General features: G+C 36.9%; 3 protein-coding genes across 3 annotated transcripts in view; 2 read left to right on the top strand and 1 right to left on the bottom strand.

Annotated features, from left to right (window-relative positions):
- Positions 1-51,593: 51,593 nt before the first annotated feature.
- On the bottom strand, positions 51,594-52,106 carry LOC149219290 (uncharacterized). The gene has a single exon (XM_089386777.1). The coding sequence runs from the start codon at positions 52,104-52,106 to the stop codon at positions 51,594-51,596; it is 513 nt and encodes a 170-aa protein (XP_089242903.1).
- Positions 52,107-66,655: 14,549 nt separating this feature from the next.
- LOC149219289 (replication protein A 70 kDa DNA-binding subunit A-like) lies at positions 66,656-67,675 on the top strand. The gene is made up of 2 exons (XM_089386776.1): positions 66,656-67,267; positions 67,385-67,675. The coding sequence occupies exons 1-2, from the start codon at positions 66,656-66,658 to the stop codon at positions 67,673-67,675; spliced, it is 903 nt and encodes a 300-aa protein (XP_089242902.1).
- A 4,022-nt stretch (positions 67,676-71,697) lies between these two features.
- The window catches only part of LOC149219288 (uncharacterized), a 1,403-nt gene continuing 1,011 nt past the window's right edge, over positions 71,698-72,089 (top strand). The window contains exon 1 of the mRNA XM_089386775.1: positions 71,698-72,089. This exon is cut by the window's right edge and continues 303 nt beyond it. Coding sequence (XP_089242901.1) covers positions 71,698-72,089 — 392 coding nt within the window.

Genomic DNA, 72,089 nt, shown 5'->3' with positions numbered 1-72,089 from the left:
TGAACTCACACACAATGCCAAGACATGCACTATGGAAGGTGGACAGACACTAGGTGGGCCACTCGGAGGGGAGTCATATTAAACCTACACGTCGCATGGAAACTTATACAGGTGCTAGTCACGTTGACCCTCCTCTTTTCTCTCATAGACACACATTCCCCTGTGGCCCTAAATCCAAACAAAAACGTCGAACGACTGTGACTTCTTCTCAGAAACAACTTCTAAAATTCAGTTACGATGTGCTGTTGGATTGGGTGAACAGTATTTAGAAGCACGCCCTGGTAGGGAGATGGTATTTTGCTAACCTCAGGAGGAGGAGATGAGATATTGGGTGGCATCTAAGTGGAAAATTCTCCTTGTCTATTTTCCAACGATCAGAAGACTCATGAACTCATAATATTGTTTTCATTTCCTATGTCAAGAATATTTGGAGAAAATTCTCAGATTACTGTGGGTGCACAGGCGAGGTTTCCTATCATTACACCCATGGTATATAGGCTTCAACCCACTCATGGATACTCCATGCGATAATTTGATATGGGTTAAAATATTTGGTTTACCCATTGAATTCTGGATGAGGAAGGTCTTTCTTGAGATTGGGAATGCAATTGGAAAATTCATTTACGTTGACCCGAAGTGTTTAGGGGCCAAAGATAAACATGTTGCATGAGTTTTAATTGAAAGAGGTTTCTCGAGAGGTTTCCCTGAGCACATTGACTTGGTCTGGGATAAGATTCACATTCATCAGTGGCTGGGATTTTGGTGCATTCCCTTTCATTGCCTCGTCTACCATCGCACTAGACATCTCATGGAACAATGCCACTGAAAGCACTAGAGGAAGCAGAAATTGAAAGAGGAGGCCTGAACCTAGAAGATCGATGAATAAGTTGGTTACCAGCCACATGGTGGGGGAACTACAGACACTGGCCAGTTCATGGACCCTCTACGACAACAATATCAGGTACGCCTCCTTTGAATCTACCTTATCCTTCTGATTGAAATCCTTGGATTATCCATCTTCTACTTCTCCTATTGCAGTCCCACCCTCCCCCCCTCAGTCCCTACTACACTCTCGCAACTCAGATTCCCTCTCCTTAGATGCGCCCCCGCTCCATACCAATTGCACTTCTATCTCACATGCCCTTGTCTCGTCTGTTCCACCACCTCCCTCACTGGATTCCCAACTACCTTCGCTCCTGAAAACATTTGGGATCCTGGAAAATGGGGTCAATATTCCATGCTCTACCCCTTCTCAACCACTCCCTGAAATCCCGACCCCCAGAGTGCCTCCCCTCTCCCCTGGGTCATAGATCTCCTCCCCTAGGAACTTGGTTGATAGTGACATTGAGTTCCTTCTATCCAACAAGACACTAAATCTCAGTTCATGTATTATACATCGACCGCACCCTCCACCCTCTCCGAAGATTATCCCTAACTCTGCTCGTAACATAACAGTGCAGCGCCGGAACAACCAAGACAGCAAAAACTTCAGGGGGAGGCCCAAGCTTCTACCTTTATCATCTATCCATTCCACCACTCTTGTTGACATTCTAATTTTCTCCACTTCTGAACCTTGGGCTGTCATAGATTCATAGCCCGAGCACAGGGCACCATGACCTTTTGCCTATACCTTAATATGCGGGGACTGGGGGACTCGCACAAATTCCTTTCCCTCATAGAACTCTTTTCTTCTGTTGATCCTCATATCATCCTATTACAAGAATTTATGACTAATGCTTAGAAGGTGATTGATTATTTTAGGAAAATGCTAACTGAGTGGCAAATGGCGGCGGTAGACTCTATTGGGCTCTCCGGGGTGTTATAGATATTTTTGGGCACTGCAACCCCAAGCATAAAATCTCCATAAACCAAGGGATCCTAAGTCCCTAAAGGTTTTGTTCCAACCCCTAAAAGAACAAGGTCAACTGATTACAGCTTCTCCCAGAAGTTCTCCATGAAAAACTACTCAGAACTGGTCAAAACTGGATCATTTCACCTGCTCCATAGGCAAAGTGCATTGGATCTCACCTAAATACACACAGTGGGTGCGTTGCATTTGAAAAAGCCCTTCTATGGGGTGCGATGGGCAAAAAGAGACAAATGGCAGTGTCAATTCGCGAGGTGGAGAAACATGGAATCTTCCAGAAACTTCTCCTGTGACACTTGCCTCTCTGAATTCGACCAGGGATGAGTAAGAGATCATCAATCTCCAAGTGGAAGCAAGAACTATCAGAGGGAAGACACTAATCAAATCACAAGCTGACTCATCTCCCTTACAGACATCTATATATGGATCCCTCATCCCAGAGATCCAGAGGCTGGAATTTTGCATCTTGTAAGGAATTGCTGTTGGTTTCTTGAGGCAACATCATAGTGTTGGGTGATCTAAGCTTTTCATGAGGTGAAGAAGGGCTCACTTGCTGAGAGGATGATGCTGGGTCAGAACAACTGGTTGTAACTCTCTTGGCTCTTTCTTGATTATCAATAAAGCTATTCAAGTTTTCCTCCATACTCTTGTGTGATTTATGTTTTATGCATTTGTATGGTCAATTTACATCTGATCCTAGATTGTTTATGATAATAGATCCATGTTCTCGTATAGTGTTATGCTACTTTGATTCTACAGGTACTCTGTGAAGCTGGGTATACAAGAAAGCAAGTAGCAAAAGACTATCAGAAGAGAGAGGAATCGAGCAAGGAACCAAGCGCAAGACAGAGGTTGGTCTCCTTCATTCTTCTCTTATCTATCTTTCATAAAGGAAAAATGAAAGTAGTTTTACTTTGTTTGTTTCTAAGGTAGCTACCACCCTTAGTGGGATTAGCAGTTCTGCATAGACACTTTTCCCTGTAACAAAATGGCGACTCCGCTGGGGAGCGACTAGGTTGTTTGTTTATCTACATTTGTTTACTTTATAAACTTACAGACGGAGCCTGAAGTTGAGCCAGGTAGCCTTCGAACTGCATTTGCTATGCAAATGCAAAGTAGATAAATGCCGCTTCAGTCAATCTCCGGGTTTTGTTTATGAATTAAACAACTGATTTACAAACTCTCTAATTGCCCTTGTGGTGGCTCTAGTAACCTCCTTAGATCTACCCCTGTGATTGATTTACTGATTACCACTTGCTCGGCCAAAATCCCTGAACTGAACTGCAAACTGTGACCCGGAACCCAATAAAAGTCTCGTCCTTGGCCCAGCGCACTGTCTGTTCTGTGAATCTCAAATTCAGCGCACTTCCCGAGTGTAGTAGGTGCGCTGCATTTCAAATTCACTGTGTTACAGGTGCGTTGATCAGACTAGGCATTGTTCCTAAATTTTGGTTTCTGTGTTCACTCTTTTCAGATCTATTCAAGAGTTTTGCTGCCTGTAGTCAGTACACCTCTGTTTGAAACCCCTTTCCTTGCTATTATTCCGCCTCCATTGTGCAAAGAACTGTAAATGTTTTTGTGTATTTGTTGAGTCATTTTCAGTTCTCCTTTGCAAAGAAGTAACGTAATTGTATTGTCGTTTCTTGATTTGAAAGTGTCGCAAGTGTCATTTTCAGTCATAGAAGAGAGTCTGATTGCTCTTGATAGTCGATTACCCTGTTACTATTGTATTTGATCTGAATTAGTAGTTTTTCTAGTGTCGAAAGCAAGTTTTCATTTCCAAATCGCAAAGTGTTGTCATTGTCTCCATTTTGATTTTGAAAAGAAACTTGTTAGTAATTGTCGCTTTGAAAAATAATTCAGATTTGCGCATTAGCTTTCTTTTTATCATTCACATATTAAGAAGGCTGAAAACAAATACATGCATGTGCATTTGCATTTAGACTGTTTGATTGGTTTGATTTAGGACAGTGCATATAGTGTGTGCTCTTTGCTCTTTGTTGAAAGAATACTGTCTTTCTTTCCTTAGTAGCTAGGATTTTCATTGCACAAAGAAGATAAAACAACTGTTTATCATCTTAGATTGCATTTTAGGAATTGTATATCTACATCACGCGGTGAACCTGAAAGGAAAATTTCTTAAGCAAGATCAACTATAAAATAAATTTAATGAATCTAACAACGCTTTGGAACCTAACGCACAACATCTAGAAGTCTAGGCTAGAGACGTATTCTGGCGTCGTAAAGCCTGGTAACTGTTGTTCTCACTGTTGGTTGGGTGATTCCTCCACTTTGAGACGATAAGTGCCAGTACGGACTTGTGTTCCCACGTACCGTCGAGTATATTTTGGGAGACCACAATAGGCTTAATCCTTTATCCATAGGAAGCCGTGTCTGCTGCCCTATCAATTGCAATGCACTGAACACAGCATTCGGGAAGATTGATTATCGTACCGTAAAAAGTATTCTACAGTTTTGCGATTGGTTTGGTAATCCCTCTGCCTAGATTTCCAGAGCAGTCCCTTTCGTTCCTTTTCAGACTCCTTAACGGAAAAGGTCCATCTGAGCACTTGTCACTTCAGGCTCATTAAAAATCGAAGGCGACTAGAGTCATCTTTTGTTTTTTCTCGACTCTTAAAAATTGAAAAAACAAGTTGTGTCAAAGCGTCTAAAATTTATTTTAAACGGAATAATCATCACCTTTCCTAAGTTGGTCTTAGGTTGAGAAAATGGAGTCCACCAACCAAGGAGTTCCCCTTGGAGGAAATCCTAGTCTCTTCTCCTCTTGGGGAGATGTTGGTGCACCCCATATGGCCACATTGTCGCTTCCAAGATTGACAATCGGCTTGCCCGTATGGCTTTTCTCAACCTCCGTCGTTCAAAACACCACAATTCCTGAACAATCGAGTCAGCAACTAGACGATTCCAGAGTTACCCTCCAACCCTCTACTTCGTCCAATTCTTCCTCTCCTCCTTTCTCTTCGCTTGATGAGGCTGGTAAAGCCAAAAATCAAGTACCTGAGAAGAAGAAGGAAAAGAAGAAGAAAGAGAAGAAGAAGAAGGAGCCAAAGGCGAAAATGGGTAACCAAGCGTCGTTTAGCGAAAATCCACACACTGCACTGACCAGGCCTAAATCGCCATGTGTCATTTGCAAAGGAGACCACTATCATAGAGATTGTCCTTGCATCCCTCGGATCTTAAGGGACTGGTCTCCTCGTTTGCACAACCTGGTGTTGTCAACCTCTAATGATCATGTTGAAAACACACCGTCGATTAGTGAAAGTGAAGCCCCTGGACAAAAAGGAAAGTGCAAAGTTCCTTGTAAACTGTGTGAAGGCAATCACGCCGTCCACCGTTGTCCCTTCTTAGACGAGGCTAAAAGAGTTTTGGACGATCGTCTGGTTTCACCGTTACGACTTCCTCCTGGATATAAGGAACTCTTGCTAAGTCCGTCACTAGTTGAAAATCCGACTGACCCGCCCAGGTGGTCGGCCGAAGTATCTATCACTGAAGAAAAACCATCTGAATCCACACCAGACGAAAGTCAAAAGGTCGAGACGGCAGTTGACCTGGTCTTGCCTTCAGAGGTTCCATCTTCAGATGATACAGTCACCGAAGAGAACAAGGATGACACCGTCCAAATTCTTTTCGTAAGCACAGACTCCGAAGAACATGGGGGCAGTCTACCCGTTCCTTTACCGCAGGAAGGAAGTTCATCAGAGTCATATCCGGTCGTCTATTCGGTCCCACCTCCAAGCAACCTAGTTGTTTCCTTCGACTGGAATCAACTAGGCAGACCCCGTTTACTGGCTAGTGTACCATTTCGAATCATTGCTCAAATATATAGAATGGTTATGGCCGGTACCATCATAGATGAAGGGGCTTCTGTGAGTATCCTTTCCTCGACTACTTGGAAAGCGCTTGGTTAACCATTGCTTTTGCCTGAGATGAGAAATCTAACAGGCTTTGACAAAGGAACCAGTCGACCGTTAGGGATCCTTCCCAATGTGCCCATAACATTGAGAGGGAAAACCGTTCAAATGAACGTAATGGTAGTCCAAGGACCCCTGGATTATAATCTACTCCTCGGATGAGACTATATTTATTGCATGGGAGCCATCATCTCATCACTCTTTAGAGTAATGTGTTTTCCGCACGAAGGAAGAGTGGTCAAGCTCGTAGACCAGCTTTCATTTCCCGGTTCACACATGGAAAATAGTCATATACCATCCCTGAATGGTCTTTTCACGCAAGGAATGTCTCATCAATCCCCAGTCCATCCACCTGATGAGCGCGAGTGATTCGGGGGACATGACTGAAACCCAGGGGGCATGCACCCTGGTCTGCTTCGGCAAGAAAACTTCAGGTATAGGATAGGTTTCCGCGAGAGATATATGACTAGTCTAACACTCTCGTCCATGATTGGAAAAGGGGGTTAGACTGGAATAAGATTCCCTTGTCAAATTTATGTGGGTAGAGGCGTCTACGCCACTCACCTTTGTCTATTTCGGTAGACATCGCCGAAGAAGTGTTTTGTTTGCGGTGCAGATAAAACAATCTTTGGTAACCTGAAAGAGGTAAACCTTTCTCGATAAAACAAATGTTTTGTCGGTAGATTGAAGGGTGACCTTGAAACTCTATTTTATACCTGGGGGCATGCAAACCTTTTGGCGTGCAAGCGAAGAGTGAACATTTATTTTTTTAAATTTGTAGGACCTCTAACCCTTTAAACTCGTAGGATTGGTCGTTTCCTAACTTGCATAAAGAAAGGATTTGGGGCAAAGATTTGAAAAATTGCCGTTTTTATATATGAGACATCCTTATTATGCGACTGGATACATCGAGCAGTTTTAACGCGGACTTCATGCTCGTTAAAAAATAAACATAAGCAATGAGCAAATGTTTCCCCCAGTGTTTAAGCTCATTAAAAAATGAACCAATTTTCGGTAAATAACCGTCGTGAATGTAGTGCTTCAGACTTTAAAGCCTTGGTCGTGTTCTCATCATCACCTCCACTTTGTATTGGCCGATCATTCACCTCCACTTGATTGTTTACCCCTTTTGAGGAACAGCTGCGAAGAGTGATCCCGTTAGCCATCCTTGTAACACTGTCGTGATTGGGAAATTCCAAACCTTACCTGGAATCAGTTGCTACCCAAATTTATCACTCGTCCCTCAAAGACGAGTCTCCTTTAAGCTCTTTTCAATTGACTCGTAAAATATGAAAAGATTGCCGAGCCATTGGCCTCTCCAGCTCGTTAAAGTGACCGGAAGTGCTATCCCTCCTTTAGATTTTAATCTTTTTGGACCTGAGGGATTATTACACAAAAAGATCGAGCACTTGTTTTGATCGGCTCATTAAAAGTATCGAAAATTCATCCCTTATGTATTGTTTTATACTTTTTCGGACTTAAGGGATTAGATGATGAAAAAGGATTTTTGGAGTTTCCTTTACGTCCCTTTTCAGACTCTCTAAAATTGAAAAGGACCGAGTTATCTTTGTCGTTAAACTCGTTAAAACCTAATAGCGACAAACTTGTCCATAACAGACAAGAACGAGTTTCACTATCGCTAGGCTCGTTAAAACGTAGCGATGGGTTTGCCCGAAGGGCAAATTATAGAACAAGCATATGTTATCCTCCTCAAGCTTGACAAAAATAAAGAGGTACTGGTCAGCAATGACTGGGGAAAAATTGGGAAGAAAACTTGAAGAAACTTTGTTGGTAGCAAGTCGCTCTTGAACATGACACTTTCACTCCGCATCCAAGTCGGGTTGGGTTGTTTCATTCACAGGTCACATCACCATGGTCACATCACACCATCCACATTTGGGGTTAATGCTACCAATCCATCATGTCAGTGTCGCCGATATGTTCAAGAGAATTCATTCAGAGAATTCACCTGTGTCTCACCCGCTGCAATACATTTACGCTCCATTCTTTCATGACCGCCACCCTAAACCTTATATCACCAGATCGTTTTCACCTCCATTAAAATCATTTGCTCCGTTCCGTGTCATTGATGTGGGATTCATTAAGGCCCTCCTATGACGGATCTCTTCTTGTTGACATCAGCTCATTATCCAAGAAGTCGATCTAGGAACACCCATCTCAGTACTTTGAAGCTTGCATGCCTCAATGGCAAGTTTCTCACTTCCGACGACAGGTTTACATCAATGGCCTTCGATCGAAAGATTTTGCGTGGTGTTCAACGCCAAGTCCCTTATTCACACCACATGAATTGTACTGCAGTACCTTGAGGATCATTATCATTATCAGTGATTCCTCTCGCGCCTGTTAACAGCTTACATCATTGGCTGGTAATCAGGCGATGTCTTTCCATGTTCGACTCCAGAACATCTCTCACATGGATCGACTTGTACTTTGAGTGAAGATCGAACGAGATTGAAGACCCCGGATCTAGTTTCATCCATCCGGGCTGCGATATATATTCAAGAAAATAAAGACATCAAATGTACATCATTGCTGCACAGATAATCATCCAATCTATGGGATGATGGCTCCTCCAGAATCATCAGTCTACACTCAGACGATCGTCTATCCTATGTACATGAAAATGAATTTATAAAGCTGAGCATGGGAATGCCCGCCGTAGCTAGATCATGAAAATATTATGAAGATAATGTATTGTATTGTATCTTATTACAGGTCTCCTTCCAGCTTGAAAGAACTTCGGATCCTCATGATAAAGCATTTCACCCGACATCAAAAAGATTAACGACCTCATGCTTTAGGGGGCAACTGTTATAGATATATTTGGGCACTGCAACCCCAAGCATAAAATATCCATAAACCAAGGGATCCTAAGTCCCTAAAGGTGTTGTTCCAACCCCTAAAAGAACAAGGTCAACTGATTACAGCTTCTCCCAGAAGTTCTCCATGAAAAACTACTCAGAACTGGTCAAAACTGGATCATTTCACCTGCTCCATAGGCAAAGTGCGTTGCATCTCACCTAAATACACACAGTGGGTGCTTTGCATTTGAAAAATCCCTTCTATGGGGTGCGATGGGCAAAAAGAGACAAATGGCAGTGTCAATCTGCGAGGTGGAGAAGCATGGAATCTTCCAGAAACTTCTCCTGTGACACTTGCCTCTCTGAATTCGACCAGGGATGAGTAAGAGATCATCAATCTCCAAGTGGAAGCAAGAACTATCAGATGGAAGACACTAATCAAATCACAAGCTGACTCATCTCCCTTACAGACATCTATATATGGATCCCTCATCCCAGAGATCCAGAGGCTGGAATTTTACATCTTGTAAGGAATTGCTGTTGGTTTCTTGAGGCAACATCATAGTGTTGGGTGATCTAAGCTTTTCATGAGGTGAAGAAGGGCTCACTTGCTGAGAGGATGATGTTGGGTCAGAACAACTGGTTGTAACTCTCTTGGCTCTTTCTTGATTATCAATAAAGCTATTCAAGTTTTCCTCCATACTCTTGTGTGATTTATGTTTTATGCATTTGTATGGTCAATTTACATCTGATCCTAGATTGTTTATGATAATAGATCCATGTTCTCGTATAGTGTTATGCTGCTTTGATTCTACAGGTACTCTGTGAAGCTGGGTATACAAGAAAGCAAGTAGCAAAAGACTATCAGAAGGGAGAGGAATCGAGCAAGGAACCAAGCGCAAGACAGAGGTTGGTCTCCTTCATTCTTCTCTTATCTATCTTTCATAAAGGAAAAACGAAAGTAGTTTTACTTTGTTTGTTTCTAAGGTAGCTACCACCCTTAGTGGGATTAGCAGTTCTGCATAGACACTTTTCCCTGTAACACGGGGGGCTGGCTTCTCTATGGAACTCAAGATGGGCTAGATTTAAATATTATAAATGTTTTTTTGGTATTTTGTTATCAGGTAGTATAAGGGGGCTGCCGAGGTGGTTGCATATTCTCAATTTACATGCCCCATATCGAGACATGACTATTTTTTGGGATAGAATGGAGCAGGCTGAGATCCTCAAAATTGACTCTCTCATTGTAGTGGGTGATCTTAATGCCACCACTAGATTGGATGAATGTTGGGGTTTGACATGTAAGATGGACCCACTGGCTGACAGACTTAGATAAACTATTTGCGATAATAACCTGGTTGACATTCGGCCACGGAAATTGGTCCCCACCTAGCATAATAGTCGAGCTGATTCTCAATACATCATTGAGCAACTTGACAGATAGCTGGCTCATGTTGATCTAGTGGAAAGGATGAGCATACTATAGTGGGAGGTTATTAACACATTTATCTCTGATCACCGTCCCACCACCCTTATTTAGCATAGGGAGAAGACAAGGATGGGAATTCCCTTCAAATTCAATTGGTTATGGTTGGAAGATTCAGGATTTAAAAACCTAATTAGAGAATTCTGGACAAGACATAATGATTCAGAGGCCTCCCCAATGTTGGCGATCTTTGGGAAGCTACATGCCCTCAAATCACTGGTGAAGGAATGGGAACGTGTGAAAAAAGAAGAAGATGAACAAAGATCTCATATACATCAAAGAGGAGCTGGATAGATTGGGACTGACTCTGAATTTGGGATGCCCATCTGCAGAGCTCTTACTCAACATCAAGAAACTAGAGGAAAAGAAGCAAAATATTATACACATATAGGAGGTCACTTGGAGATTGAAGATCAGGGCACTATGGATTCAGGAGGGGGATAGAAAAACCAAATTCTTTCATAGATATGTAAATCACAGAATAATATTTAATAAAATTTGGAACATTAAGGATCAAAATGGCAGTATGGTTCATGATCTTCTAGAGATAAAACAGGTGGCATCCACATTCTTTGACGCTGCTTGTAAAAAATGAGATGTTGAATGCACAGAAGACCAAATATGGGGTACTGATTCACATCCTACCATGTTTGATGAAGAAAAATATGAAGAATTATATAATGCTATCAATTTGGAGGAGATCCATGATGTCCTTAAATCATTCACCAAGGAAAAATTCCCTGGCTCAGATGGATGGATAGTGGAGCTATTTTTGCATTTCTTTGACATTATGGGACCAGACCTACTGAGGATGGTTGAGGAGTCCAAGCTGGGGGGTCACATCATAGCTGAAATCAACTCCACATACATTGCTCTTATTCCAAAAAAGAGTGATACGGGGACCTTCAATGACTATCGACCCATCTCATTATGTAATTTGATTTATAAACTGATTTCCAAGGTCATAACTCTCAGAATCAAGAACACTATGTCCACTTACATTACACAGGAGCAATATGGATTCCTACAAGATCGACAGATTCATGATGTTGCTACTACAACGTAGGACTATTTACATTCCATACACACTAAGAAGTTGAATGTTGTTGTCATGAATGTGGATCTCCAAAGGGCATATGATTGTGTCGATTGGGCATTCCTACATTGTTCTACACAAAATTGGCCTCCAAGTACGCAACACTGAATGGATCATGGCTTGTGTTACTAATGTTAGATATGCAGTGATTATTAATGGATTTCCCACAAGATATTTTGGAGCTGGCAGAGGTTTGAGGCAAGGTTGTTCACTCTCCCCACTTCTATTCATTTTGGCCATGGATGGCCTCAGCCATAAAATTAAAAATATGTGTTTGGGGGGTAAATTCAATGCTCTCAAAGTGGGCAGAGGAATCGACATCTCACATAGTTTCTTTGTAGATGACATTTTGATTTTTGGTATGTTATCGAGGATGGCATGGGCATCCCTACATTATATATTTTAAAGGTTTTAGAGGGCTTCATAACTTCTTATGAATAAGAATAAATCCGTGATTCTATTTGGGGATGGATGTTCTGAGGACATATAACACATCAAAAACATATTTGGTGTGGAGGCTAAGCCAATTGGTGTTGGAATGAAATATTTGGGATACAATATTAAACCAAACAAATACAGAGTTAAATATTGGCTATGGATCAATGACAAATTTCATAAAAAAATATGGATGGGAACACAAATGGCTTACACTTGGAGGTAGGGTTACTCTCACTCAAGTGATCCCAAAACAACTTGCAGTATACTATGCACAATTATACTGCTTCCATGCTTCTATTATTTAGAAAATTAACAGAATAATGGCTAAATTTATTTGGGCTAGTTCTGGGAATGCTCATAAATTCCACCTTACCAGATTAGATAAGATCACCAAGCCAAAGAGCCATGGGGGATGGGGTTTGTTGAACATCAAATTATTTGGCTGGGCTTTTCTCATTAAAACATTATGGTGGGGACTATTTGGTAAATGCCTATGGGGGGATGTCATTCGATCCAAATACCTCCAGGGGATTGAGGCCACACACTGGATGCGAGAGGGGCTTGTTGGGAAACCATCTGGTTCCACTATCTGGATCATCTTAAACAAGGTCAAATACTAGCTACTTAAGAGGACATGCTGGATTTTTGGCTCGGGAAGGGATATTATCATTGGCAGGGACCACATACTTGGAACAAACCTTGAAAAGTTCTTCTTAGATAAGCTCACTTGTTGCTTAAATAACATAGGATATTTCTACTTGGATCAGGCTATCAGTTCATGGACTGGCACCATTCTGGTATGGAAGCGGGCAGAGGAAATCAGACTGCCGGGGGATGTGGCTGGAAATTGGGAACAAATTCTGACATAGTTGCATCAATTCGGTATTTGCAGGGTGAAGATAGGAGATCAGATGGGTTGGGAAGGTATTATGAAGTGAGGATCTATCTCTTTCTCGAACACCTGTCAGTACATGAGCAGATGCATTCATAACACACAATAGGTATGTTGGTTCACTAGATTTTGGAAGATTAAGATTCCAATTAAAATTATCTTATACAACTGGTTGGCATGGAAGAAACAAAACCCTCACCTCAGACAATATAAGGAAGAGGAAGATGCAGGGTCCATGTATATGTGTTTTATGCAGGCAACAGGAAGAAAGCAATTCACATATCTTAATATGTTGCTCGGTGGCTATCCAGATCTAGCAAGAGATCTCTAGTAAACTCTCTTTCCCTTATATTAATCATGTCTTGATTGAAAATTACTTATTATGGTGGAGCAGGAAGACTAGTTCATGGAGGGCCATCCCTTTAGTGACTTTTTAGGAAATCTAGAGATCTAGGAATTTTCTTATATTCGAAGGGAAATCTCTCAATATGGATCACATTGTCATCAACATTTTATCTTGGATGAGACCGCTCCTGATTTCCATTCCTCGACCAAATCAAGACAGTATCAGAACTACTATCTCGATAATATCCTGCCCAGCGAGCTTCTTCGATGGAACATAACAGAGAGGTAAGTGTGGATGCAGGGTTTGTATTTGCTTTGAAAATAACCAGCAATATAAGATACATTGGGGAGGATGCAGAGGAGTCAACATGAAAGCAGAGGCGATGGCCCTATGGAGGCTTCTATGGTTCGCAAATTTTCTGAACATTCCAAAACTGAAGATTTTTGGGGACTCCCAATCCATCATTAACTATGTGTTGAGAAATTCCCATATTTAGCACCCACATATACAAGGTTGGCTTTCGAACATTGAACATCTCATCGGTAATTTTCAAGAGGTATCCAGTCAGCACACTCACAGGGAACACAATTCCATTGCTGATGATATGTCAAAGCTTGGTATCTCTGCTTCTCAAGATGGTATGCATATTGTACTGGAGATGGAGGGTTGTTCCTACGATGTTGGCATCCTTCCTTTCTCCTGATGGGGAAAACAGATCGTTACACTTATATTTTCACAATGTTTTTTCAACTATGGTTTCCATATTTTTCTTTTTTTTTTCATATGTTTGGACATTCTTAACATGATGTTTTGGACTCGAGAATGGAATTTTTTAGACTACTTTTTTTTTATAGGCTCTCTAAAAATAATATGTGGTTCATATGTGGATTGTAGCCAATTAGGGAAACAAACTGGTAGTTTTAATGTATGGATGGTGGCACATTGGCACTACATGATGCTTCCAACAATCTGGATTACATGTACCAGTTTTTATTTTAATACACAGCCAACATTTTTTTCACATTGAAAAAAGAAAAAAAAACTCAGGCCTAGATTTAGATATTCATTTCGTGAATAGACACAATTATGGACAAAATTGTATAGCGATTACTTCTATGACATTGGTCTTTCTCTGATTCCTCTTTAGGATTAGGCTAAAATTCAATTAGGTCGCCCCCTTTTCTCGTATCATTTCATGGGGATTTTTTATTCAAATGTGATTGTAGTGATGGTAATAATCTTAAAATTGTTACTTCAATTTATGATAATGATCTTAAAAACTACCATCCAAACATGATTTATGAAAATTTTATTAACTGAAAAATATTAGTGGCTTCTTGTTTTCTATTTTTTGTGGAATTATATATATAACTTAAATATCCATAATTTCTCAATATCCAAAATATCTGACGGTAAAATCTATTATTTTATCATTTTCTTTCTTGTCATGACATCATCTAATTATTAACAATTGCTAACTTGGACATGAGCAATGAATGATGTGCCTTGAGAATACATTGCAAAGACATAGTCTAACTTATAGATGTAATAGACTTTTCACTGCAATTCACCAAAATTTGGCAATACAATTTCAAGATTTTTTGTTATTTAAAACACATTCTTGAATGCATAAATGGATTGGGCACCTTGAAAAACCCTTGGGGCACTTGAATTATGTATATTAAACAATTTAAACTCAAGTTTTTAAAATATTCCGTCGGATTTTGATTAAAATTAACAAGAAAAAATGTCGTGAAAAAGGTCATTTTGTCTATAAGTTAGACTACGCCCATTGGAACTATTGCAAAATTTACTATATAAATTTTGTTATCATGAAAGATGTATTTTTGATAAAAACACTACTACTCTAAGTGAATTTTGATGATTAAGGTTTTTTTTTTTTGAGAATGTATGATAAAAAAATTAATTTGAATTCAAAAAGGAATTATGTAAAATTATAACTATATTTATTTAAATAAAATTTATATTTTACTATTTTAATAATTTAATTTATTTTTATAATAAATTTAAATTTTAAAATGTTAAATTAAAATATTATTTTATTAAAGATAGATATTTAGGAAATTAAATTTCTCTATTTGTTAATTTATTCTATTTAATGATGTCGTATACTTTCTATATATCATTCTCTCACACCTATACACAAACCAATAATTTAACTCCATTTTATTTGCTATTAATATATCTTCTGACACTATAGCTTATGGTTTTTTCTCAATATATTTTTTCATTAATTTTATCTCAAATCTTATGCATAATTTGAATATTTTAAAGGTTTTTGTTTTCCAAAATGCTAAATATAAAAAATCACAATCTCATTATAGTTTTATCATCAAACTTAACCAAAAAAATCAAAAGATAAAATTAGCCCAAAAAAATTTAAAACATAAAATAATTAAATTATATTATTTTTGAACTTTTGAATATATATTTACACTAATTATTCAATTATAACACCTACCTCAATAAAAATATCAAATAAAACATAAAAAATTGAGCTCAAAGTTATTGAAAAAATATAAAAGGGTATATAAAATGTTAATGAAAAAATGGATACCTACAATATCTACTGAAAGTATGGATTTTTTAAATTGGGAAGGTGCATTGGGATTGTATTGGTAGGGGGTTAAATAATGTGATTTTTTAGAGGTATTTTCTAATATGTGGTCAAATTAAAGGTATTGTTTAGTATGTCATGAATGCACGTGCTATGTCAGAGGTTCATTGAGTGAAGCCCCATGGTTTCCTTCAAGCATCTCCAAGTGCTAAGGATAAAAAGATAAATATAGGGACCAAAGAATATGAAACTAATATCTTGATTACAATTATACATTGTACCAAGACTTTCAAATTACTAGAGTGTCTATCAAAGAATGTGTTAGTCAAATACAAGAAAATATTGAATCCATCCAAACAATTCCTCTACTATATCCCAAAGAACTACAAAAAGAAGCCCAAAAGCATAACACTTCTTATGTTCATCTAGGATGTATAAGGGTAGGAATCTCCACCTTAACCCACAGAGGCTTGAATACTTTTATCTTGGCTACAATTAGAGATTTGACACATAACAAATATACTGACTCCTTGCTTGGTGGTATTATTGCACCCCTCTCAAATGGACCTATTCGATTTCGTTGCTATCCAAATTTTTCTATGTACGTCTTTAACGAACACATCAAAAATATTTTACAGCTGCGGATCAAAACTTACGAGTTTGATATGAAGAGAAAAATAACAAATATCTCTATACATACCAGGGGTTTCTTTTGCCACACAAATCATTAAGGGAATTTTAAGGTCTAAAATGGGCCTCCTAAGAAAAATGTAAAACCAAAATAAACTTTATAAGAACCAATAGGATTTAAGATGATGATGTCAACTATGGGGGATGATTCACCATTTTTGGAGTAAAAAAGTAAAAAGATTAAAAATAATAAAATAATAAAACTATTTTTTCAACTCGTATTTCAACTTATCTCCCTAAGTTTTTACTAAAATTTCAAGCAGGAGTACTCGTTGGATGCAAAATTTAATTCCTCATCCAAGGAATACCCATGTTGCATACTTTTGATGGACCTTGCTGCACGAAAAATGAGAAATACATGAAAAAACATGATTGCAATCACATTTTTCATGTATTTCTCATTTTTTTGTGTAGTAGGGTCCATCAAAAGTATGAAACATGGGTACTCCTTGGATGAGGAATCAAATTCTGCATCCAACAAGTGTTGCTTCTCGAAATTTGAGTAAACCCATAGGGAGATAAGTTGAAAATACGAGTTGATTTTTTTTTTCCTTCTAAAATTTAACGATGTAATCTAATCTTATTTTATTATTTCCACTATTATTTTATAATTTGCTTAGGATGCCCTTTTTAGACCTCAAAATTCCCCTAATGACACTTTCTACTGCAATCCTACATGCCCCTAGCCAAGACTCCAAATTAAGTGTTGTAGTTATTACGAATACCCAGAATCGGAAAATAGAACACCAAATGATAAAGTGGGAAGAGTTGAGTTTCCCTAAGAATTGGGTAGTTGATATACCCAAAACTCCTAGAACCCAAAATATAACTTCTTCTCAAATAAAAGAAAATTCTTCCTCTATTATCTTATCCTTTCTAAGATGTTCTACTATTCCTAGAAAGAAGATAGACAGAGAGGTAGAAGAATACATAAACTCACAACCCATTTCCTCTGAAGCATCCACTGCAGATTCATCATCCGCTGTACAAATTGTGTCCATATCGAGTTGTTTGAGCTTGCTCAAGTTTTAAATTTTTCTAAGTTAGTAGTCAAATGCCCTGCCTATCAATCATTGGTTGACTTACAGTCTCTTGTACATATTGGCATTCATGAGAACCACAACCCCAGAATGGGTGAAGCACCATCAACCATGTTGAAAAATTCCTATCCAAATCCCAAATATGACGACATCTCATTCCCTCATGATACTGTCTTAGTAATCCATGAGCTCCCATCCCTGGAAAATGAGGACCCAAGGATGACAGAAATTTTTAGCAAAATGAGACTACCTAGCATGACCAAATAAGGACTTGGATATCTAGAACAAATGGATGATCTCATTCCATCCTATCGGTTTCAAAACCCTATGCCAAATGACTGCAAAAATCCATCCAAGCTAGAGATGTATAAATTCTTTACTATTATGGAAGGTTGTCCAAAGCACAAAGTGGACACAAAATGGATGAAAATAATGTTAAATTGGGATTTATTCACTCATCCAGACACCAAAATATTCAATATGACCACATCCCCAGAAGAGAAGACAAATCTCTCATTAAGCTGGAAAGAATATATGGATCAAACAGATTCATGGATTTCTTTCTATGAATGGAAGAAGCAAGAAGAAAATATGGATGTATAGATGATATTTGCAAAATCCTCCTCCTCCTCTTCAAAACATTAGTGGACAGCCAGTGATGGCACAAAGATTGAATCCTCTTCTACTTTTCCTCCATATAAAGGAATCATCCTTGAAGACACAGACAAAGTTGCTAGAGTAGTACCTTTAGTCCTAATAGATGACTCTGCTTTAGGGATTGATGGAAGAGTACAAAAAGTCAGTGAGCAAATAAATTGGACTAATACTGCCCTGAAAGGATTAGCAATACATTCATCAGCAACCAGTGCACAAAAGGAACAAGTAGACTCTTTACAAGTTTCTGTAAATAGTGTAAATAAAATCATGAATGAGTTTCAATTTTTTGTTTCTACTATAGAAGGCTTTGTTCGAGAAAGTTATAATGAAGAAAAGACATTGTCAGCAAAAATAGATAGTCAGTTTGAAGAAATAGAAAGTGAAGTTCACAAAGGATTTGTTTTAACCCATGAAAATATTGAAGACCTTTCCTCATAGTTTGAAAAAATGTATTTAACAAATAAAGACAAGGAGATCCCTTCTTATCTATTACTCATCCATATTTTTCCAATACATTCTATTCAGAAGAATGTAGATACATTTCCTAGCTTGTTTCCAAAAGAAAAACCAGAAAAAACTGGAATCCTCATATGATTATCATCTTTTGTTGGTCTATGAACCACTACCCAGCCAATACTCTTGGTATTCTACCCCCGATTTGAGAAGTAAAGGAAAATTGCTTGAGTTCCACACATTTTTCACTGATTCCCATAAAGAATGGAACATTGATAACTTAAGCTCAGGCCAAATAAGGAAAATGATTGATCAAATGTTCACATAATATAAACTGATGTGCATGAGGGGAAAAAGTGAAGTAGAAGCTTGTAAGACATTGATTCAGTGTTTTACTGGTACCCTTCAGAGATGGTGGGAAGCAGAATCCTCTCCAACACTTGTAGACAAAATGGCAGAAGAAACAGTTAAAGATGAAGCAAGAGATATTGTACATAATGAAGATGGGAATCCACAAAATAACATGATAGGTGCTCTGACATCATTCATCCTTGAGCACTGGTGTGGTGCAGAGACAAAGATTTTAGATAAACACTCCCTGGTTTTAATGAATCTCAAATGCAAAAAGATGTCCCAATATGAATATTTTCATAGGGATTGGGTCGAGAGAATTTATGAAGTAAAAGATAGAAAAAATAATTTATGTAAACAAGTATATCTTGCTATTCTTCCTTCCAAATTTGTAGATTACTTGAAGATTTCAAAAAGTCTTTCAAAATCCCTATGAATCTTATACTTGGGGAGAGATATATAACCTCATGACTAAAGCTTTCGTAGGACTCTGTACAAGCATGAAAGTGAACAAATCCATACAAAAACTATCCAAGTTGCCTGATAACAAATCTATCTGTAATAAATATGTTCTATCAATAGATGATCTAGTGGTACATAGGAAAATAATGAAAAAGGCCATAAAGAAAAATGAATTATTCTGCTAAGCCCCAAAGATCCAGAAAATGAAAAGGATATTATAAAAGGATTGTCGTAACCCACTATTATGGTCCTCAAGATATTCATCTTAGGACACATAAACTCACCTGTTACTATGTTGAAAAGAGGGACATACTTCAAATAATTGCCCATAAGGAGAAGAATCAAAATTACACAAAGGGGAAAAATCACAAGAAATCAGTAAGAAATACCAACAACATAGACAAAGATGAGAAGAAAGGAAACCACTAGTCCAAATTCAATGTTAGAAATGTGGTTCTAAATTCCATAAAGCTAAAAATTGTCCTAATATTCACATCAAAGAAGAAGTACATGTTTTGGGACAAAAATGTTGTGGCTGTATAGAAACTTATAGGTTCAGTGTTTCTTATTCAAAATCCACAAATGATCATGATTGTTGACACCTTATCATGGGGATTGGGTGAACAATTGTAAATAATGTAAATAATAAATAATGGAAAAGGGAGTCATCGGGAGGTGAAACCCAAGAGTCACTCCCTCATGTATATAACTATGAAAAATCTAAATGAATAAACATGGTTCCTTTTAGGAGTTACCTCTTACCCTTGTAACTCCCTCCTGCCCATGTTCTGCATATTTCTGCAGAACTGTCACCTCTGTCCTGCAGTTTATAAAAAATATTGTGTTTGTTTCCTCCTCATTCTATTTTCTCGGGTCGTCTTCGATGTTTTGGGAGACTGACAACAAATACTGGTTATTGCGCTCCTTGGAAGCACTGTGTTGTCAAGTTTATACATAACCTCTGTGACTATTAAGCAGCAGAAGAGTGATAAGCCTAAAGTTTGTTTTGTTAAATGGCATAGGTGACTATGTATTATCTCCATGTTATGGTGTGGAATTATTATGTGGTGATTTGATGGTGTATACTGTGTTAATTTTTCTATTACCGTGCAACTATGTATCGCACCACTCCTTTGTTTGTGCTCAAAAAGTGTCATGACTGAAACACCATTGTTCTGGAATTCCACCACTCTTCCCACCAGTTTTATTGTGGTATTGTTACATCGCCTCATCGATATCACAGCGAAAGCGTGGTACCATTGTGTTGTTGTGGTCCCAACACAATTTTTGTGGCTCTGCTATGGTATCAATTAAACCTCCCTGATTGTATTATCGGCATTATCATCATATCATGCGGATTGATCGAATGGTAATATCACCCCTCTGGTCGGTCATAACATACAAATCCGCTCTCCACTCTACGTTAACACAGTATACCTATACCACGTTATAAAAAAAAAAAAAAACTAGTATACGTTGTCTGGAGTCCCACTCCACCGCTCTGCGTTAATTCCATACCACTGCACTTTCGTTCCTTAAAGGCTGACCACTATAACACTATGATTTTAACATTGTCTTTTGGTGTAACCTACCCCATATACACCCTCCTCTCCCATAAACTACCTCCCCCACATAATACCAATGTTTGATATATGAGAGTGCAATTTTTATACATATTACTATCACAAGTACAATTTTATATATTTGCAACGGAAGATTTTTTTTACAGTACATAGATTTTACAATACATTCATTGATATCTATTGTGGGAGTGGTTCTCACTGGGAAGGAGAACTATCGAAAATCGTCGTGGAAGATCAAACACACTCTCATTTTTAATGAATTGTGGAAAGGAGTGTGTGTGGAGAAGCAGACAAAGATCTAGAAAAGCCTACCTCAGACAAGGAATTTTCCATTTGGGAAAATAAGAACATCAAGGCTTATGCCTTGATTGCAACATCCGTAAATGAAAAGGTGAGTCACCATAATTTTCCATTTTCAAATTATTTCGAAGCCTTTCAAAAAATGAAGGAACTCTATGATTCACATTATACACTTGAAGTTGTTCAACTCATGATTAAATTGCTTAGCCTTGAATTACAAACTGATGATCCTCTTGCTCTTGCATCAAAAGTAAAATCTATTATGCATGATGTCAAAGTCACTAATGTTGAACTGGACATTCCTCTGATAGATTTTGTTAAGGAAATTTATCCCACTTACTCAAATTATCTTGAGTCATTGCAAGCAAATGGAAACCTCAAAGAAATTACCTTTGACTCCCTTGTGAATAAATTTTCTGAAAGTTAGAAATATTTTGGGAAGAAGACAACTCCTCAGTCTTCTAAAGAGGCTGTGTGTCTTACACGTAGAGAGAAGAATCTTGCTCAAGATTCTTCCAGAGGAAGAGGTGGTCGAAGAGGAATAGGAAGAAGAAATTTCAGAGGCAAAATGGGCTACCATTCAGACACTTTTTTCCCTATCAGCTCAAAACGGCTGGAAAGTCCATCAAATGGATGTAAAAACTACTTTCTTAAATGGAGATCTAAAAGAGAATGTTTTTATGTCCCAACTCGAAGGATTTTCTGTGAAAGGACATGAACATAAAGTAGCAAACTTGTGAAACCCTTGTATGGCCTCAAGCAAGCACCGCGATCTTGGTATGAAAAGTTAACTGAGAATCTTCTGAAACTCAATTTCAAACATTACGATCTTGATGATGCAACTTTGTTTGTCAACAAAGTTGGAAAAACAGTTGTATATCTTGTCGTATATGTAGATGATATTTTGATGACAAGGAACAATGAGAGCTACATTGCATCCATAAAGAAGGAATTGAGGAAAGGTTTTGAAATGATTGATTTGCGCTATGTTCATTACTATCTTGGTATTGAAGTAACTCAACATCCAAAATCTATATTCCTTTCTCAAAAGAAGGACATTGGAGATCTGTTGAATAGGTTTGGCATGGCTGAGTGAAATCCTCTAACTACTCCAATGGAACAAAACTTAAAGCTCACATACACTAAAGGAAAAGAATTTGAGGATGTAACAAAGTATAGACAGCTTGTAGGAAGTCTCAACAACCTGACTACTACCAGACTAGACATTTCATTTTCTGTTTGAATACTCTTGACGTTTATCCAAAAGCCTTGTGAGGGACATTGGTCTATTGCAAAAATAGTTCTAAAGTACTTGAAGGGAACTCAAGACTTTGGACTCAAGTATACATAGGTGGGTGACTTCAGCTTGATTTTGATACTCTAATTTAGACTTTGATGGAGACAAAGAAACTGGGGCATCTACTTTTTGTTATGCTATGAGTCTTGGATCAAGAGCTGACTCATGGAGATCACGCAAACAATCAGTTCCAACAGATTCCACAACAGAGGCAGAATATGTGGCAGCAGCTAAGGCAACAAAAGCAACTGTGTGGCTTAAGAAAATTTTGGTAGATTTGTAGGTAAAACAAGTAAATTCAACTCCACTTATGATTGACGACACCTCTGCAATAAATTTTTCCAAGAACCCAAAGTTCCATGATCGAACGAAGCACATCAATACAAAATACCATCTTATTCGAAATCATGTTGAGGCCAAGACAATCCATCTACATCATTGTTCCACTAATGAGCAGATTGCAGACATCTTCACCAAAGTGCTTGGAAGAGAAAAACTTGAAGGATTCAGAATGATGCTTGGACTCACCAACATCCGTTCATATTACGGGGGGTGGGGGAATGTTTACACCTAATCATGGGGATTGGGTGCACATTTGTAAATAATGTAAATAATAAATAATGGAAAAGGAAGAATCATCAAGAGGTGAAACCCAAGAGTTACTCCCTCATGTATATAACTATGAACAATCTAAATGAATAAACATAGTTCATTTGAGGAGTTACCTCCTGGCCTGAAAATGATGCATTTTTTCTTGATGGCTATTGTAGATGCACAGATTCATAAAATTGTCATTGCAATAGCTCAAAGCCAGATTCTGGATATAGTTTTGAAGAAGAGCCCATCTTACAACATAAATTAAAAATATGTATGGCTCATATTTCCGATGACGAAGAAGCCAAGGCCTTAGCAGGAAACATTCATGTAGACCATGCTTAAGAACCAAGGTTCTACGTCAACTCCTACAAGAAAAGGTATTACCTCAAGGTCCCTCTTTGTTGGTGCTTCATATGAGAATAATACTAATTCATTTCAAAGAAACCATCAACAAGATAAACAAAGAGTTCTTACAATCAATGAAGTCAATCAAGAGATAAAAAAATATGAGAAAGGAAATCAGTGAAATTAAAGCTCAAGTTTCCAGATTAGAAAAGGGAAAAATAATGAAATAAAAAGACGATAATATCCCAGAACATCATTGGGTATTATGAATAGAATGTTATGCCTTTTGGACTCAAGCATGCTCCTTCTAAGTTCCAAAAATTCATGGATCAAGTTTTCAGGCCATATTTTGATTGGCTAATTGTATATATTGATGATGTTTTAATCTTTTCCAAGTCCATAGATGAACATTTTAAGCATGTATATAAATTCATGCATATAGTCAAGAATAATGGATTAGTCCTAAGCAAGAAAAATATGGATATCTTTCAGACCAAGGTCAAATTCCTCAGACATATCATAGAAAACGACCAGATTGCTCTCCAACAACATGCAGTTGCATTTGCAGACAAATTCCCAAATGAAATAAAAGATAAGACTCAACTGCAAAGGTTCCTAGGTTGTCTAAACTATATTTGTAATTTCTATAAGGACTATGCACAAGATAGAAAAATTATGAACCAGAGACTACAGAAGAATCCAGGGCCTTGGACCACAACACATACAATTGCTATCAAAAATATTAAAGAAAAGGTAAGAATGCTTCCCATATTGTATGTTTCAGATGAAAATCTATATAAAATTGTTGAAACAGACGCCAGTGATATAGGTTGGGGTGGAATTCTCAAACAACTCAAAGAAGATCAAGAGAAAATTATCCAATTTGCCTTAGGTGTGTGGAATCCCGCAGAGAAAAAATATTCAACCATTGAAAAGGAAGTCAAAGTTGCCTCAAATTGCATTGATAAATTTGATATACACATAGTAAGAAAACTATTTCTTCTCAGAACTGATGCTTCAACCTTAAAGAAGGTGTTAACCAAAGACATCAAGAAACGAGGATATTCAAATTTTGTGTGATGGAAAGCTCTCTTCATAAACTTTGATTTTGAAATTGAACACATCAAGGGAAGTAAAAATTGCATTCGTAATTTTCTCAGCAGAGAAAATATTCAAGAATAGTCCCATCTAATGGTTATAGTAATTGAATGGAATTCTACTCTTAGTCATGAAACTCTTAGAGAAATTCCAAACTCCATGAATTGGGAAGATTATATGAATTATTGGAAACCAACTTGGCAGCTTCAAAACACTTAGGTATTAGATGAAAATCTCCAACCTCATGGAGATCTACGACATTTGGTTCCAAAACATAAGGTTTATCCAAAATCCAGCAAACGGATCCATGATATAGTTTTTGACCATTCTAGACATTTGGCAAACCTTATAGAAGATCCCTTAAACCTTCATTTAAAAGACCTGAACATAATTTGGGGAGAGGAAAATAATAGATTTAATATTTTCCACAAATATTATGTGATAAATATAGCCAAAGATCCAAAATTCCATAGACTCTTGTGGCCTCAACATAATCCATAACTTATTTTTCCTGATTCTGTTTATGATTTCTCTGGATATAAAAAGTTATGGTGGAACCTACTTTGTAGAGACAAACTAGATTGTACCTATTATACTCTCTTAAAATTTGGATCATTATTTGTCACTCAGCTACTACATCGGCCAAACTTGTTAAAATAATGGTGGACATGGTTCGACATAAAAAAGACTTCTATGGACCTCATTTATTTCCAATCAGATTAAAAACAGGCATGTGAAGAATGTATGGATTGCTTTCACCAACCCTGTAAAACTGTAGCAGATTTAAACAGATTCACAGATGATGGGATTCTTTTGGATTTTATGGCTAAACATCACCAATGGTTAGTCATGACAAAAATAAAGCATCAAATAGTACTTGGGAAGCCCATGATAGTTCGACGCATCTTTTCTAAAGCATGGGACACCAATGGAAGATATGCCAAACAAAGATTCCCTAGCACAAATATGTTGGGAACATAACTATTGTACATATATTCATTTCTTGTGGGCTTTGCACAATAAAAGCATCCACTGTGTGAAATAATGTAAAATTCTAGTCACTTGATGATGAGTGTGACCGGTATTATGGGATTCTGATAATATCTCCACTATGTAAATAAAGGTATCATGGGATGCCTTACATCTCCACTTTGTATACTTTTAGGATGATTCCTTGTCCCAAAATTCATTATTATAAAACTTTACTGGACAATTCTCTGAGACTCAGAGAACTTCTCCAACTATTGGTGCGGTTTGACCCACATCTCAGAGCATCTACGGAAAAGACATTAGTCAATATCAATAGTACCATAGGATTCCTTTTGCCCCACCCCCATCCCCCCTCAACTTCTTATAAATAAGGGGGAGGAGAACCATTTGGGGCATCAAGAGTTAGATAAATCTAGGGTCTGAGAGTCAAGAATTATCCCTACTCTGCATCTGCATCTTGAAGGCGATCTGCTTGCATCACAGAGAAATTCTTAAGTCTGAGTCATAGAGAGTCTAAAGTCTGAGAAGCCTGCGCATCAGGACCTGTGAGCCTAGTGAGAACCTAAAGTGGCCAGACTTTCTTAGGGAAGAGTCTTTCAGTTTGAGTTCTCTGGTTCATAGGTAGAGTCTGCAACGAGCCAGGAAGCCTTTAGTTTCTATCTTGTTTTGGGCTAGTATTAATAAATGCCTTAGCAGTCAATCTCTGATAAAAATCGAGACTCTATGCTTGTAATATCTAGTTATTCTGCAAATCAATAAAAGAAATATTTTGTCTCATTTATGGTTGCGTTATATCTCTGTGTTATATTTTGACTGTGTGAAGTTCGTCTGAGATTCATTGGAGGTTCGCTTAGGATCCTGAAGTGCAGTTTTGCTCGTATAGGTAGGTGGTCGTTAAAAAAGCTTGTTTTGCATTGGATTTGTTTGAAGGTTCATGTACAAGTTTGTGTAAGATTTTATGTAACAAAGTTAAGAATCATACTTATCTGCAAGCTTCATTCTCTGTCAGAAGAAGCCTCTGTGACCAACGCGGTCCAAATTAATTTAGATACCAAAGCATATGATAATGGTATATTACTTACAACTAGACTGAAACCTTTGAATATAAAGAAATATATAAATGAGGGCCATTGAATTTGATAAAAAATAGAAAATTAACCATTTTATATTTATAATGATCAACTTATCCTATAGCAATCAACAACAGCACCTCTATTAACCGAGCAAAGAGATTCTTAAACATTTATTACTCCTTTTTCCAAAAATACTCACTTTGCTTTTCATAAAATATTTTGAATTTTTTTAATGGTTTTCATCCACTTTTCATTATTTATATTTTATTTTATTTTTATATGATTCATTATATCAATCTCTTACACAAACAACATTTATGTGTTATTTTAAAAAATTAAGATAGATAATTATGTAACATACAAATATGTCATAAATTGAGCTTAAAAAAAACCAAACCATCCCCACTGCAAAACTTACACTCCTATATACATATTTATACAAAATTATTGGCTATATTCGGCTCTCAATACAAAATTATTGGCTCTCAAAATATGTGCAACACACCAAATAAAAATATTATAATTGAATTTTTTTGAGCAAAATTCTATAAACTTCTTGATTTTTAAATATTAACCTCGTAAAGAATTTCATATTATAATTGAATTTTTTGACTTCTTCTTGCAACTAAATTCTATAAACTTTTAGATCTTAAAATATTAACCTTGTAAAAAAAAAATGAACATTTATCAAATTACCTGGAATTTAGTGAAAACTTGTCAAGAAGTTGTGCACTAATGACACTATTGAAGTTACTGTTCTTATAAACTTAACATGATGGAAAAGTGATGGTTAAATTATATTAGGGATAAAAAATATTTCTAATCTTAAGCATAATAAAATTACATAATATTAGTCTCTTCAAAAAAAATTTAGTGTAATAGTGGTAGTAAATCCAAAACTAAAAGTTAAAATAATTATGAAATATTGAAGATTGATGTTTAAAATATTTTATAATAAATTGTCATTTGAAACTTGGATATACGATTTATTCCAAAATATTATTAAATATTTTGAACAATGTGTTTAATTATGAATAAAAGAGGTGGCATATTAATTCCATTTATAGTGATTTAGGGTATAGCGAAAATAGAATAAGCGTTATTTTATATTTTCAAAGTAAAAAATTATTATAGCTACATAATATCATCTAATTAGTAGTAAAATTGCTTCAAACATATCTCTTAAAGGATTACAGATGTAGTTGGCTAGTATTAAAAGATTACAGATGTAGTTGGTTAGTGATTAATATATATTATTTGATTAGTTTATTAATGATTAGAAAAATTATAGGTTAATGTATTAATTGGTCAGTGATTAATATATATTATTTGATTAGTTTATTAATAATTAGAGAAATTATAGGTTAATGTATTTATGGTTAGAAGGTGTGTTAGGTAGTGAGCATATGAAAAATGATGACATTGTTAATATATTAGTGGTTGGCATTAATTTTGAATTATACATCTAATAAAAATAGAAGGGGTTTGTAGATTAGTGATTGAAATTATTTTGAATTATTGAATTATGATAGTGAGTTGGTATTAGTAATTAGAATTTAAAATTCAAGATTTATATGAATATAGATACATAAATCCTTGATTGGGGTGTTAGATAAAGAACTAGTGGTTCAAGGGGGAGGCCCACCACCCCTCTACCTCTCATTGCATTAAAGAGGGGGTGGCCATCTTGTCCCATGCAACCACACATGCTAACAGACCCTTCAGTATATAACATTATGATGATAGACTTCACCTCTGTTGGACGTCATTCTTTCGTTGTTAACAACCTACGTTCTTATGGGTTGCAAGTGGAGAATTTTTGTTGCAGCTGGGACAATTCTATTATAGTGTCAGACTTTTTAGTGTATTAGGCATCAAAGTTCATGGTCCCCTAGGATAAAATCCTATTTACATATGCATCACTAAAAGAAGTGGTTCCAAGTGCAAGGATGAGGCCGAGGAATGATTTTGACATGAAATTCAATTGATTTACGAGAAAGAAGGGACTTGAACAAATAGTATTCAAGCTCAGTGGGTTGTCATAGCATGGGTACAAATTACCAAGTCAACTCTTCACAAATTTTTAGTTTGCATCTCTTTGCATTGTGGTATCCAATGCTTGGTCTATAGGGTGGCCTAGTTTTGATATATTCTCTTAGACTGCTTTGGTTTTCTGGGTATTTTATCTAAACTCAAGGCCTATCCCTCGCTCTACCTTCTCAGTGTCTGTCGCCTCACTCTCTCCCACAATTTGTTCTGGTTTACTCTTCAAACATATTGATTGTTCCTTGGTTATATGTTATTGGTATTATTGGATTTTTCCTCCTTTGGGGGTTGTCTTCTACAGTGGGCATTTTCTTTAACGTCATTTTGCACTAGAGGATGATATCCCAACAGAGGTCTAGAGGTCATGGACCTTCAAGTATCCCTTGAGCCTAGACATAAGCCCAATCAGTTATTGCCATCTTCCATTCCTCCACACCCTCCCTCCCCCCCAAAAAAATCTAGACTAATATTCGTCAATTAAAAGCACTGACCACCAATGATCACTAAGCCTACTCTTACTCATAAATCCAAAATGAAGTGGCTAGTTGGGTACCTAATATTGGTCACACCAGGGGAAGACAGAGTCATTATTTTAGTTTATGTTACTCGCCATTGGTAAATGAAGACACTCTTGGTCCATGTGTTCAAAGAGAAATATGAGGATCACCATGAGATCATTGCATGCCTTCATAAAATTCAGAGATTCCAATGCCACTAGCACTCCTACTTGGTCAGCCTTGATGCTCACCTGGTGCATATTGAAGAGTCCACCTCTAGTGTGGTCTTAAACCTCCAGCAAGTTCTAGTGCACAAGACATAGACCTAGTGATGTCTTCCAACAAATGATGATTGTTCAGACTTTTTGATGAAATTTTGGGTATAGAATTTTGTTTTAGTAGTTAGATGTATAGCTAGGATAAATGGCATCTACTATGTTGTTATTTTCTCCATAGCCTCAAACATTATTTTACTAGGCAACTAGCTAGTTCAATATTTGGATTTAAAAAAATTTAGCGATGGGGTCTTTATGACAGTAACGGTCACCGTCGTCCTTGTGACAAACCACAATGGTGAGATGGCAAAAAAAATATTTTTATAAAACAATATTTATGTTTAAAAAAAAATAACCCTAAAAAATACATTAAAAAATGAAAAGATTGAATTGTTTTTAAGGTATTTATATCTACATTACACCAATATCTCTTTAAATATTATAATACTTATATTTAAGCGTAAATTTAATATATATTTTTTATTTATCTATATAATAGTCACTATATTAATTATGTATATTAAATATTTTTCTTCTTAAAACATAATATTTTTATTACAATTATTTTGCCTTTTACATTTCACTAATATATAATAATAAATTGATTATTTATTATAAATATTATGTATATTATATATATTTACATGAACATATATGACATTTTCTTATATTAAATTGTAAAATTAATATAATTAATAATAATTTATTATTTATTATTTAATTTGTGTGACATTTTGTAATGACAGATCGAGTTTTGAAGATGCCTACAGTGGTTATGTTTTTTCTAGCTAGCTGATCCCCTCTCTGATTACGTAGATCTCCTTGTAGATTTCCATAGTGTGACTCTAACAACCTAGATAATGGTGAATCTCCATGATTCAATGGAAAAGATAGTTTCTCTTGAAAGAATGGCAATTGGTTTTGCAAGCTCTTCTTCTCAAGAAACTCAAGTCAAGGTTTCTTTTAGTGCCATGTTGAAATCCATATTTTTTCTCCCGACAGTTCAAGAAGGCCCAACCTTTGATGTTCCTTTGGGGTAAGAAGCCTTTAGCGGTGCCATTTTTTTCATAACAAAGACTGGTTTGTAGATTTGATGGGCTTTGGTCACGACTAATTGATCTTTGAAAGTCTATTTATAATTCGTGGAAAACTATCTTGTCTAATGAGTTGAATATTTGTCCTTTGGCTTGAGGTTTTATTTTTCGTTGCCTTTGATAATCTTAAGGATAAGAAGATTATTTGGGATTTTGAGGCCTAGTTCCAAGGAAGTGTTGGTATTTTCATGTAGCCCTAGCCTCCTCCTTCTAATTCTGTTACAACAATAATCTCCTTGCCTCCAATTTGGGTAAGGCTTACAGACCTCCCCTTGCATCTTTGGAATCTCCCTACATTAACTTGTATTGGAAATGCAATAGGGAAATTTTATTGTCGTAGTTCAAAAACTGAGCATTTACTCAAAACTTATCCTTGAATATGCGTAGAGATGGATTTTAATAAAAGTTTTCCTACCAAGATAAATCTCAGGGCTCCATATTATGTATGGGTTCAAAAGTTTTACTATGAAAATGTCTCATTCCAATGTCGACCGTGTTATGAAACAGGGCATTTAATTAAGAATTTCCCCAAGAGACTATCGAATAATAGAATCTACAACAATTATCGAAGGCCCAAGTGGTGGGAAGGTGCAAAGATAGAACATTATATTATATACAAGGAATAAGAGACTTACGACAAGGAGATAGCAAAATAAAGTAGGGAAGAAGTCCATGTCAAAGAAGATTCACCAAAGGAAGCAAAAGAGTGTCATGAAGAAATGCTTGTCAAAGAGAATTCATTGAATTTAGAATCAGAGGAGGACCAAGTCTAGCAAACCCTTGTGAACTATAGATTTTGCATTGAACTTTCAAGAAACAAAGTTGGAAAAGTAATTTCTTGGGCCAATCAAGCATGCAGGAAAGACGAGAAATGTCATTCTCAAGAGAGCAACTCTCTAAATCCACCAGAAAATAGTAAGATTCAAATTGGGAAAAAGGGAAAAGCATCTCGCCAAAAAAATTAGAAACTAAGCATTAAAAAATAGAAAACAAATATATATAAATCTTAAAAATATTTTGGAAAATCTTTAATTAGTAAAAGAATAGTTTTTTTATATTATAGAATTCATATCTGAAGATTTGGATTGAGTCCTCATACTGAATCTTACACCCATAAAAAAAATATTAGCTATAATAAAAAAACATGAAAGGGCCAAATCCCAACCTTCTGTCCATAAACATAGTTATAAAATATCAAATGTAACCTTCTCCATTTTTCAGAAAACTAAACCCTCTTTCTCCTCTTCTGCTTCTTTTCTGCCAAACTTAACGCGCCTGCTGCTAGTGGGGTGATCTGTGATGCTTAATGGTGGGATTGTTATTATGTGTTGTGAATGCAGGAATGGGTTGGGTTTGGTGAAACAAGTTCCTTATTCACGTGACGAATGTACTGTATTGCCGAGAACCATTCCTTCTCACTGAAACCATGTTGTTCCAATCAACTTTCGTTTTTAATCAAAAATATGCACTCCCTCCATTGAGCTTCGTCGAATAATTGTTTCAGGATTGGAAGGGTCCCACTTCCACGAACAATGCTGTGGTTGAGGTTGACTGAAAGTTCTGAGAGAGAGTCACAGAGAAATCTCAAAATTCCACTGCCAAAAAATTGTTAATAAAGTACGCGGTCGTCTCTATCTTATTTGTGTGAGGAGGGTCCAGTATATCTATGACGACACTAAAAACTGGACGAAGGAGAATCTCAATACTACGACATGACAAAAATTTCCATGTGAGGATAACATAAGTGGAGCCAGGTGGACGAAGGAAAATCTCAATACTACGACCATACAAAATTTCCATGTGAGGATAACATAAGTGGAACCAGGTTCAGGTTTCATAGATATGACTCGATTATGTGTAGTTATTTTGAAACATATAAAATATTTTGGATTACTTAGAAAAATTGTAAATGTGTTAGAAAATCTGCACAGATGATTCTAGCGAGTAAAGGTTGAACACACAATTTTGCAGAGCAAAAACATTAAAAGAATCGAAAGAACAAAAAAAGAATGATTAATTCAGAAAATAGGTTACAATGTTCATGATATAGCATTACTGGGTGAAGATCCTAAGGTAATGTGCCATAGTGGTGATCAATGAGAGGACTAAACACTTACAACAAGTTCCGGAGAGAATTAGCCAGTTGCGGAGTGAAAGGAGGAGCAAATCAGGGAGCAAATCATGCATAAAGGATCTTGCATGTAGTCCCATGCTCTAACTAAGTGTCCACATGTGCCAGTAATGAAATTCCTAGGTGTGTAGTACCTCCAACAAAAATGTTTTACTGTGTTTTTTTGAATTAAAAATTTAAAAAAAAAATGGCCTCCGAGCCTATTTCCAATTTTTTTTAGAAATACTAGATGATAAATGTCTTTTCCTCACAAGTAATAGGATGTCTCAAGCCTTGTGGTAGCCTCAAAAAACTTTTGCCAAAATTTATCTAACTTAATATGCATGTGGTTATAGTTACTTCAAACTCTAGTTCAAAGTGTCCAATAGTTTATAAAGATATTCACTAATCTTTGTCTCCAAGTTTAAATGGTAGACTTCAAATAGATACTTATATTTAAATTCAATTCTAATTTATTTGTTGTTTATCAAGTAAATATAGCCGAAGACCTAAGTCGTGGGAAGGTGTTAAGATAGAACATTATATTGTATACAAGAAAGAAGAGACTCAAGACAACGAGAAAGCAAAAGAAAGTTAGGAAGAAGTGCATGCCAAAGAAGATCCACCAAAAGAAGCAAAAGATAGTCATGAAGAAATGCATGTCAAAGAGAATCCATTGAATTCAAAATCATAGAAAGACCAAGCCCACGAAACCCTTGTGAAGTCTAAATCTCCCATTGGAAATACAATTTCTTGGGTTGATCAAGCATATGGGAAAAGAGATAAGACAACAAAGTCCATTCTAAAAAAAACAACTCTCTCAATCCCCCAAAAAATGCAGGTTGGATTCAAGTTGGGAAAAATGGCAAAAACATCTTGCCAAGGAAAACTAGAAGCTAGTCAAAGTCAAATCCATAAGCAATAAGAAATGGAAAGAAAATATATTTGGATCTTGGGGGTATTTTGGAAATTCTTTAGTTTGAAAGGGAATAAAAATTTTGTATTATAGAACTCTCACTTAAAGGTTTGGATTAAATCACCATGCTCAATTTTAAACCCACAAACAATATTAACCACTCTGAAAACATGTAACAATTTTGAGCCAAATCCTAACTTGTTTTTTAATAAAACTATCTTATCCATTTATTTTAATACATACACACACACACACACACATATATATATAAACTTATTCCAAAATATTTATAATATTAATATTAACGTTCCATAAACATAGTGTTTACAATATTTATCTTAGGCTTTATATACCTTGGGTCTATAATATTTGTCCTATAGGTTTAATATTATTCCCTTGGGTTCATAATCCCTTTGGGTTTTAATATTAATCCCTTGGGTTTATAATTATTATTTCGTTGGGTTTATAACATCAATAATGGTCAACCATGGTCGAATGTCACATTGTGACAATGATTGTCTCAATATGAAAATCAACCATGGTCAACCATAGTGCAATGTCGCATTGTGAAAAATTGTCTCGATATGAAAATCAATCATGGTCAAGCATCGTCAACCATGGTTCAGCATCGCATTGTGACAAAGATTGTCTTAATATGGAAATCAACCATGGTCAACCATGGTCAACCATGGTCAACCATGTTCATTTTAGGGTTTATAATATTTATCTTAGGGTTTATATACCTTGGGTTTATAGTTTACGTCAGATTGACAAAGATTGTCTTAATATGATAATCATCGTCAACCACGATTAACCATGATAAATCATGGTCAACCCTAGTCGAACATCGCATTGTCACAAAGATTGTGTTGATATGAAAATCAACGATGGTTAAGCATGGTCAACCATGGTCGAACGTCACATTTTGACAAGGATTGTCTCAATATGAAAATCAACCATGTCCAACCATTGTCAACAATGTTTATTTTAGTGTTTATAATATTTATCTTGGGCTTTATATACCTTGGGTTCATAATCCTTGGGGTTTTAATATTAATACCTTGGGTTTATAATTATTATTCAATTGAGTATATAATATCAATCATAGCCAATCATAGCCAACCATGGTCAACCATGGTCCAACATCACATTGTAGCAAATACTGTCTTCATATGAAAATCAATCATGGTGTAACATGGTCAACCATGGCCCAACATCACATTGTGGCAAGAATTGTCTCAACCATGGCCAACCATGTTTATTTTAGGGTTTATAATATTTATCTTAGGGATTATAATTTCTACCCCGAGGGATTATTATTCCCTTGCTTTTATTACTCCCTTGGATTTATAATATCAATCGCTTGGGTATATATTATTCATATGGTTTATAATATTAATCTTTGGGTTTATAATCATGGCCAACTTTGGTCCAACATCACATTGTGATAAATATTTTCTCAATATGAAAATCAACCATGGTCCAACGTTGCATTGTGAAAAAGATTGTCGCGATATGAAAATCAATCATGGTCAACCATGATTTTTTTAGGATTTATAATATTTATCTTAAGGTTTTTATACCTTGAGTTTGAAATATTGATCCATTCGGCTTAACATTATTTCCTTAGGTTTAGAGTCCCTTCAATTTTGAGTATAAATCATTGGGTTTATAATATCAATCCCTTGGGTTTATTAATTTAAGGGTTCATATTTGTTAGGTATAATATTATTTATAGGTTTTTTAATATTACTCCTTGGGTTAAATATAAATCCTTAAGTTTAATTAATTAATAATTATTATTATAAATATTAAAAAAAATATTTATATTAATTATTTTTAAGATAAATCATTATTAGTTAATTAATTAATATAAAATAATAATTAGTTATTTATATTTATAAAACATAATTAGTCAATAATAATAATAATAATAATAATAATAATAATTATTAGCTAATTATATTTATATTTATATTAATTTTTTGTTTAATAAATTTAATAAAAATAATATTAATTATTAATATTAGTAATATTAATTCATATGCCTTTAGTGTATATCAATCATATTTACTAATGTAAATGTGGTAGTAAATATGGTTATGCTATATATATATATATATAAACTTGTAGAATTGAGGCTTTTGTGATCCATAACAAGTATATGATAGGGGTTTCGGCGTAAATCACATTATCAATCATTTGTTGACGCGTTTCGAACCAACAAGTGTGGTTCATCGTCAGGACAAGTTGAAGAACCAGATCATGGCTGCATGTTAAATAAAGAGAGAGAAGATCATCCAACGGCTATATTTGAAAAAACTGGGATGATAGAGGAATCTCTGCATCTCTTAAGGAATGCCAGATCTGACTTCAACTTCGAAACCTGCAAGCGTGCCCGTTCAAAATGATGAACCTTAGTAGCGGTGGCCTCTCCGTGCAGGGAAGTAATTGTAGAATTGAGGCTTCTGTGATCCATAACAAGTATATGATAGGGGTTTCAGCGTAAATCACATTATCAATCATTTGTCGACGCGTTTCGAACCAACCAGTGTGGTTCATCATCAGGACAAGTTGAAGAACTAGATCATGGTTGCATGTTAAATAGAGAGAGAGAAGATCATCCAATGGCTATATTTGACAAAACCGGGATGATAGAGGAATCTCTGCATCTCTTAAGGAACGCTAGATCTGACTTCAACTTCGAAACCTGCAAGCGTGCCCGTTCAAAATGATGAACCTTAGTAGCGGTGGCCTCTCCATGCAGGGAAGTAATTATAGAATTGAGGCTTCTGTGATCCATAATAAGTATATGATAGGCCTTTATTTTGAATCAGTCGACCTTGGATTTTTATCCGTCTTCTGTTTAACCGTGACATTTGTACAGAAAACCATGACATTTTGTGCACCATATGACTATAATATTTGTTATGTTCAATTACAATTCTAGATATTTCTCCCATCCTCTTCCTGTTAGGCCTTGTGTTAAGCTTGTCGTGTTTTCCAGACGTCAATCCCTACACGTGGAAGTTATGATTTGTTGCGTCGAATCAATGATTGTTGATACCTTCTCAACCTTTGAAATCTGAGAATGAGAACAGTAGGAAAAATACAGTTGAAGGAATTATCCATGTTTGAGCATTAGCTGAATCGATTTTACATGCTAGCGATGGACACTAGCAATGAAGAGCTTCAAAGCGCGACATTCCAAGTCGAGTTATGAAAACATCTTGTGGGATTGTGTAAGTTCATTGTTTGTTTACATCATGTAAAAATATTTTTATTTTTATTTTTATTTATTATCATTATTTATATATATCTCCCAAAACTGAGAATTGCAAGTAAGTCAGGAATCTTACATACTCCGACTGTAATATCCCGAACAACGAAATAATCAATTGATTTTGCACATCTAGGTGTTCTTGTTAAAAATAATTTCAATCAAAACACTAAACACAACAAGATCTGGAAATGAAACCTTTATTTATATTAATAACTGAAGGAAATGATAAATGCCCATACAATAAATTTCATTCCCTTGCAATGACATGCACGACTTCTTATCAAAAGAGAAGACAAATGCACTAAAGTACAATCATGGACCCTAGATGGATCCACTAGACAAAATAACACCCATGGGGTTTTCATCCCTGGGATCAAACTGGAATTGGCCATGCCAAGTTCTCATGAACACAACAAGATAGATAAACTTGAATGATCTAAATGCTTAGCTTCTATCCCCTTTTATAGGCTTGATGGACTCTCTAAAGACCCTATTTTATTATTTTCCCTCGAAAACCGAAGGAAAATACCATGGGTTGATACCATGGGAAAATACCACGGTAAATACCATGGACAGATTCCGTCCATTTTGACCAGATCAAGAAAGGGAATATTACAAATCCTCTTGCCCAAAGATTGCTTGCCCTCAAGCAATTCACTGCTATCCACAATAGAAGCATTGATACAAAGATCCCATACAACCCAATGTGTTATTCCATACCTCCATGCTACATGATCCTGAATGGATCCTTTGATACCTGGATCCCAAATGATCCTCCGACCAATCCTTCCCTCAATAGATTCATTTGGGTCCCAAACAATCCTTTGGGCAATCCTGGCCCCAATGGATTCTCCTAGATCCCAATGCCACCTAAGTCCTGGGACCTATGAATTATGGTACCATCTCAATCTTCCATCACTGCTTCTACCAAAGTGCCCAAGCAGCAATATTCCCTTGGTTGTGAGTGTTCTCCTAGGTTTGAACCCATAAATAGAGTACCAACTCATAATATCTCACCAATCCACACCTTGAGAAGGTTGAATACCAGCAAATCTACTATGTTGATGTTTCTGACGATCAACTCATGTTGCTCCACTCGGTCACCCAACATGATGCATTTGGAGAACTTTGCCCTGTTCTTCCCAATGTATAAGGGGGGGTTGGTAGTGTTGCAAGCCTTATCTATGTACTCCTATAGAGGGTTGCTCTGGAACTCCCAACTGTACTCCTTTTTCTGCCTTGTGAGGTACTTGAGTCGTTCCTCAACACTAGACAGTTGGGTCGTTGATTCGACACATATCCCTATGAGCTCCTCAATTTTTCTATTTTCCTGTAAGACAGTGTCTCAGACTATCCAGACTCTCTGCTTCAACATCATAAGATCTATCTTGAAATGCATGATCCTTTCCCAAAAGTCCTCTACTGGAAATTCTCGTGCCCTGTTGAATGTCTTTGTATCTGTCTGCACTAGATGTCGCATGACCACAACTTCAACTTGAACCTTTGACTAACCCTCCAAAAGTGGATCATCCTACATACTATTTTTGTCATGTTGTCCTACATGATCATGATCATCATATCGATTTATTTTTACAGGCTCTTCATTTGATTCTCCTTGAATGTCTTCTTCCTGGCCTTCTCCACATGTGGGGATAAGTTGTTTTCCCTCTCTAATTGTCAAACATGGATGTATTGGTGGACTTTTATCTATACCTAATTTCCCATACTCTTTATGGATGTTCTCCTGGATATCTAAAGACTCAACTACCTCATCATCAGGAAGAATTCCTTCCTTCCTTTCCCCATGTACTTTTTTAAGTTGATTGATTATCATTAGCTTGTCCTACAAGTTCCTCTGAAAAACATGATGTTGTTGCTCACCATCTATACTTGACTTCTTGGATCCTTCATAGGTACTCTTCTGAAAAACAGTGAACTCAAATATGGATGAATCTCCATGATCTGCCCTTGTTTCCTCCTTATCACCTGGACATGAATGGTTAAGGGCCCAATGTCCCTTGCAGATAAAGCATAGTCCTCTCCTCCTTAGTTCATTCTTGCTACATATTTTGTTCTTGCTTCCTCCATCAATCCTTCTCAACTCCTTCCTAATCATCACCCTTCTGAGAAATTTTATGTTTTGTCTGACCAACTTCTCGACTAGATCATAGGCAATTAGTGATCCCTATGGTTCCTTCCTCCAAATGGTTAACAATTTGTATCTTAGTATCTTACATATGTCAGCATCTCCTTCTAATAATAGAGACACAATGTTTTACATGCTTGTTTTGACATGGTCTGAATGAGTTGAGCTAATACTGGTGTAAAAATTTTTGGGCAACTGAAAGATCAACTCATCACATTCCAGATTCAACATGAATGTGCCAAAGCAAAATTCTGTCGTGAGTTTTAAAATTTTGCACCGCTTCTTAGAGGTAGGAAGCATGATGTTTTCAATCCACGAAGGGCTTCTACTATCAGTTGCATTATATCTCTCATGAGATCATTGTTGTAGGGCAATAGTGGCATTGTTAGAGTTGTGACCCTGCTAAGACAAGAAGCAACTATGAGCCTGACCTCTTCACAAGGGTGTTCCCAAAGTTTGGGTTGTATCAATGCAAGCATGGATGGCTTGAGAACCCAACTGAGTTTCTTCCATTCTGGTTGCCCCACCTTAGACAAACATGTGTCTAATAATTCCAACTTATGAAGATCAATGTCTGAATGTGTTTGTTGCAATTTAGATCCAAGTGCAAATAGCTTAGCCCCTCTTCCATGTCCTTTATTCGCTTCCCATGGGTTCTTTTGCTACAAAATAGCATACACTCTTTTTTATCATGGTCTATTGCTTTGACCATCATTTTGGTATAAGGAGGAATTGTTGCGTAAAAGGCCATATATTCTCACTAGTTCATCAAGAAGTTTCTGGGTGTTTTCCAAGGTCTCTTCAAGACGACCCATCTTCTCACATACCAAAGCAGAGGAATATGAATTCTTCAAACATCTAATTAAGAAATTAAAACCCCTTCTTCCTTTCCTCTTCTCTTCTTTTTCTTTCTCCTTCTCCTTTTTTTTAAGTACCTTTCTTTTCTAGTGCAGCAATGAATCCATCATATATATATATATGAACACAGATCTTTGCCTAGTGTTACCTATGAATAATGCAAAAAATAGTGATTCAACCTCACGAATTTTCCTGAAACCAACTCCTCACATTTCTGATTCTAAGAACTGAATTTCTTTTAATGGCCAAATTTCTCTTTCTTCTTAGGGGATATTCTTGTTATTTTCAAGAGCACAAGTCAATTTACTCTTTTGTCTGCACAATACCATGCTCAATGCATCTTGACTGGTTGTACGTGCGCAAATTTTTCTCCCTCTTGTTTGCGAACTTAAACTTTTGGCTGCTTTCCTTAACTGACTTAACGCATTTACATTCCCTGTAACAGATCTCCTTCCCATTTTTGCAGACTTGTATTTTCGCTCTTGATTAATCCACATTGTTGTTCTGGTCCCTTGTTGGCTTTATTACTTTAATGATCAAACCATTCAATCAACATTGCGCAGAAATCCTCCTATCCTTTTCAGAATGTATGTCCCCATCTTCCTTTATCTTCGCGGTTGTTCCTTTACGATAAGCAGTGTGGAGGCATTGTTCCTGCATCCTTATAACTACTCCACGCAGTATGTAATGGCCTTAAATAATTATGGTGCCCAAGCTACAACGAATTCGACCTGCAGACTCAAGTTATCAATTTATGAATTAGACCTTCACCCTTGGACCGTCTCTGCGACTATTGTGAGGCTTCAAAATATTTCTAACTTCACATACTAAATTTTGGTTGTATGTATCAGGCTCGTCCCTCGATCACCTATGTCAAGGGTTTATGGCACCTCACCTGTGTGAAGGGTTTATGACACCTGAAAATTACACTCATGCCTCGACTCTCCGAAGTTGCATAACAGGAGATGGATCTCAACGTTACGCCTTGTTGCAGTCGGAATCAGCTTGACTTCTCACTGATCCTCGACAAAACATGAAGAAAATACCTCAGTCTTCAAACATGTGACAACAAATTTTATAATTTAATTCATTCCACCTCCCAATAATAAATTTTGTAATTTTTAATTTTTGCAATATCTTAAAAATAGAATCCCTACTAAGTATCTTGTGCACAAAACACTATTTGAATCATTTTATGGTTTTAAGCCGAAATTTAGCCATTTAAGGATATTTGGATGCAAGGCCTTTGCTCATATTCCTAAAGAGGATAGGAGAAAATTAGATGCTAAAGCCATCAAATGCATTTTTATTGGATATTGTATTGATCAAAAAGCATATAAAAGGTATGATCCAAGTACTCACAAGGTATTTGGAAGTAGAGATGTTATATTTCATGAACATGCAGATAAACAAATAAAAGAAGATGAACATAATGTGTTATCTCAAAATCATTTCCTGATAGGTTGTTGATTAGGTAGACCTTAAGTAACTATTTCAAACCTACTTTTGGCTGAGGCTTAGCCTCCTCAACCTGAGAGGGCTCTCTCAAAGGATAAATGATTTTTGATTACGAGTAAGATGGCTAACTCTTGTGAATCAAATGTAAAAATGTGAGTGGTGGAAACACAATTAGAAAGTATCCATTGGGTTTATGGAGTCAGATATGCTTTAGTATTGATAGTAAGGTTAGCTCTACATAGAAGTCAGGGCATTTAGAACTCAATGCATGTAGAATACACCAGAAACACAAAGGACCAACACAGTTTACAAATGCATGAAGGAAGTTAGAGCACTGTTAGTGATTTCTAAGTAATCACACATTCATACCACTGTAGATAATAGGAAGAGAATAATACAAGACATTCATAGCATCGAATTCCTTCTAATTCCTGAGAAGCAAATCCAAAGTACTATATTACTAAAAACAGAGTCTTTACATAAATCCAAATATGAGAGCTTTTCTGAATAATTTTCCAACCCTTTGTACATCAGCTCTTCTGCTATATATAGAGCTCTTTCCATAACTGAGATTCCTCCTCCAACATGAGGGGAACTCGAATTCTTCCTATGATGACACCTATTAACATTTAAAACTAACTAATAAATGCAACTGACTACTAACTAGCAGTTTTAGAGACCCTAAACAATTAGGATTCTAACTCTTCATCATGTTGGTAGTAGCATTAAATACAATCCAAATTTGTTCTCTAACAGATGGCCTTCTTCAGTTTAGCTTTGGTGGATGTTTGAAACTGCTTGCTGGCCCCTAATGTCTCATTTCTTAACTGCCCCTGTGTTTCTGCTTTTGGTCTCCACAAGGATACTCGAAATCAATATCCCTGTTGTTCTTCTTTGATTACACAAAAATGTTTTGGACTATCATGTTTTTCATGCACTGTAGATCCTTCCCATGCACCTATATGAAGATAAAACCTCTTTAATGCTACCTGAAGTATGATGAACAATACTAGCTGTGATCACTTTTATAACAAATGGCTTATGGTTCATTTTTGCTTTTCCTTTGCTCGTTTTTCCCTTGCTGGATGCTTGTATTGTGTAAATGATCTTTCTTTAGAAACTCCTTTTCAAAAAGGTTTCCCTTTTGTCCCTCAAAATTGGTCAACTTTATCAAAATATGCAGCTACAGCAGTTTCGTAGCACGCTACGAAACTGTTGTGCATTAGGCATCACCTACAGCAGTTTCGTAGCGCGCTACGAAACTGCTGTGTAATTTTAAAAAACACAGCTTAGGATCAAAATTTTACTTTCTTGAGTCTTTCCTTTTTCTGCAATGGCTTTTTCAACTGTCATGAAGCTGTTCAAACTGAATATATGGACACCATTCTTCAAGGTAAGCAAAAAGGTAACTCATCAAAATTTAGGACTTGGTCTTGCTGTGTGATCTTCGATTTGCCTCTTCATACTTCTAACCCTCCATGGAATTCCTGCAACGTGAATATTAAAGAAGTCTGCACCGTCTCAAACTCGATCACTGCCTCGCTTGCAATGGATGAGGAAAGCTGCCTCGCTTGATCTTCAAAGAATTTAAATTGAAAGCCTATTAATTTGCTTCCCATGTATGAACCCAAACATCATCATGATTGTGAACACTCGGCTCCTTTTCGAAACTTGCAACCTGTGCGTACCAAGACACCTAATGACCTAATGATGAGGATAAGCGGTTGAATTGATAGGCAAAGTGTATGGGCTGATAACTGATGATGTAGAAAGATAACGGATTTTGATAAATTTGACAGCTGGATGAGATTTGCTATGGATCAGCACGAATCCCCGATTTCGTAGCGCATAAGAACTTTGAAATAGGATTGACATATGGAGCTTAGGTGTGATGTTAGACCAGTGATGGATGAAAACGGAGTGTTGACCTTTATTTAAACATACCAACAAGACTCCTAGGACTTAGACACTAAAGCAAACATGGAAAAATTAAACCCGGACTAACACCTAACCTTTACAATCGAACTGATGTGAACAATTTAGAAATTGTTTCTTAAGTGATAACAGTGGCTCCACTTGGGATAGTGTGCTCCTGTAGTACACTAAGAACTCGCAGGTCCAGTGCTTTATCCTTTTATGACAAACGAAAATTTGCTTGACAAGTGTTCCCTTTAAGCTTCTTGGGCCTTCACCTCGGGCTTAAGCTTGATGATCACTGTAGGAGAAAGAAATCTATATCTACTGAAAAATGCTCAGTCAACCTTGAGCTTATTTGCATTTTCCTACCTACCTACCCTATCAATTTCAAACTTCTTTCAGCTCAATCAATGTGAAATTTCCAATGTAGCCAATCATTTGTCTTATCTGATGTTTGAGTTTTTTGACTGCATCGGAGTTCAGAGCAACTATGATATTGTGATGACCACTGCCACTAAAATTGCCTCTGATCTTCATAGAAAAACTAAAACACTGGAGAGTAAAACTCTTCCATGTATTTAGCTATAGGATCCCAGAATACATTATCAGCTTGATGATTCTCGTAACTTTCTGGTTGTGTAGATTGATTCAGTAACAGTGTATTCTTCCTCAATCACGAAAGAGAAAGGAAGCAACACCCTCTCCTTGTGTTCTGCCATAGAAATATTTTGAAAAGAATGATCATGACCATGAAGACTATATGATTGAATTTGACCTTGTAAACCTTGACACAAGCTTGACACATGGAAATAATGTTTGATGTGGGACCAGTGATGGGCAAGAATGGAGTGTTGACCCTATTTGACCATACCAACAAGACTCTTTTCTAGATCTTAGACACTAAAGCAACCATGGAAAAGACTAGACCAAGGCTAACACCAATCCTTTGGAATGGAACTGATGCTCCGAATTTAGAAATCATTTCTTAAGTGATAACATAATGTATGAAATCCCCCTTATGACAACTTTAAAGAAGAAGAAGTAGAGTCATCTCAAGCTTAATAAAGCATGGACATTCCCGAAGACATTTCAAGAAGTCAAAGTCCACAAAGAAGCGATGAAGACACTCCACAGAGAAGAAGAAGAGGAGAAGGTACTCCACAGTGTAATGAACCCCTAAGAAAGTCAACATGACAGATTCAAACCCCTATCAGGTATAATATTATGCTTTAATGTCTCAAGTAATGATTTTTGTTAGCCTTTAAAATTGCTAAAAATCATAAAGAATGGATGGAAGCTATGAAAGAATAATATGAATAAAAAATGAAACTTGGGAATTAACATAATTACCTGAAAATAAAGTCCCTATAGCATCAAAATGGTTGTACACGACAAAATTTAATGCAGATGGTAGCATAGACAAGTATAAGGCAATATTGGTTGCAAAAGTTTATTCACAAAAGTAAGGTATAGATTATGAAGATACCTTTGCTCCGATTGCAAAAATGAACACAAGCAGAATAATGATAGCATTAGCAACTAAATATGATTGGAAGCTACATCAATTAGATGTGAAGTCATCTTTTCTAAATGGCGACTTAAAGGAAGAGATTTATCTTGTTCAACCAGAAGAATTTGTAAAAAAGGGACAAGAACATCTTATATGCAAGTTAAAAAAGGCCTTATATGGACTAAAACAGACATCTAGACCTTGGTATGAGAAAATCGATAAATTCTTCTTTCAGCAAGGATTTAACAAAAGAAAATATGATCCTAATATATATGTCAAGACATATAGAAATGGAGATATATTATTAATCTCTATATATGTTGATGATCTAATAATAACAGGGAATGTTGATAAATTGATTAAGGATATAAAAAGGAAATTATCACAGGAATTGAGATGAAGGATCTTGGATAGATGCACTATTGTCTAGGTATTGAAGTATGGAGAGATGATGGAAGGAATTTAATCACATTAATAAAATATACAAATGAGGTACTAAAGAGATTTCATATGAATGGGTGTAAAGTAGTCAGTACTCCATTGGAACAAAATATAAAATTGAGAAGTGATGATGGAACAAAATAGGTGAATAGAACATTGTATCGACAATTAGTGGGAAGTCTAAATTATCTCACTACCACTCGGCTAGACATTTCTTATGCAGTAAGCATACTTAGTCAATTCATGGCTAAGGCTCATGAAAGCCATTGGATAGCTGCAAAAAGGGTCCTTCGATATTTAAGGGGAACTATCAATTTAAGTATTGAATATACTAATGATTGTAATGTTGAATTGACATATATTTCTAATTCTCACTGGGCCAAAAATCCAAATGACAGGGAATCCACCATTGGGTACGTGATCATTATAGGATCGAGAGCTATATCATTTAGAAGTAAGAAACATCCAACAGTTTCCTTGTCATCAACTGAAACGGAGTATAAAGCATTATGTAGTGTCACTTGTGAAGCTATCTGGCTCAGAAGGATACTTGAAGATGTTGGTGAAGGTCAACAAGAACCTACAGTGATTAGATGTGATAATCAAAGCACCATCAAATTGGCGAACAATCCGGTATGGCATCCAAGGTCAAAGCATATAGACACACAATATTATTTTGTAAGAGAAAAGGTCCAATCAAAAGAATTTGACTTAATACATTGTAATACAAATGAGAATGTGGCTGAAATATTCACTAAGCCTCTTGGAAAGGCTAAATTTGAGTTTTGTAAAAGTAAGTTATGTGTTGTAGAAAATCCAGACTATGTTGTAAGCCTGGCTGAGACTTAGACCAGCGGGCATGTTAATTAAGAGTATGTTTGTATCTTATGTTATAGGATATTTTGTGTGTTGGAATTAAGGGGGAGTGTTGGATAAACTATAATTACAACACCTACCACATTAAATTCTCCAGGAAGTTGTCTCAGAGTTTCTAGATATTTCCTTAGCTTCTTGAAGAAGCCATCGCCACCGACAGTCTAAGCGGTCAAGAAGCTTCTTCACTGTGTATAAAAACCCGTCTTTGGTAATAAAATGGTCAAGTTGTGTTCAATATGCATTCCCAAATCTCTGATTAATTAATATCTCTTCGTCAATGAGATTCAAATACTATTGATCACTGAAGATCACATTTTGGCAATGATCCATTATCTCTCTTAGTTTCCTTTGTTACTTATTTGCAGTAATGTGATTCATGATTTTATTTAAAGGAAAGATTTGTTGCTATGCAAGTTAAAATTTGTATCATCTCTATCGCTTAAAAGCTTAGTTTTTTATTTGAGAAACCTTTAAATTTACGGCAAAATGAATTTTGTGTTAGTCTTTGGGGTGTGATTTTTGGTGCATCACACGAATCCAAATAAATCTATTGTCTCGGTCTGTTTTGAAAATGGGAATGTCAGGGATTATGTATTACGTGTCACTGAAGGCTTTCACCTTGCTTTTGACGGTCTTTTTTGCTCCACCTACGGAACCTCTATTTCCATCTGCCATCGTTTTAAGTAATTTCCTACTTTCTTCTCTTTTCATGCACCTTTTTCGGGTGTTTTTGAGTCTTCGGATTTGGTTGTCTTTCCAGAAGTTTACTATTTCAAACCAAACCAAGCTCATCCGAAAATATTACGAAACAATTTCAGATAAAATATACATTGTTGCAAGACAAGGATAGACATTAACACAAATAAGTCCTCTGTGAACTTTCTATCAATTATCTACGAAATCCGCTAAGCCTCTTGGCAAATTGATTGCGTTAAGCTGATTCACTTTATCTGGACATGCCTTTTCATTGCTTCTAATAATTTGACATAAAACTTTGATTGAATATATGTTTATGAGAAGATTCTTCGGCGTAAATCACATTGGGATGCTTTTCTCGACGCATTTCGAACCAACAAGTGTGGTTCCAAGTATTTTCCCTAATAATTAATATTTGACCTCTCGATGGTTTCAACTCAACTTTATTACTCCATTTTCTTTGGTGCTCAACTTTATTTGAAAGACGAAAAATGTCATTGAAAATCCTTTTAATATTTATTTTCTTCCTGCGATTTGGATTGTGGCAAAATACTTTCATCTACTATCTTACTTCTCTTGAAGGATTTTACAAATGCACATGTTTTTATTCTTAAATGCAAGGAGATGGAAAAGCACAAGGTTCAAAGGGGCTCAGAATAAAAATGATACCTTCCTTGGGAATTTTGACAGTACTTATATTGTTTCTTATTGACATGACAATGAAAGAACAATATGAACAGACAAGGGTATTGATTATTTTGTTAATTATCATTATGACATCATTTATACGGTTTCTAAAAGGGTATGATGTCTATTGAAATTTAAGAAGTCTCTAAATTATTTCCAAGCTGAGGGAAGATGGCAACCCTTTGATTCAGTGAGGACTTTGAATCTTAATACCTCCAATCATTGGAAATATGTCTCTGAAAAACTGCAGGGAGAGTGGTGAATAACTATAAAGATTCTACTTATTGCACTATAGCCTATGGATAGTGGTAAATAGAATTTTTGAAATTCAATAGTAGTTGTGCTCTAGTCTAGTGTAAGGACCTTCAATATGTTATTCCTTGTTATTAATCTATAATGTGTTAAAATGACTTTTATAATATTTATCAGGATCAATTGAACACTCACAATAAAAAAAGTAATTAAATCCTTATCTCGTGGCATTGTACAAGAAACTTCAAATATAGAGCTCAAACCCCTTTGGAAAAAATCAAGGATAAAGGTAAATGTTAAAAATTACATTGTGAGACTGTTTGTGTGGGTTGAGATCTCCATATTTTAATTATAAAAATTTGTTTCAATCAGTTATCTTTCTACTCTAGCTCTCACTTTTGCTCCAACTCTTTATACAAATATCTGATGGAGATGAAATACTTTGTGAGTCATAAAGTTTGTTTGGGATGGGATGATATGGCATAGTGTTTCACTATTCTTCTACACGTGTGAATATTTACAATACATACTCAACATTCATACACAAAACTAGAAGGAGAGTATTTATGTGTAACAAATTCCCAACACAGGGACATGCCTTGTGTATGGTTTCTTCCCAACCAAGATTCTAGTAGATTATGTGGAGTTTAAAATCCCTGAAGCGTAGAGTAATCCAAATCTGCGTTACAAAATTGAAGAGGAAGATCAGGTGAGCAATTGATCGTGCCTTTTTTCTATGTACAATTTGAGTGGCCTTGAACACCCATTTGAAGGAAGCTTTTTGCATTTAGAATACTTCCTTTTATTGACAACTAAATAAAAGGCTTAATTTTATAGATATTGAAGGTCGGGTAGAGTTCCAAATAAAGGAAAACTCTAAGTTTTCTTCATGTCTTAATGAAAGGGCTATATACCCTACTTTATTCAATAAATACCTTGTCCAGTGTGTTTCCCAAAAGTCTTCTTATTAGTTATTTCTTTTTGAAAATTCTCATTGTTATTGGTTTGCATTTCGGTTAAAGTCAATTTCTTCATTTCATTGAACTAAGATAGTCATCCTATATTACATTCTAATTATAGAATTATTCAAATAGTTTTATATGATAATTCCTTACTGTAACTTAAATGTTTTGATATTGATATTAGTAGAAACATAATTTACATTACGTTGTGATTATATTACCTTAATCTGAAACAAAATAACTAATGTATAACTTCATCGAAACTTATAAAAAATAAAAATAAAAAATAAAAAAATTTGTGAGGTTGGAAGTATATAATTATTTGAATTGATTTAACAAAATTATTTTTTTAAATAAATCAAAAAGAATTTAATTTTAGAGTTATGACTTATATTTTGATATTGATAATAATAAAAACATAATTTACATTATATGTAGACATTCCAGCATTGTGATTATATTACCTTAATCTCAAACAAAATAAATAATGTATAACTTCATCGAAACTTTAAAAACTTTAATCTATGAGGTTCGAAGTATATAATTATTCGAATCTATTCAACATAATTATTTTTTTAAATAAATTAAAAAAAGTTTAATTTTAGAGTTGTGATTTATTTTAATAATTAAAATAGAGGGAGTGGGATCTTTTATGTTCAAGGAGAAAGAACCTTACACTCGAAGATTTCTGCCACTATCCTTTAGTGAGCTTGTGAGTCTCCTTGTTCACAAGGACTCTAGAGAAGAGCAGGTTGAGCAACTCCTTGAAATAATCAATGGTGGTTACAATGTCTATTGCATGGCTACTAATTCATATATGAATGTTGGAAGTTGTTAACGCAGTGATTTACTATATTTTAATGCAATGATTTACTAAAATTTGTGATTTACTATTTGTTTTAATGCAGTGATTTACTAAAATTTATATAAATGTAGATAATTCTCTTTTAAAATTTCACTTACATATATAATTTTTAAGAAGAATTTTTTTTTCTTTTTTTTTTTTAACTATAATTTTTAGAAAAGTGTTGAGCTTGGAATTATGATTTATATATTTTTGACCTTTTGACCAGATAAGGTAGTTAGGTAGTTAGTTTTATGCATTCAAGTTTTTTAATTGTATTTTATAATTATGATATCTAGCTAGATAAATAGTTTATTTATGGAAAGGATTAATATGTCATACATGCACTCTTAAAATTATCATAGTGAATTTCACTGAATCAATCTTTATTACCATCACTAGAACCATGAAGTAATATGGGATGGAGGAGAGTTGAATCAATCTGGATGAAGTAATATGGGATGGAGGAGAGTTGAATCAATCTTTATTAGTATCACCAGAAGCATGAAGTAATATGGGATGGAGGAGAGTTGAATCAATCTTTATTAGTATCACCAAAAGCATAAAGTAATATGGATGGAGGAGAGTTGCATATATCAATAAAATTTAATGAAAAAAATTAATTACTTTATATTCCAAATTTTATTCATATAAATTCATATTTAAACAATAACCAAAATGTATTTACGAATAGTTATTTACAAATATTATTGTTGTACAACTTAAATAATAATTATAAATTATGTTAATTAGCTAATTATTATAATAATAAAATTTCTAAAAGTTAGGGGAGCGGAGCGGAGAAATTTCAAAATTCCACCGCGGATACCAAAATTCCACTGCGGATCATATGGAAGGAGAATCTCAATACGACGACCACACAAAAATGTCCATCTGACCATAAGATTCCTCTAACACCTCTAACATATTTTCTTCGCATACTGCAGGATGGAGACAAATGTTGATAAATGTTGATGAAGAGAGGATGGAAATGGCCAGGAATTTGTTAAAAGACAAACGTTAATATATAGAGATGGGAAGTCTTATTAAAATCAAGATAAATATTAATAAAGAGATGGAAAGTTGTAATTAATTTATTAAAATCAATTTATATTAAAAGATAAAGACTAATGTAGATGAAGAGAAGTTGAAAATCTCAATAAATTTGCTAAAATAAAGATAAATGTTGATGAAGATAGTGCAATGAGTATGTTAAAATCAAAACAAATGTTGGTAGAGAGATTGGAAATTACAAAAAAAAAATTTAAAAGTAGTATAATCAAAACAAATGTTGATAGAGAGAACAAATGTTGATAGAGAGATTGGAAATTACAAAAAAAATCTTAAAACTAGTATAGATGCATTTTAACCATGGATTTTTTAAGTTATATATATATATATATATGTTTTGAGATTTTTTTTTGTAAGCTTAACAGTTATATCGTTATGATGTCTAATATATCACCCAGATCACCAGTGACTTCACATCAAGGAGTTCTTTAACAAAACACCTAATCACCATCTATCCAAGACCACCAGTAACTTCATATCAAGGAATTCTTTAACAGAACACCCAATCACCGTCTATCCAAAACCAATAGACATGCTTTGAGATATTTGATCCTGTAAATCTCTTATATATATATATATATATATAAAATCTCTAAAACAAATTTCGAAATGCAGAGCATTATTTCATTCAAACCCCTTGACCTTTAAAACTTTCTATTATTACAATTTCATTCTAATTTATTTTCACTATTGTAATGCAACAATGACTACGTGAGTACCTTCCTAACTTCACTCATTGATTTAATTCTTGTATTTCGGTGCAGTGGAAATTGGTGATAATTTCTATTACGGTCTTCCATCGCTTGTATAACAGAGTTATTTCTATTACGGTCTTACATCGATCAGAATGATATGATTGAATATTGTTGAGCGAAAGTTCTGAAATGTAACTTTTATGATAATTGCAACTTTTAATCACAAACACAATAAATGAGAATGTAGAAATGTTATATTTTTATGTGTAATATTTGTTCTAAAGTAACTGAGTATTTTTTTAGTCTCTAATACATTTAATTTCTCTATTTAGGTGCAGTGGACATCGGTGTATAAACATCTCGTAGAAATATGTGTACCTTTTTGCATCCTGTACATTCATTCACATAATAATTTAAAAAAAGAATCACATAGTTCTTAATCAGTTTTTAATCATTAAAAATACATCCATATAGATTTATATGCATTCTAACTCTACAATATACAACAATTTCTATGCTCACAAAGGAGGATATGCATGCATATAGATGCTCAATATCGCTGGCATTCAGAGGCTCATAGTCCCGGACTTATAAACCTTAAAAAGGGAATTATTATCTATGCTCTCATGGTGGTAGGATTTGCACACAAAGTATAACAGGCACTCCGTCAACATCACCATCAAGTTAACAAAACACAGCAACCCAACAAGGAGTAACCCAGACAGAGCCCTCGCCGTTATCCCCACGCCATGGCTGCGCCCGTCCACCACTGAATACACGAAAAGCTCTCCAATAGCTGGAGCAAATATATCGTGAAGTATAATGAGCGCCAAGGCCGTCGTCCGCTTTCCTTTGATAAGCTCGATGCTCTTCTTCATGGCGGCCAGACCGTAATATTTGTTCAGGTAACACACTGTTCTTACATACATTTGGAGGCAGAGCCCGACCACAGTTACGAGAAATACACCCAAAGGAAAGGCCAAGGCGGATTTATGATCAACCTCTTCTCCCACAGCGGCGAAGAGGTTGGTGGGGACGAAGACGGTGAACAGGAGGCCATTGACCAACATGGAGAGCATCATAACGTGAGGCGCTTCCAGACCATGGGAACGTCGGCCCTCAAACAGTCACGTACGACACTTTCAAATTCTTGATGTTGGCGGTGTAGATGGAGGCCACCGTGTATACCATCGCCGCCGTGGACAACACCGACAAGGCTAAACTGAAGGCTCCGTACGCTGCTACACCCACCAGAACCTCCCTCCATACACGCCAAATTGTGTCGCCGCGGAGAATGGTTTCCTCAATTTGTTTGTGGGTGATTTTAAGGAAATGATGGGCGGAGAAGAATCTGTAGCCCAGACTTGCAAAAGAGAAGGGGAGAAGCAGGGTGAGAGCAAGAACCCACAAAAGTTTACGACGGGAGGAGCGGAGGAGGATGTTGAAGGCCTCTCTCACGATGCCCATGGCACCTAATAACTTCCTCTGGGACCTCTTTCAAGATGCCCATGGCACCGAAGCGTAAACCTTTACTCTTCAGCTTCTTTTCTGGCCATTAGAATACCTTCCTGTGCCTACAGGGGTGAGCTGCGAGGCTTAATGGTGGGATTGTTATTATTATATACAAGAGATGATGTTTTGAAGATGCAGGAATGCGCGGCGCTTGGTCAAACGAGTTCCCGATTCACACGGAAACCGACTCTGTCATATCTTTCTAATCGAATTTCTTATTTATTCGAAAATCTGCACTCCCTCCATTGAGCTTCGTTGATTAGACGCGTGCACCTTCCGAGCAGAATGATATTGTTGTTGTGGAGTGAAAGTTTTGAGAGCAAATCGTTGAGAAATCTCAAAATTCCACGGTCGATACCAATTTATTTAAAATGTGTACAAATGTGGTCTATTAAAACATCTAACTACTACAACTATAAATTGAGTGGTTCAGATATTTAGAGTGAGAATATTCATAATCACTTTGAATTGGACCTAACTCTCTAAGCAGTCATGATTTATTTCATTAATATTCATAATCACTTTGAATTGGACCTAACTCTCTAAGCAGCCATGATTTATTCCATTGATATTCATAATCACTTTGAAATGGACCTAACTCTCTAAGCAGCCCTGATTTATTCCATTGATATTCATAATCACTTTGAATTGGACCTAACTCTCTAAGCAGCCCTGATTTATTCCATTTAATAGTGAGAGCGTTCAATATTACCTTACCTCTCCGTGTACCTAATTTCTACATTGTATTATATGAAAACGTAAATAGGTTTAATAATGATAAACAAGCAGAATTAGAGAGGTATAAAAGCCAATGTTTGCTGGTTATTGCCGCTAGTTGGTTCCACCAAACGCAATCCATCTTAATGGTATTTCCTTACTTATATTTGGTGTATTTGTAATTTTTCTTTCTATTTTTAGGCCGATAGGCCTTCCTTTGAAAGGGACTTTCGTCGTCCCTTTGTTCCTCATACTGACACGTGGCATCGGATTTCGAATGGCAAAACCAGGAGTTTTTCAGCGGGACGGTTCTGCGAGGGAGTGGCGTCAAAATAGAGCGGAACAGTTCTGAGGGAGTGGCGTCGTGGATATTTATGTTCTGCGAGGGAATGGCGTCGTGGATATTTATGTTCTGCGAGGGAATGGCGGCGTCGTCTAACTGTTCTGGGGTTCCTTTGGATGTTAGAGCAGAACCTGATCCACGGTTTGTTTTCCAGTTTGTTGGACAGCCTGACGCCCTGAAGACAGTCCTCACATTTTGCAAGCGCAAGGAAAAGTTCATCAGCCCATTTTTACCTGTGACAGAGGTGATCGCTATTTCTGTGTTCATTTTCTTTTCATTCATTCTATCCATCGGTCTGTTGAATGCAAGTATTGCTGCTGCGTCTTTTTTGGTTATGAAGAGAGGCGGCTTTCTCCACTACAGCTAGGGTTTTGACCCCTGCTGCCAACTCGCTGCAGGTAGCTTTCATCACGTGGTCAATTTTTACCCTAAATCCCTGACGCCCTGAAGACAGTCCTCACATTTTGCAAGCGCAAGGAAAAGTTCATCAGCCTATTTTTACCTGCAAGTTTAGCCGTGACAGAGGTGATCGCTCCAGGCAAGTTTGTTCATGGCTTCTTTCTTAGTCTTTGGATGTTTATTTATATATGAAAATTTTTTGTTCCACAATAATGCCTTAACCACCTATCTTCTCTGTGGTTATGGACTGTTATCTTATTCAAACTCTCCGCAATACTAGATTAGTACAAGCCTTTTTTATAGCCTCCATGAAACATACACAATTGCATATGTTCCCTCTTCTACGAAAGGGTGCAGTTGGAAAGCCATGTCCTCAGGCATGAATGCGTAGCTTTATCCCCAAACGTTGAATGCTTATAAATTCAAGGTCATGATTAGGGAAAAACTAATAGGAATTTTCATTTTCTTTTGGGAGAAAGGCAGAAATTGGGAAGAGCAAGATGAAAGAGAATAACTATAGCTATTTCCGTTTCTGGTAAATACAGTTATGTCAAAAATGGGAATTCTGTGGATGAATTCGATTTTGAGTATGATTAAAACAAACCTGCAAACCGGGGATCTATTTGGTTGTGGAGTTCTTATACCATATGAGGGTTTTCTCCACCTGAAATCTGTGTATTACTATCTGCATTCTCTATTTCTGTGTTCATTTTCTTTTCATTCATTCTATCCATCGGTCTGTTGAATGCAAGTATTGCTGCTGCGTCTTTTTTGGTTATGAAGAGAGGCGGCTTTCTCCACTACAGCTAGGGTTTTGACCCCTGCTGCCAACTCGCTGCAGGTAGCTTTCATCACGTGGTCAATTTTTACCCTAAATCCAGCCTTGAGCAAAAAACCGTGGTGTTCCAAGCCCCTGTAGCTAAGACCTCAAAGCATGGAGCTCATCAACCAGAGAGAGTATGTTTCCTCATGAAGTTATTAGAAGTGTCAAAGAAAATAACTATTCCATTTCCCAGGTGTAAGGCTCTTTTATTTGTTCAAAAGTTTTTGGTTGATAAGTTGATGGGCCAGTGGCTGAATCACAAGGTTTTAGGGCTTTGACTAGAAGAAAAACTACTGCTGATGAAAGGATCCTTAAGTTTCATCCTTTATGGAGACATATATATTGCTTTCCTGTTTGAATGAAGGAGGAAAGAAGCTTAATATTTCACAGTGGCCCTTATTTTACGCGCTATTGATGGTTTTATTTGAATTGCAGAATGTTGGCATTCAACACTTTTACCTTTCATTTTCACTTTAGTGTACTTTCTTCGCTAAATTTGTTCCAACATCTGAGCCTATCTCATGCATATTTCTAGATAATGTTAGAGCCCATGGTTCCATGATCAGTTGTGTCATCGTGATGATTTGTATTATGTATCATGGTTAGTCAAAAGTGTGACCATTGTACTAGACCATGCTTAGTAATCTATGTAAACTGTTCTTTTCATCCACTACAGCTAGGGTTTTGACCCCTGCTGCCAACTCGCTGCAGGTAGCTTTCATCACGTGGTCAATTTTTACCCTAAATCCCTGACGCCCTGAAGACAGTCCTCACATTTTGCAAGTGCAAGGAAAAGTTCATCAGCCTATTTTTACCTGCAAGTTTAGCCGTGACAGAGGTGATCGCTCCAGGCAAGTTTGTTCATGGCTTCTTTCTTAGTCTTTGGATGTTTATTTATATATGAAAATTTTTTGTTCCACAATAATGCCTTAACCACCTATCTTCTCTGTGGTTATGGACTGTTATCTTATTCAAACTCTCCGCAATACTAGATTAGTACAAGCCTTTTTTATAGCCTCCATGAAACATACACAATTGCATATGTTCCCTCTTCTACGAAAGGGTGCAGTTGGAAAGCCATGTCCTCAGGCATGAATGCGTAGCTTTATCCCCAAACGTTGAATGCTTATAAATTCAAGGTCATGATTAGGGAAAAACTAATAGGAATTTTCATTTTCTTTTGGGAGAAAGGCAGAAATTGAGAAGAGCAAGATGAAAGAGAATAACTATAGCTATTTCCGTTTCTGGTAAATACAGTTATGTCGAAAGTGGGAATTCTGTGGATGAATTCGATTTTGAGTATGATTAAAACAAACCTGCAAACCGGGGATCTATTTGGTTGTGGAGTTCTTATACCATATGAGGGTGTTCTCCACCTGAAATCTGTGTATTACTATCTGCATTCTCTATTTCTGTGTTCATTTTCTTTTCATTCATTCTATCCATCGGTCTGTTGAATGCAAGTATTGCTGCTGCGTCTTTTTTGGTTATGAAGAGAGGCGGATTTCTCCACTACAGCTAGGGTTTTCACCCCTGCTGCCAACTCGCTGCAGGTAGCTTTCATCACGTGGTCAATTTTTACCCTAAATCCAGCCTTCAGCAAAAAACCGTGGTGTTCCAAGCCCCTGTAGCTAAGACCTCAAAGCATGGAGCTCATCAACCAGAGAGAGTATGTTTCCTCATGAAGTTATTAGAAGTGTGAAAGAAAATAACTATTCCATTTCCCAAGTGTAAGGCTCTTTTATTTGTTCAAAAGTTTTTGGTTGATAAGTTGATGGGCCAGTCGCTGAATCACAAGGTTTTAGGGCTTTGACTAGAAGAAAAACTACTGCTGATGAAAGGATCCTTAAGTTTCATCCTTTATGGAGACATATATATTGCTTTCCTGTTTGAATGAAGGAGGAAAGAAGCTTAATATTTCACAGTGGCCCTTATTTTACGCGCTATTGATGGTTTTATTTGAATTGCAGAATGCTGGAATTCAACACTTTTACCTTTCATTTTCACTTTAGTGTACTTTCTTCGCTAAATTTGTTCCAACATCTGAGCCTATCTCATGCATATTTCTAGATAATGTTAGAGCCCATGGTTCCATGATCAGTTGTGTCATCGTGATGATTTGTATTATGTATCATGGTTAGTCAAAAGTGTGACCATTGTACTAGACCATGCTTAGTAATCTATGTAAACTGTTCTTTTCATCCAGATGGTTTCTCTAGACCTTTGAGGTTTGTATCATCTAACTGGGCTGATCTGTTTATTAAATATGAATTGGGCCGACCTGTGCATGTGAGACTTGGGGTTGGCCCCTTTGGAAATTTCAAATTTGTTCATGAGTTATACGGAAGTGACAACAAAAAACTTATACATCCACTGCTAAGGGAAGATTTGGCGTTCTTACATGATGAGTGAAGGAGATCGACTATTTGGGGCTTTTGATGCTGAGCATTCACTTTGAAAGTCCACTTACCCATTTTGGAGGATACATAGAGATTGTACTTACTGGTTTTTGTGGAGGAAAGGAGCACTTGGGAGGCCTTTAGAGGCTGGATGTGGCATCTTGAAGGGCCTTCTTTGCATCATTTGTGGAGGGAGAAACTGAAATACTAACAATTCTGATCGCTCCAGGCAAGTTTGTTCATGGCTTCTTTCTTAGTCTTTGGATGTTTATTTATATATGAAAATTTTGTGTTCCACAATAATGCCTTAACCACCTATCTTCTCTGTGGTTATGGACTGTTATCTTATTCAAACTCTCCGCAATACTAGATTAGTACAAGCCTTTTTTATAGCCTCCATGAAACATACACAATTGCATATGTTCCCTCTTCTATGAAAGGTTGCAGTTGGAAAGCCATGTCCTGAGGCATGAATGCGTAGCTTCATCCCCAAACATTGAATGCTTATAAATTCAAGGTCATGATTAGGGAAAAACTAATAGGAATTTTCATTTTCTTTTGGGAGAAAGGCAGAAATTGGGAAGAGCAAGATGAAAGAGAATAACTATAGCTATTTCTGTTTCTGGTAAATACAGTTATGTCGAAAGTGGGAATTATGTGGATGAATTCGATTTTGAGTATGATTAAAACAAACCTGCAAACCGGGGATCTATTTGGTTGTGGAGTTCTTATACCATATGAGGGTTTTCTCCACCTGAAATCTGTGTATTACTATCTGCATTCTCTATTTCTGTGTTCATTTTCTTTTCATTCGTTCTATCCATCGGTCTGTTGAATGCAAGTATTGCTGCTGCGTCTTTTTTGGTTATGAAGAGAGGCGGCTTTCTCCACTACAGCTAGGGTTTTGACCCCTGCTGCCAACTCGCTGCAGGTAGCTTTCATCACGTGGTCAATTTTTACCCTACATCTAGCCTTGAGCAAAAAACCGTGGTGTTCCAAGCCCCTGTAGCTAAGACCTCAAAGCATGGAGCTCATCAACCAGAGAGAGTACGTTTCCTCATGAAGTTATTAGAAGTGTCAAAGAAAATAACTATTCCATTTCCCAGGTGTAAGGCTCTTTTATTTGTTCAAAAGTTTTTGGTTGATAAGTTGATGGGCCAGTCGCTGAATCACAAGGTTTTAGGGCTTTGACTAGAAGAAAAACTACTGCTGATGAAAGGATCCTTAAGTTTCATCCTTTATGGAGACATATATATTGCTTTCCTGTTTGAATGAAGGAGGAAAGAAGCTTAATATTTCACAGTGGCCCTTATTTTACGCGCTATTGATGGTTTTATTTGAATTACAGAATGCTGGAATTCAACACTTTTACCTTTCATTTTCACTTTAGTGTACTTTCTTCGCTAAATTTGTTCCAACATTTGAGCCTATCTCATGCATATTTCTAGATAATGTTAGAGCCCATGGTTCCATGATCAGTTGTGTCATCGTGATGATTTGTATTATGTATCATGGTTAGTCAAAAGTGTGACCATTGTACTAGACCATGCTTAGTAATCTATGTAAACTGTTCTTTTCATCCATTACAGCTAGGGTTTTGACCCCTGCTGCCAACTCGCTGCAGGTAGCTTTCATCACGTGGTCAATTTTTACCCTAAATCCCTGACGCCCTAAAGACAGTCCTCACATTTTGCAAGTGCAAGGAAAAGTTCATCAGCCTATTTTTACCTGCAAGTTTAGCCGTGACAGAGGTGATCGCTCCAGGCAAGTTTGTTCATGGCTTCTTTCTTAGTCTTTGGATGTTTATTTATATATGAAAATTTTTTGTTCCACAATAATGCCTTAACCACCTATCTTCTCTGTGGTTATGGACTGTTATCTTATTCAAACTCTCCGCAATACTAGATTAGTACAAGCCTTTTTTATAGCCTCCATGAAACATACACAATTGCATATGTTCCCTCTTCTACGAAAGGGTGCAGTTGGAAAGCCATGTCCTCAGGCATGAATGCGTAGCTTTATCCCCAAACATTGAATGCTTATAAATTCAAGGTCATGATTAGGGAAAAACTAATAGGAATTTTCATTTTCTTTTGGGAGAAAGGCAGAAATTGAGAAGAGCAAGATGAAAGAGAATAACTATAGCTATTTCCGTTTCTGGTAAATACAGTTATGTCCAAAGTGGGAATTCTGTGGATGAATTCGATTTTGAGTATGATTAAAACAAACCTGCAAACCGGGGATCTATTTGGTTGTGGAGTTCTTATACCATATGAGGGTGTTCTCCACCTGAAATCTGTGTATTACTATCTGCATTCTCTATTTCTGTGTTCATTTTCTTTTCATTCATTCTATCCATCGGTCTGTTGAATGCAAGTATTGTTGCTGCGTCTTTTTTGGTTATGAAGAGAGGCGACTTTCTCCACTACAGCTAGGGTTTTCACCCCTGTTGCCAACTCGCTGCAGGTAGCTTTCATCACGTGGTCAATTTTTACCCTAAATCCAGCCTTCAGCAAAAAACCGTGGTGTTCCAAGCCCCTGTAGCTAAGACCTAAAAGCATGGAGCTTATCAACCAAAGAGAGTATGTTTCCTCATGAAGTTATTAGAAGTGTGAAAGAAAATAACTATTCCATTTCCCAAGTGTAAGGCTCTTTTATTTGTTCAAAAGTTTTTGGTTGATAAGTTGATGGGCCAGTCGCTGAATCACAAGGTTTTAGGGCTTTGACTAGAAGAAAAACTACTGCTGATGAAAGGATCCTTAAGTTTCATCCTTTATGGAGACATATATATTGCTTTCCTGTTTGAATGAAGGAGGAAAGAAGCTTAATATTTCACAGTGGCCCTTATTTTACGCGCTATTGATGGTTTTATTTGAATTGCAGAATGCTGGAATTCAACACTTTTACCTTTCATTTTCACTTTAGTGTACTTTCTTCGCTAAATTTGTTCCAACATCTGAGCCTATCTCATGCATATTTCTAGATAATGTTAGAGTCCATGGTTCCATGATCAGTTGTGTCATCGTGATTATTTGTATTATGTATCATGGTTAGTCAAAAGTGTGACCATTGTACTAGACCATGCTTAGTAATCTATGTAAATTGTTCTTTTCATCCAGATGGTTTCTCTAGACCTTTGAGGTTTGTATCATCTAACTCCAGGCTGATCTGTTTATTAAATATGAATTGGGCCGACCTGTGCATCTGAGACTTGGGGTTGGCCCCTTTGGAAATTTCAAATTTGTTCATGAGTTATACGGAAGTGACAACAAAAAACTTATACATCCACTGCTAAGGGAAGATTTGGCGTTCTTACATGATGAGTGAAGGAGATCGACTATTTGGGGCTTTTGATGCTGAGCATTCACTTTGAAAGTCCACTTACCCATTTTGGAGGATACATAGAGATTGTACTTACTGGTTTTTGTGGAGGAAAGGAGCACTTGGGAGGCCTTTAGAGGCTGGATGTGGCATCTTGAAGGGCCTTCTTTGCATCATTTGTGGAGGGAGAAACTGACATACTAACAATTCTGATCGCTCCAGGCAAGTTTGTTCATGGCTTCTTTCTTAGTCTTTGGATGTTTATTTATATATGAAAATTTTTTGTTCCACAATAATGCCTTAACCACCTATCTTCTCTGTGGTTATGGACTGTTATCTTATTCAAACTCTCCGCAATACTAGATTAGTACAAGCCTTTTTTATAGCCTCCATGAAACATACACAATTGCATATGTTCCCTCTTCTACGAAAGGGTGCAGTTGGAAAGCCATGTCCTCAGGCATGAATGCGTAGCTTTATCCCCAAATGTTGAATGCTTATAAATTCAAGGTCATGATTAGGGAAAAACTAATAGGAATTTTCATTTTCTTTTGGGAGAAAGGCAGAAATTGGGAAGAGCAAGATGAAAGAGAATAACTATAGCTATTTCCGTTTCTGGTAAATACAGTTATGTCCAAAGTGGGAATTCTGTGGATGAATTCGATTTTGAGTATGATTAAAACAAACCTGCAAACCGGGGATCTATTTGGTTGTGGAGTTCTTATACCATATGAGGGTTTTCTCCACCTGAAATCTGTGTATTACTATCTGCATTCTCTATTTCTGTGTTCATTTGATTTTCATTCATTCTATCCATCGGTCTGTTGAATGCAAGTATTGCTGCTGCGTCTTTTTTGGTTATGAAGAGAGGCGGATTTCTCCACTACAGCTAGGGTTTTGACCCCTGCTGCCAACTCGCTGCAGGTAGCTTTCATCACGTGGTCAATTTTTACCCTACATCCATCCTTGAGCAAAAAACCGTGGTGTTCCAAGCCCCTATAGCTAAGACCTCAAAGCATGGAGCTCATCAACCAGAGAGAGTATGTTTCCTCATGAAGTTATTAGAAGTGTCAAAGAAAATAACTATTCCATTTCCCAGGTGTAAGGCTCTTTTATTTGTTCAAAAGTTTTTGGTTGATAAGTTGATGGGCCAGTGGTTGAATCACAAGGTTTTAGGGCTTTGACTAGAAGAAAAACTACTGCTGATGAAAGGATCCTTAAGTTTCATCCTTTATGGAGACATATATATTGCTTTCCTGTTTGAATGAAGGAGGAAAGAAGCTTAATATTTCACAGTGGCCCTTATTTTACGTGCTATTGATGGTTTTATTTGAATTGCAGAATGCTGGAATTCAACACTTTTACCTTTCATTTTCACTTTAGTGTACTTTCTTCGCTAAATTTGTTCCAACATCTGAGCCTATCTCATGCATATTTCTAGATAATGTTAGAGCCCATGGTTCCATGATCAGTTGTGTCATCGTGATGATTTGTATTATGTATCATGGTTAGTCAAAAGTGTGACCATTGTACTAGACCATGCTTAGTAATCTATGTAAACTGTTCTTTTCATCCACTACAGCTAGGGTTTTGACCCCTGCTGCCAACTCGCTGCAGGTAGCTTTCATCACGTGGTCAATTTTTACCCTAAATCCCTGACGCCCTGAAGACAGTCCTCACATTTTGCAAGTGCAAGGAAAAGTTCATTAGCCTATTTTTACCTGCAAGTTTAGCCGTGACAGAGGTGATCGCTCCAGGCAAGTTTGTTCATGGCTTCTTTCTTAGTCTTTGGATGTTTATTTATATATGAAAATTTTTTGTTCCACAATAATGCCTTAACCACCTATCTTCTCTGTGGTTATGGACTGTTATCTTATTCAAACTCTCCGCAATACTAGATTAGTACAAGCCTTTTTTATAGCCTCCATGAAACACACACAATTGCATATGTTCCCTCTTCTACGAAAGGGTGCAGTTGGAAAGCCATGTCCTGAGGCATGAATGCGTAGCTTTATCCCCAAACGTTGAATGCTTATAAATTCAAGGTCATGATTAGGGAAAAACTAATAGGAATTTTCATTTTCTTTTGGGAGAAAGGCAGAAATTGAGAAGAGCAAGATGAAAGAGAATAACTATAGCTATTTCCGTTTCTGGTAAATACAGTTATGTCCAAAGTGGGAATTCTGTGGATGAATTCGATTTTGAGTATGATTAAAACAAACCTGCAAACCGGGGATCTATTTGGTTGTGGAGTTCTTATACCATATGAGGGTGTTCTCCACCTGAAATTTGTGTATTACTATCTGCATTCTCTATTTCTGTGTTCATTTTCTTTTCATTCATTCTATCCATCGGTCTGTTGAATGCAAGTATTGTTGCTGCGTCTTTTTTGGTTATGAAGAGAGGCGGCTTTCTCCACTACAGCTAGGGTTTTCACCCCTGTTGCCAACTCGCTGCAGGTAGCTTTCATCACGTGGTCAATTTTTACCCTAAATCCAGCCTTCAGCAAAAAACCGTGGTGTTCCAAGCCCCTGTAGCTAAGACCTCAAAGCATGGAGCTCATCAACCAGAGAGAGTATGTTTCCTCATGAAGTTATTATAAGTGTGAAAGAAAATAACTATTCCATTTCCCAAGTGTAAGGCTCTTTTATTTGTTCAAAAGTTTTTGGTTGATAAGTTGATGGGCCAGTGGCTGAATCACAAGGTTTTAGGGCTTTGACTAGAAGAAAAACTACTGTTGATGAAAGGATCCTTAAGTTTCATCCTTTATGGAGACATATATATTGCTTTCCTGTTTGAATGAAGGAGGAAAGAAGCTTAATATTTCACAGTGGCCCTTATTTTACGCACTATTGATGGTTTTATTTGAATTGCAGAATGCTGGAATTCAACACTTTTACCTTTCATTTTCACTTTAGTGTACTTTCTTCGCTAAATTTGTTCCAACATCTGAGCCTATCTCATGCATATTTCTAGATAATGTTAGAGCCCATGGTTCCATGATCAGTTGTGTCATCGTGATGATTTGTATTATGTGTCATGGTTAGTCAAAAGTGTGACCATTGTACTAGACCATGCTTAGTAATCTATGTAAATTGTTCTTTTCATCCAGATGGTTTCTCTAGACCTTTGAGGTTTGTATCATCTAACTGGGCTGATCTGTTTATTAAATATGAATTGGGCCGACCTGTGCATGTGAGACTTGGGGTTGGCCCCTTTGGAAATTTCAAATTTGTTCATGAGTTATACGGATGTGACAACAAAAAACTTATACATCCACTGCTAAGGGAAGATTTGGCGTTCTTACATGATGAGTGAAGGAGATCGACTATTTGGGGCTTTTGATGCTGAGCATTCACTTTGAAAGTCCACTTACCCATTTTGGAGGATACATAGAGATTGTACTTACTGGTTTTTGTGGAGGAAAGGAGCACTTGGGAGGCCTTTAGAGGCTGGATGTGGCATCTTGAAGGGCCTTCTTTGCATCATTTGTGGAGGGAGAAACTGACATACTAACAATTCCACACCTAAGGATAGTTAGGAGGTGAGGTCATACTAACAATTCGACACCTAAGGATAGGTATGAGGTGAGGTCATTCAAAGCCTTTCGTTTCCGGTCATGAAATTACATTGGTTGGTAAGGCTAAAATTATATTCAAACTGCCCACATTCTTTCTCCTTTCACATCATACTCCATTTCGATCTTCTTAACTTTGTACAAAAAGAAAATGGGAATTGAATTACTCCTCTTTTGCAGATCGCTGCATTTAGGTGGATTGGTCAGGCTGCAAATAAATAGAAACTGCCCATGATAGTCCGCAATCTGGCCACTGTTATGTGACTGATGGAATCTGATTGTTGGTATGGTCTGGCCGCTGTTTTCAGGGTCCTGTTTCTGATAGTTCTTCTATATGCCTGGACTGAAGGACTGTGTGAACTTTCAGATTCAATAGCTATACATGGTGTTTGAAGAGCGTGTTCACTATATGCAATGCCTGCTTTTCAACATCCCTAAAATGTGCAGAAATGCACAAGCACAGTGAGTACACCCGCATATAGCATATTAAAGAAAAAAAAATTGTGCATTGTTCACATGATACTTAATATATCATAAATTATTACAAAGCCATATGGAGTCCAGTCAGCCTTTTAGAAGGGTCTGGAAAGGGTAAATTAAGTGAGTGAAATACATGGCAAATGCCTTGATTGAACAAGATCTCTTAATGTGTAGGATCAGTATTAGGATTGGCTGAGAAATTTTCCTATTTCATTGATGTTTTGCCGGTACTGCAAGAATATAAGCATTTTTGAGCCGCTTAAGGTGCTTCTAAATTCCAACAATATGTAGCTTTTCCCTGAAGAAAATGGGAATTGAATTACTCCTCTTTTGCAGATCGCTGCATTTAGGTGGATTGGTCAGGCTGCAAATAAATAGAAACTGCCCATGATAGTCCGCAATCTGGCCACTGTTATGTGACTGATGGAATCTGATTGTTGGTATGGTCTGGCCGCTCTTTTCAGGGTCCTGTTTCTGATAGTTCTTCTATATGCCTGGACTGAAGGACTGTGTGAACTTTCAGATTCAATAGCTATACATGGTGTTTGAAGAGCGTGTTCACTATATGCAATGCCTCCTTTTCAACATCCCTAAAATGTGCAGAAATGCACAAGCACAGTGAGTACACCCGAATATATCATATTAAAGAAAAAAAAATTGTGCATTGTTCACATGATACTTAATATATCATAAATTATTACAAAGCCATATGGAGTCCAGTCAGCCTTTTAGAAGGGTCTGGAAAGGGTAAATTAAGTGAGTGAAATACATGGCAAATGCCTTGATTGAACAACATCTCTTAATGTGTAGGATCAGTATTAGGATTGGCTGAGAAATTTTCCTATTTCATTGATGTTTTGCCGGTACTGTAAGACTATAAGCATTTTTGAGCCGCTTAAGGTGCTTCTAAATTCCAACAATATGTAGCTTTTCCCTGAATCAAATAACAAGCATTTTGTTAACGTGGATTACCTTCGGTCGTTAATATGAGAGGTTATTCTCCTCCCCGTGTAGGTTGTGCCCTTATTATTGTTTCACCATCAACAGTTAACCTTCTTAGATTAGATTCCCCATTCATGTCACATCTTCTTTGACTAGAATTCTGTATTGTGCTGAAATTGATGAATTGCAGGTACTCCCCTCACGGGAAAAAGAAACCTCTTGTTCTATTATGGAGACAACCTTGACACCGAATGCCATTCCTCTATTGCTGAATGGTTGCACCGAGATTCAACCACTACTTCAAATAATCGATGTAGGTTCCGTTACCTCATTGAAAACAACATCCTCGCACTTCCACATTACTCTATCTGATGGAGCACATCAACATAAGACTTTGCTACCATCCGCATATGGCCCACAAGTTGTCTCTGGAGACATCCAAATTGGATCAATAATTCTGCTCAAAAAAGCAGCTTGCACAGTGCTCCAAAACTCCTCGTAAGGCCCACCATTTGAAATCACCCTCTTTTACTTTTTCCCGCCTAGCCGTTTTTTGCATCAAACGAAGGAAAATGGAATCTTTATTAATTCATTTCTTACTTGTTTACATAAGGTCCATCCGAGTCGTTGAGCTTGAAGTTGTGAAGCGCACAGCAGCATTGATGAAGGACACATCGACGCTGCAACATGCACAGGCGGGTTCAGCCCAATTTAGCTCTTCGTCAGCTAAAGATACCTTGCCCTCTTCAGTTACCCCACCAACTACGGCAACAACTACAACAATTCCATTCACGGCACTCAACCCTTACCGAAAGTATTGGTCTATCCAAGGTAGAGCATCTGCGAAGACATCATTGAAGTCATACAACAATGTGCGAGGCTCAGGAAAAGTTTTTGGATTTGACCTTATCAACCGTGATAAGGAAGAGATCCACCTTTCTGCATTTGCTGAACTGGCCGAATCTCTTTACAATCTAATTCAGGTTGGGCAACTATACATTGTATCAAATGGCACAGTGAGAGAAGCAAATCCAAACTACAACCACCTCAAGAACAAATGGGAGATTTACTTGTCTGCTGCTTCCACTATCAATCCATGTCCTACAGATGATCCAATGTTTCCCTACCAGAGCTTTCACTTCAAGAATATTGCTGACGTAAAAAATGCACCTCCAAATACAAATGTAGATGTCATTGGTGTTGTTACTTCCACGTCACCTGCATCAACAATTCGACGAAAAGATGGAAGTGAGACATTAAGGAAAACACTCATACTAAAGGACAGGTCGGGTTTTAGCATTGATGTTACATTATGGGGAGAACACTGTGACTATATCGGACAGCATCTTTCTGAATTCTACTCTTTCGACAACCCACCAATTCTTGCAATCAAAGGAGGCCGCGTGTCTGAATTTAATGGCACCACAATAGGGACGATACCAACGAGCACTCTCACAATAAATCCACAGGTTGAAGAAACTCAGCAACTACATGCATGGTTCCGTGAAACCGGCTATAGCTCTTCTTCTCCATCTTTGAGTAGAAACTATGGTGTTGCTTCGAAACGTGCCCTGCCACGAAAGACGTTTCATGAGATTGCTGGCATGCAGCCCTCTGATAAAGCAATCTGGGTTTCAGTTCGAGCAACAATTACTGCTCTTCATATGGATGACTTCTACTTTCTAGCATGTCCACTAGATTTCAATAGAAAACAATGCATGAAGAAGGTTGTGGAGCATTCTAACAATCTTTGGCATTGAACAAAATGTAACAGTGACTTCCCAGAATGTGACTACCGTTACAAACTTAAAATTGAGCTACATGACCACATCGGGAATCTACAGAACGTCACAGTTTTCAATGATGCAAGGAACGAGCTCATGGGCATCACAGCGAAAGACCTATTCCTACTTTCTATCGAACCAACTGATCTACAAGAAATTTGTGGCCGGATTTCAGGGCACCGCTTCCAGCTAACACTTTCCATTAAAACATATTACTTCAACGGTGTTCAACGCTTGCAACCAATACTGATCAATTCAGAGGAAATTCAATATGCCTCTGCATGCAAGGAAGCGCTCACTGACATTCAAGCACTGTCCGCTTCAAAACGACCTATTGTTCGCCGCCTGTGAACTTTTTCTTAGGGCGTCATCTACCACGCCTGTTTGTACATAAACAAACATTTCCACACAACTAATTGTCTCATCTTTGTAAATTACACACCCATGTTATTATGATGAAACCTGTAGTTTTCAGTGCAAATACTCTCTTCCATTCATTCCAACATATGTATGTTTGCCATTTACATTTTACGTAATATAAATATCAACAGATGTAAAGAGTCACTACATATCTTTGTCGTTCGTTGTCTACATGCTACACATTGATCCCTTGCTTGCTAAGCTATTCATTTTATCGCTCAAACATGTCAAACAAAAATTTTTCTAAGAAAAGGGAACAAATTATTTTTAATCTTGTTTCTCTCCTCTCAATGATAGATACTGAAATAACATATGGTTTCATATCATTCCTAATTGCATGTTTTCCCTTCTACCTAATCTACCTATCTTCACCGATGTTGAACTAAAAAATTTTAAATCTAAGTTCAAAATATAATGTTCCAATTTCACAATGGATGTGCACACAATAAAATGAGATACCAAACATGCACTACTTGTTTACGAAAACTAACAACTACTACTTGTACTTGTTTAGATATGCCACCAAACAATCAACTTGCGGACAAAAACAAGCGGCGGCGTATTCTTTATGCACAACAGAAGGATCAAATAAATGCACGACGTCGACTACTTTATGAACAGCACAACAACCCTACTACTTCCTCTACATCCCTTCCCACCTCAAATGAATATAACCCTCCCCTTAACGAAGAACACCGTCGCTTTCGAGAAAGGATTGATGGACTTTCTACCTTGCATGTTTGCACAACATGCAAGGAAGCATACCCAGGAATGAAAACAAAGCTCTTCCACAATAGACTCTCTTGTTTTCGTTGTGCATCATCTAAATCTACCAATCGTTTTTCTGAACTAAAAACCATGGACCCTGGAGAACAACCCTGTGTCCTTCACCAATTAACCCAAGTTGAAGAAATGCTCATCGCACGTGTCAACCCCATTCTACAAGTCACTCATTCCCGTGGTGGTCAATATAAATATAGTGGCCATACAATTAGTTTCCCTCAAGATATCACCAGTATTGCCAAATACTTACCCCGGATGCTCTCTGACTTAGACATCCTCATTGTGAAAAGGCAAAATCCATCTGAAAAGGCTTACGAATTCTACGTTTGCAAATCACGTGTCCTTGCAGCCCTTGAATACAAAATAAAATATGACCCTTACTACCGTGATGTTCAATTGAATTCATCTACAATTTCTACGCTGCCAGATCTCCCTACAGACATTTCTTCTCTTCTCCACAATGTAACCACCTCCTCTTTTGAACCCCATCAAACCACTACTGATTCCACTTATAATCCTGATGATGTCATGCTACCTCCATTAGAAATCCAACCCTCTTCTTTCGTTCCAGTCCTCCCAAATTCATGTACCGAGCGTGACCACATTTGTAACTATTTGCACTCGACCCATTCAAGTTCAACAAGCTCTATCGATTGGCCTCTGATATCTCCAACCGCTATAAATGAATACAACACCATCGGCCTCCTTGCCATGGCATTCCCCACACTCTTCCCTACAGGCATTGCAATGATCATGCAACCAAGACTTACAAAAGTTGAAATGCATGAATATGCTTTGCACTTGCTTCACTACCATGATAACCGCTTTGGCCAACACCCAAGATTCCGCTACTATCTTTATAACATTCTAATGCGCCACCGTAGCCAAGCAACAGCCAGTGTTTTCGTGAAGAAGTACATTGAGAACAACTTGCCAACAACGGTGTCAGACCTACGCCAGTGTCTTCATGACTCTCCAGATTCAAGATTGCCAGAGCAAATAATGAGGTTTGGGTCAGCTCTACGAGGAACATGGTCTTTCTGGAATAAACGTCGATCTGAGCTGACTGACATGATCACGCAAATAGGAAGCCCAACATTCTTCTTCACTCTCAGTGCAGCTGATACTAAATGGCATGACTTGCACACGATCATGCCCACAAGTGTTCATTCCACTTCATTCAACCCCTTCCAATGGAAAATCCAAAACATAATTAAAAACCCACATCTAACAGCCCAATATATGCATTGTAGATTTACAATTTTCCTTGAAGAAATCCTTCAAAAAGGCCTCCATGCAACCGACTATTGGTGCAGGTATTATTTAATATCCATATCCCTCTACATTAATTTTATACATTGCATATACATGTATTAACTGAATGTACCCTTCATGTTATATTCAGATACGAATGGCAACATAGAGGATCCGCACACATTCATGGCTTCCTTTGGCTACAAAATGCACCAGACATGGACACACTTGATTGGGACAATGCATTAGAAATTGCTAATGCACAGAAATATTTCGACCACTACGTAACTGCTTGGAATCCACGTCAGGCAGAACACCGAACTATTCCGCTTCACCAGTCAACAATTCATAACCCGTGTCTCCTTGACACAGCAGCAATATTCGCATCCAATCAATTTGAAGACTACACAGAGCTTGTCAACTGCGTTCAACGTCATACAAAGTGTCATGAATCTTCCTGTCTGCGTAAGAAAGACAATGTGCTTAGCTGCCGATATGGAGTACCGTGGGAATTGAAGTCCACTTCTTCACTTTTCATTGATGATAAGGGTCATAAAACCTATGTCCCTGCTCGCAATGATGAAAGATTGAATATTCACAACGCCGATCTACTCTCTATTTGGAGAGCAAATGTTGATTGCCAACCAGTCCTTTCTCGCCATGCTGTATTGAAATATATTTCAAAATATGCAACAAAAGCAGAGACAAGATCTGAGAGCTACCGTCAAATGCTATCGCGACTATCACAAAGTGCCCTTCCAGAAGCACCTACTAGTGGTGTCATCCGGAAACTCCTTACAGAAACCATTGCAGATAGAGACATTGGTGCACAAGAAATATGCCATATGTTACAAAAGCTACCTCTCTCTCTTTGCAGCCGTACATTCTGTTCTTTGAATGTCAACAGGGCTGTTTTCAAACGTGTTTCGTAAGATACTGAAAATCCTGGTTCGACACCCAACTTTATCGTTGCGTATATGAACAGGCCTGCCTCACTAGAAGCACTGCCCCTCCTTGAAGCTGCTCGCTCGTGGTCATATTCTGCCTAGCGGAGAAGAAACCACTGGAAACACATATTCTCCCCAATGATTGTACATGTCTTGCCCCATTACAATGTCATTCCTTCCTCTACTAATCCTTCTTATGCCACCTTCTGTTGGAGTGAATTACTCTTGTATTTCCCCTTCCGAACACTCCCTGATGATATCAGTACAACTGATGCAGAAATTATTGCACACTGGGAACAAAAAAAGGGTGCATATACAGCATGGCATGTCCATCGCGAACCCGAAAACCCACAAAGCCCACCTACTGAAGATCAACCTACCCCACACACCCCCCCTGATTCCATTCAGATGAATGAATGGCAAATCCTCTCTCAACTACACCCAGGTTACAATATTGCAATTGATGACCTCGACATGATTGGCTACCGCGACTTCGATGTCAACCACAATTGGTCACAAAATACTGTCCCTCCCCCTTTGCAAGAAACTGCCATCAATTTCATTGAATTCAACCGCTCACCCATTCAACACCAACATCATTCATTTTCCAACCTTCCCCATGAGCATACATTATCCCCCACCCAAAGCATAGCTTTCACCGCTGTTTTTTCACACTTCAAAACCCCTTCGCCAAAATCCCCACGGAAGATCATCGTACAAGGAACAGCTGGCACAGGAAAATCCCATTTGATTAAATGCCTTCACCAAGCATTTGTCGAAAACTCGCCAGCCAACAAAAACCCTTTGTTGTTACTTGCACCAACCGGCGTTGCAGCTTTCAACATAAATGCCCTCACAATTCATTCTGCCCTTCATATCCCTATCCAGACAATGCATCCTCTCGAAGGGCAGCCGCTCCTACACCTGCAAGAGCAACTCCGTCATGTAGAATACATCCTCATTGACGAAATGAGCTTCATTAGTCCAAAAATGCTTTCTCGCATTGACGATCGTCTAAGAGAGGCATTCCCTCTTCATCGGAATACACCATTTGGTAATCGCTCAATTATCCTTGTCGGAGATTTAGGCCAACTACCACCTGTAAAAGACATTCCTTTATATGCTGGGACATCGCATGGCACTGCACTTTGGCGCAGCTTCGACATATTCATAACACTTTCAACCGTATTCCGTCAACAAGGAGCTAGCTCGTCCCAGGTTGCTTTCCGGCAAATACTTTCAAATCTTAGGAATGGAATATCTACACTTGAAGATTGGCAACATCTAATGTCAAGAACAAGTTCCTCTCTTACACATGAAGAGAAATGCACATTCGACGAGTCCATGCACCTATTCGCAAC

Source organism: Pinus tabuliformis, chromosome Q (assembly GCF_031772625.1).
Source record: "Pinus tabuliformis cultivar Carrire ecotype Pingquan chromosome Q, CPIR1, whole genome shotgun sequence".
Classification (NCBI taxonomy): domain Eukaryota; kingdom Viridiplantae; phylum Streptophyta; class Pinopsida; order Pinales; family Pinaceae; genus Pinus; species Pinus tabuliformis.
Note: the sequence above shows the minus strand (reverse complement) of the source record. Positions and strands in the feature narration are given on the sequence as shown.

What these genes read in the sequence shown, in the direction of transcription:
- LOC149219290 (XM_089386777.1), bottom strand. Translation starts at nt 52,106, where the DNA reads ATGCTCTCCATGTTGGTCAATGGCCTCCTGTTCACCGTCTTCGTCCCC.
- LOC149219289 (XM_089386776.1), top strand. Translation starts at nt 66,656, where the DNA reads ATGTTTCCCTACCAGAGCTTTCACTTCAAGAATATTGCTGACGTAAAA. An exon ending in GAAAACAATGCATGAAGAAG is followed by an intron (nt 67,268 to 67,384) that starts GTTGTGGAGCAT and finishes GGGAATCTACAG; the next exon opens with AACGTCACAGTTTTCAATGA.